Source organism: Neopelma chrysocephalum, unplaced genomic scaffold (assembly GCF_003984885.1).
Source record: "Neopelma chrysocephalum unplaced genomic scaffold, ASM398488v2 Primary Assembly neopelma1_24, whole genome shotgun sequence".
Lineage (NCBI taxonomy): Eukaryota > Metazoa > Chordata > Aves > Passeriformes > Pipridae > Neopelma > Neopelma chrysocephalum.
The window spans coordinates 31,006,401-31,078,489 of NW_020897693.1; the positions used below are offsets into that span (position 1 = coordinate 31,006,401).

Below are 72,089 nucleotides of genomic sequence, written 5' to 3' on the forward strand. Positions count from 1 at the left end.
ATAGGGGATCATAGATTCACAGCATCATACAATAGTTTGGGTTGGAAGGGAATTTTAAAGGCCATCTAGTCTAGGCCCCTACCATGGGCAGGGTCGTCTTCAACTTGATCAGGTTGCTCAGACCCCTTATGACCTGACCTTGAATGTTTCCAGGGATGGGACATCCATCACCCCTCTGGGCAACCTGTCCCTGTGTTTCACCACCCTCATTTTAAAAATTTTCTTCCTTGTATCTACTCTGAATCTACACACTTTTTAAAAAAATCACCCCTTGTCCTATTGCAACAAGTCCTGCTAAAAACTCTGTCTCCATTTTTCTTATAGGTCCCTCAAGTGATGAAACACCACAATAAGGTCTTCCAGGAGCCTTCTCTTCTCCAGGCAGGCATGCCCCTGCACTGCCTGCTACGCCTGGCTCTCCTTGCCCCATCACTTAGCAGCAGATGTTGAGAAGGTAAAAGCTCTCAGGGTGCAACCACTGTAGGTTTTTCTCTTGCAAAGCAGTTTGCCAGGGGCCACTAGGGCTGCACAGGGATTGGCTTATCCCAATGACTCTGGGGAAAGGCCAGGTGTCATGTCTCCTTGTTCAAAGCCCAGCCTGCCTATGCAGTCATTCTCCATCATCCCACACCTGCTGGTTGGGAGAAACAAGGCAACAGTGATAGCTGAACCCCTTGGCTTTGCATCAGGGGTTTTGTTCAAGTTCTTTTTTTGTGAGATTTTAAGATTTTTTATTGTTATAAATACACGCATCCCCCTGGGGATTTTGCAGTACAAGAACACAGATGCTTTACAGTAGCCTGGCAATAACAATGCCACATAGCTACTCCACATCCTCATGCTCTGTCCAAGCACTGTAACCTTCTGCAAGGATCACTTCTTGTTGACAATCTGCTTTTCCAAGTCTTCAAGTCTGGCCATTATGTAAGTGCTAAGGAGTGTGAGCCTGAGGATCTGGTGGGCAAAGTGTTTTTTCCTCTTGAAGGAGCCTAAAATTATTCCTGTTCCCATTTATCCATCCATCCTTTCCCCTTGTGAAGATTGTCCCCAGCTGTCCTGCTTCCCAGCAAGCCCAGACATCATCCCAAATGATATTTTTCTTATCAGGCTCTGCAGGATGGCCACAGGGTTCTCTTCTGGAGCTGTACCAGCGTCTCACAGTCCCATGGGTTGTGGATCTTCATAGTCCTCTTTGCCCTTCTCTGTGGCCAGGGGGAGTTGGCTGCAGTCAGAGCCATGGCCCCACAGTGCCCCGGTCTCCCCTGCTCCTGCACAGCATGAGTCACTTGTCCCTACAGCCATCAGGGGACCTAAGCTGCCAGAGCTGGACCTGAGCCTTGGGGCTCTCCCCCTCCTTTTTCCTTGGTTTTCTGTCCTTGCTTCTTTTTGTCCAACTGCATCCCTGCTAGTTCAGCAAGTTCACTGCCAAGCACTCCGCCAGGCATCCCCTAGAACTGCCACACACATGGTCACACTATGCCAAGGACAGGCAGTGCTGAGCTTCACTTTGCCTTCAAGCCAGGGTGGCAGGACGTATGCTGACCCCGTGTTTGCAGCCCTGCATAGGTCCCAAAGGCACTGGAGAGCCTTAGCCTGCCCCAGGGCAGGGAGACATTAAACCCCCCCTTGTGAGAAGCACAGGTCTGACTGAAGAGACACACCATCTTCAGAGTTGAGGCAGCATCTCTCCAGGCAGGTTGCAAACATGCTTTTATCTATCTTTTTTCTCTTTCTCAGGAGACAGAACACAAATATAATAGCACAGAGACCTCAAGATCAGCAGTGGACACAGCAAATTGAGACACTGAGTCTAAAGACTGCAGGGGAGAAGTCTCCTTTGTGCCTGCTGTACAGGGTAATGCTGGTCAGGGTACTGGCATGTGTGCTCTATCCAGACAGAAGGCAATGGAATCCATCCCCTAAAAGTGCTAAGCCAGCATGGGGAGTATGTGCCATCTGTGGAGGCTAGGAAGCCCCCACATCCTCCAAAATGGCCTTGTCTACATCTTATGGTCATGATTTGCTGATAAGAGGAATGAAAGGAAGCTGAGACCAAGAATTTTCATGTGCTTTCTGGGTGCATTTGCAGAGACTAAGCAAAGGAAGCACACTAAAAATAAGGGGGAAATGTTTGGCTTATGGTATTACCATGTTTATAGCAGCAAGAATAGTATAGGTTCCAAACTTATATAAAATGTTGGACTGCCAGTTTTAAAAGTGAAAGTGTGCAAGAACTATTCATGTTATTTAATATTAATAACAAACACAGTTGGGCTCAAGTACTGATATTCAAAGTGCTTGAATTTATGATCACATTAGTTAAGTTCTTTCAGATGTGTTGAAAGAATTAATGACTCAACTGAGAATTACTTACAATATACTCAGAAAGCAGCACAGATTTGCAAGGGGGAGAAAATGTTCTCCGGAGGTAGCAAATGCTGACTCTTAATGGATGCATGCACATTCTTTTTAATCAGAACCTGAACTGGGGGAGGGAGTGGAGGTTCCTGCCTTCAAACCCATATGCCCCCAAAGGCTAACTTCTGATACCCCACTGTATATTTCTTCATCATTCCCATTTATTTCTCCCGCAGTATTATTTCCATTAGTAGTGAATGATTGAAGATGACCTATAGCTCTGCATTTGCTAGAAAACAGAGAAGCCAACTTCATGTCTGCTCTGTACAGGAGGGAAAGTTGCTCCCTAATGTACCTTGAGCCCAGATTCAATGCTTACATTTTGATGACACAGGACGTCATTTAGACTGGTTGGTCCTCACTCATTGCTACAGGGTAAAATCACTGCTACTTACATAGCTCCTGGCATACATTTCTGCAACCAAATCTCTGGTAATGGCATCTACACATCTTCAGGCATTCCAGTGATTCAGCATCCCAGCCATAAGAAAGCTTTTCCCGACAGCGGGCTGGCGATTTCCTTGATGTAATTTCATCCCATTATTTTTGTGTAATCCATCACAGGTATATAGAACAAACTACTTCCTTATTCTTTGCAGCAACATTTCCTGCATTTTAAGACACTCACAATGCTTTTACTTCTTCCTTCACTCCTCTTCCCTCTCTCCTTGTCTGTGGAAGAAACAGTACCAGGTCTTTTAGCTTGTCCTCACAGGTTATATTTTCTAGGCCTCTAATCATACTCATTTTTTTCAGTGGACTGATAGGAGAACATTTTTTTCCACATCTTTCTTGAAAACAGCTCATCCACAATATTCAAGTTCACATAAAATTTTCTTTTGAATCAATGAAAATGTATTTGTTCCGTCATGTAACAACTTCAATGGGTTAACCAGAAAGGTCACACTCCTCCCTCACCACACAGACATGCTGTGTAGCCTAATATTCAGGATCTTCTTCTGGGGGGAGTATGAAGCCAGTCTAACTCTCCTTGGGTAAGCTTGGTGTCAGACCTTTGGCCTCCTGCATCCACATATTGACAGACAGGGAGCAGACAGGGGTAGAGGAGGCAATTCCTCTCCCTCTTGCAATGGTCTCAGTGCTGGTTTTGGCTGGGGTAAAGTTAATTTTCTTCACAGTGGCTAATACCGGGCTGTGTTTTGGATTTGTGCTGAACACAGGGTTGAGAATATAGAGATGTTTTTGTTTTTGCTGAGCAGTGCTTATACAGAGCCAAGGCCTTTTCTGCTTTGCCACGTTGGCAAGGGGACTGGGTGTGCATGGGAGATTGGGAGGAGACATAGCTGGGACAAGTGACCCAAACTGTCCAAAGGGATATTCTATATCATACGGAATGCTCAGTAGATAAAGCGGGCGAAGAAGGAGGAAAGGGATACATTTGGACTGATGGGTTTTGTCTTCCCAAGTAAGTGTCTGCCCTGCTCTCCTGGGGATGGCTGAACACCTGCCTGCCCATGGGAAGCAGTGAATTCCTTTTTTTACTTTGTTTGTATGCATAGTTTTTGCTTTCCCTATTAAACCACATTTATCTCAACCCACTAATTTTCAAGCTTTTACCCTTCTGATTTTCTCCACAATCTGGCTGGTGAGGGAGTGAGCAAGCAGCTGCATAATACTTGGTTGTTGGCTGGGCTTAAACCACGACATTCACAGGGGACCCAGGCCTAGAAGATTCATGTCTGCTCAGCACTGTCAAGACCGAATCAGCTCTTGACCAACCAGCAGAAGATCTATTGGTGTGCTGGGAACTCTGCTAAAATAAATGTAGATGATTCTGGTTGTAGGCAGGAGATTGGGAAGCTCGAAATGCAGGTCTTTGCCATGCAGTGTAGCATGTGGGCACTCAGGGACAGATGGTTATTACAGTTTAATAAGCTGTGCTGCTCTGCTGATGGTGGCTCAGATTCCTCCATCTCCTTGGCCCTGGGAGGGGCCCAAGCACTGCATTCATACAACTGAACCACAGATCACAGCACTGGCTTGGCTCTGTCGTGTCCATGCCTTAGAACTGCAGCACAGGCAGCTAAGAATAAAGTAATCAACCTTTCCCAAATCAAAGAAAGATATTGCAGGTGAGAATCAACACGGTGGAAGCTAAATAGAAGGCAAAATAAAACATTTGAAGAAAGAGAAATCAAAACAACTTTCTGTATTGACACTTGTTTTTAAACTAAAGACATAATTATCCTGTTGCAAGCCTTGACTACAGAGAAAAACATCTTGTTGGAAACTAATTAAAGAATTAGCCAGTGTTTAGCTTCTCATAGATAAAGGAGCATAAGCTTTGAAACAGAAGTGTTTGCAGTAAGCTTTTGAAAACTCTCTGAAGACAGCCGAGCTTAAGTCTGTTAAGACTCTTACTTTGACTACTAAATGTCTGTTCAGATGTCTTTTTTTTTTTCTGCCTTGATTTTTTTCTTCTTATAAGAGAAGCTCCTGGTACCTCTAAACAACAGGCATCTTCTCCCTTGCTTGGAGCATGGGGTGGTACGTTAACATATATCACAGTGATGAACACAGGTCATCCACTGAACCACTGTAAAGGTGGGACAAGTGTTAAAACTGGCATGGAGTGTTTAGTAAATTAAAAGCAACCTGCTGTCACTGCATGCCACAACATCCACCTGAGGTTACATTCTGACCAGACCTTTCCCAAGCGCAGCCATCTGGCCTGGTCCACCTAGATCAGCACCATGTCCTTGACAGACAACCTCTAGGTGTTATAGGGAATGCCAAGTCCCTTTTAAAAAGCTAACCAACTTCTTGGTCCTGTGTGGGGAAACTTTCACCCAAGTGAAAGTGTGGCCATACACCAGCTACCCGCAAGCACCCTCGGTGGAGCCCCAGCTATGCACTCAGGGGTCCTGACAAAAGCAGAGGCAGCCACTGCACTTGGATTGAAACAGCAACCACATTTACCACTTTATCCCCTTTGTATAGAACATTTAATAATTTTGTGTAATAACTTCTTGCTCCCTGTATGGACTAACCACCAAGACAGAGTGTTTAAATGCAACATGGGAGTTCTAATTCCCTCTTTGATTTAAGGATTGTTTCTCTCCCTGCCAGAAAAGTGCCATTAAATCTTCTTTTCTTACTTTTCTGGAAGTGTTTTCCATTCAAGTTCAAGAAGAAAACCAAGCCTTGGTTAGTTTCTCTTTTATTTCACATGAATGCAACATATATTGAAAGACAAAAATATTTCCAGCATAAAATGTGGATTATACTCTGTCTTTGGGAGGGAAAAAACTCCAGCATTTTCCTCCCTTTACTGGGGTATCAGCAGTCTCTGAGAAGGAAGGCAGGCATTTCCCATGGGTGATCAGGAGATTTTACAGTACTGCTGTAGGGAAATGCCAAGCCCTCTTGGGTTCTTCACACATGGTTAAAAATAGCATGATTGGCAGGTTGATCAAGCCTGAGTTTTTGGCCAAATGTGTAGTGTCAGTCTCTTTTTCCCATATTTTTCTTTTTATTTTTTTTCTTTTTCTCTTCAATCTAAATATGAAAGTGCTGTGCAGTTTTCATGAATTTCAAAAGTTTTTATGCTTGTTTTCAGGTTTCCACAATAATGGTCCTTTCTTATCTTTGCCTTGAAGTCTGGCCAACATCTTGGCCATAGGCTCAGAAGGCCTCTCCAGACCCTGAGGTCTCAGAGCAGCTGGGACACATGCTTGTAGTCATGCAAGTCACTGCTGAAGCTCATCCTGGGCCATTGGCCACCACTGTATGGTTTACAAGGGCTCATCCCCAACAGCCTAGAAGCTTGTGGTGAGGGGGTAGCTGCTGAAGGTAGGTGGGCAAAGGCCTTGAGTCCCAGGTAAGAGCATTAAACTGTCTGGGAATACAACTTTGGAGATGTATTTTTTGGAGCTGTCAGGTCCATCACAGGCAGCCTCTGTAAAAAGCCCACAGCTGAGTTTTGCACCATGGAGGCATTTGATAGGAGATGAGATGCAGCTGAGTTAAACAAACAAATCCAGAGCTGGCAACTGTTGCATCAGTGATAGCACCAATCATATTTCCCTCTTGGCATGCTCCTGACTGACATGCAGTAATGCCATGTTGCAAAACAGCTGGCAGGAGACCAGTAGGAGAACTGAGAGCTGCTGTGATTTACTACAGTGCTGCAGTCCAGCCTAAGCCTGCTCCCTTGTGAGCACAATGCTAATAAGTTTTAGTTATATCAAAAGCAGATGCTACACTTCTGTTTTTCTAACTCCTCTCCTTCAGTTTACTTAGGAAAAAAAATTATTGAAAAAAAAAAGAAAAAAAAAACACAAAAACTTCAAGATGCCCCTTTCAGGAACAGTAAATATTTGAAGTATAGATTCTTTCCTATGTCAGTCTTGGCAAAGGGAATGAGTCCCTTCTGTACACTGGAAAATGCAACATATCTTTTCTCCAGTAACAGTAGCTAGTGAAAGAGCCTGGGAGGTTAGCTGAGTGGTAACAAGAGCTCAATAGTAAAATTACTGCTGTCTAAATTATTCCACTTTCAAAGATGTGTTATGTGGTTTCATTTTGCAGTCCTTTTAGGAAAAAGAACTAACTTATATTACCAACCTCGGTTGGTAACAGAAGAGTGACTTTCAGCTATCTCAAATTAATTCCTCCTGGAAATCAGGCTTCCCTCCAGCCCAGCCACACTGGGAAACAAACATACACCACACATGCAGACACACACACCTGCCTGCCACCTCAGATACTTTTGTCTTCCCACTTCCCACAGCTAGTGGCTTCAGAGTCTCTGTTACAGCACTGTGGAGATGCAGCTCACTTCTTGTACCAATATCAGAGTAAGAGGGGATGATGACAGTAGGTGTTGTCTTTCATAAACTGTAACAGCTTGACGTCCTCTGCCAGGGAAGGGACAACGCATCCTGAAGAGCCAGAGTGACCAACCTCTGCATGGACTCCCATGGTAGCACATGTGCTCAGCATTGGACACTCTTCTCAGGGGTACCTGGGGCTTGGCTTCAAAAGCAGCTTTTCTCCACTGTGAAAGCAGAGTTTGTTGCTACTTCTGACCCACGTAGGGCAGCAGCCACGACAGTGACAGTGGAGCTGCGAGGACAGCCTTACTGCATAGAAATGAAGTAAATCAACAGGAATGTAAAACTGGGACAAACCCAGCCATTTGTCATAGAAAGACGGGACATGAGTTACAGACAGGGGTGGCCAGCAGAGACTGGGTGGTCATGTGGCTCACCCTGTGAGAGGTGGCAAGTCTGTCTACACCAATGGATACCCCCAGGAGTCTTTGTCTCTCCCAGTCTTCTGTAAAGCTCACCAGCACTAGTGATGCTATCACAACCCCATGTAGATGGGTCCAGGAGGTATCTGTGCTTACAGCCGAACAAGCCACTTGGGCCTTCTCCTGGGAGACAGGAGATGTGTGAATGACTCTCCTGTGCTGAAGGGGAGAGAGATCCGGCTCCTCAGGGCTCCAGTTGCAAGTGTTGTCGTGGAAGGGGAAATGGCTCTTGCCAGTTCCCACATGTACCACCACTCTAAATTGTGGGGGGTTTTTTTAACTTCTCTTTTCACTCCTTCCATGCACTGGAGGGATTTGAAACTAAGTGCTCACAAGATGCAGGCATTACAGTGCTGGATGCTGCAGTGCCCACAGGTCACATCCTCAGTTCCCAGAGCAGTTCCCTTCCTAATATCCACACCTAAGAGACAGGTACTTTTGACTGCCATATTAGCCAGCAGCCTAGGCATGTAAGCACCTCAGCCAGGCCACCACTAATATTGAAGATGGGGAAAAATGCCCCCATTTTGCACAATTCCTGGTCAATTTGCAGTTCTTGGACAGATGCTGCTCCAAAACAGAATCATTACATCCCAGGGGAAGGTTTTTACTGCTGTGCTGCTGGCTCATTCCTCAAATAGCTCCCTTGCCTATCTATGTAATGCTCTGGTGTGAAAGAGAAGCCTGAATGGAGGATGGCTTTGCTCCCTCTGATGGGAGCTGTGACTTCAATCCCCTCTGCCAAGGAGCAAAGGCAAAGCCTGCAGAGGGTGGTCACGACTCCATGCTGTAACCCCTAAATATATAAATGCTTGGGTTCCCACTCTCAGCTTTCTATATCAGATTCCTGGGCTCATCCACATTGGCAGGATGACATGTCCAGTTGCAACTCACACTGGCAGAGGGCAGCTCAGTGCCAAAGGCCACTGTTCCCAGGGTGCTGGGCAACCTTGTCCCACTCAGCTCACACCACTGCCCCGTAGCCACTTCTGCCAGCCCAGGTCTGCTCTCACCTATTACTGTTATTAGAAAAGCACAACAAAACTTTCTTGCCACAGCACCACCAGCAGCTGTACAGGGCAAAGAGGACCTCTTTTAAGTAGTGCCAACCCTTCTGCCACTGCTTTGCTGTACCTGGATAATGGTTTTTCATTAAGAAATTGTCTATGCTGCATACAGCATTATGGTGTTCAAAATATCATGCAGCAGCAATGCTTCATAGGTCAGAGGCCACCAGGGACCAGGAAAATACTTTAAGTTCGCAATTCTGGAAGTTACTAAATTTTAACAGCTGTATCAGAGAAACAAGGCTTGCAAGGGGAGATAGCATTTTTTATTAATCAGACTGCCACAGCTGGGAAAAAAGGGATACATTCTGGCACACAAACCCTTCTGTTTAAAGGCACTGGCTCTACTCTTTGGAGAGCTCTTTTCCCTAAGTGCACAAGTTTAAACCTTCATTCTGATTTTGCTGCTCTGAGGTGTTTTAGACAGTCGGCAGGTATGAGCTGAGAAACTGTCAAAATTAAAGGAACTAATAACAGCTGCATGTAACCACAAGTGATCCTCAGAGCTCCACTGTTTAGACCACGGGGTATTTCTTTCCATGCTTCTCACCAGCCCCCCATACAGCAGGCTTTTAAGAGCCAGCTGCACTCCAACTGCCCTCCTGCCAAATCAGTGTCCAGTGTGTTGGCTAAGATCAGGGATCACAAACTGCCTCCTCTCTGGCAGGAAGACTTACCACTGTGGGTGTCCAGCACAGGAGCACTGGGCATGCTGGCACTGACTGCATTTGCTACAACACAGGAATTGCTGTTGACTGCAGTTGACCCAGTGTAGCATCTCCAACTTTGTTTAAAATAAGCACACACGCAGATGAAATTATTCCTGCTTTTCACAAGACAGACTAAAAATTCTATCTATGTTTTGTGGAAGAGGATGGGAGTTTTATCAACTCTGAGAGACAACATTATGTGGGAAAGGGGAATCGATTTTTACTAACCTCTCTTCCACTGTCATGCTACTTTGCAATTTTCAGTGCAACCTCTGATATCAGATGCATTCTGAAGAGTCATGGGAATTGTCAGTGCAAATATATTTAGCCATATCCCTTTGGGTAGGTGGGGGAGGAAAAAGACCCCTAAATAGCTGTAAGATAACAATTACTGCAAACATATTTGCTTAGGGAAAGTTTAGTCAGAGTTCAGAGAGAAGTTCTTGGCAGCTGGATGGCCAACAGCCAGCTTCTTCTCAAACTGTCCCTAAGAACCTTTAGTCTGTGAGGAGCGCGATCAGAAGAGAAACACCTCCGCTTTCCTTAGGTCTTCTCCACATGCTCTAAGCACTCCTCAGTGTAAAAGAAATGCTTAAATAAATGGCAAATTATTTAGAGATCTCTTCCCTTTAACAAAAAAAAAAAATGTAAAATCCAAGCCCTGAATGATAGAATGCATGTTTTAAATAGGAAAAGGGAAATTCTCACTATTCACAATACTGCAAAGGAATCAGAAAGTTCACAGCTCTACTAAACGGGTGAAAATGCCCTGGCTTTCATTCAACCGCAGTTAGTGGGAGTGAGGAGAAGTCTCCCACACAGCCATAGGAGAAAACTGTGGGAGTCAGGGTGGAAAAGTAGCAGGGGGAGGATGTGAACACTGTTAAAAATAAAACTTATCAAACAATAATTGAATCGTGAGAATGTTATCTGGTTCAACAGGAGTGTGAAAACAAATAGGCATTTCAAGAAGAGGGCCACTAGCAAGGTAAATAACTTTCAAATAGCAGGATGTGACCAACGAAGTGTACCAAATTGAGGACAACAAAAAGAGGTCTCCCCAACAGCAGAAGACAGTGGTGGATATGGATTTCAGTGTCACCTCTGTGCAGTGCCACTACCCTACATCCAGCAGCGTGGCACTGCACCTATCCCTCACATCCCTGGCCATAGTAAGACACAAGACTGAAGAGATTTGCACAGGACAATGTTTAACATGACCCAGTGTTTATTGACTCCTGCTACAGTTTTTTTTAATAGTAACAGGAACACAAAATGTGATGTATGGTAAAATACTACTAGGAGTTTCTACATGAATCCAATGCAAAGTGCCAGCATTGTTGACCAGCATACAACCTGACAAGAGAAGATGTAGTTATAACTCACTCTCAGATATCTGCTGGGAGTACATCACAAAGTAGAAGTAGTCATTTGCCTGCAAATAGATATTTTCTTCTAGATGCAAGTGGTGTTAGAGCCAGCTATTTTGCAACAACAAATACATGTAATATATTCCAACATTTTAAAAAACACAATTGGAAAGGACTAAAACTGTTTAAAGATAGAAGGAAAAAAGAGTGGATCTTTTTAGACACTACTTTGTAGAGGTCATTCCTTACAGAGTCAGAAGTAATCTAGAGAAAAAGATTTATTAGAGGCTACTTTGCTCAAAAGGCCAGTGGCTGCAGTTTAGGAATAAAAATAGATTTTCAGCACTGTTTCCTGGCCTTTTTCCTCCCTGCACAACAAAAACCACCTGTCGAAAATTGTGGTTTGGTGGCTCTGCGGATTTTTCTCATGCAACTGCATTTGAAAAGGCAACCGTATTTCTTAAGAGCCATGAAAAACTTGTATGACGTGCACATGTGACATGAAACATCTTCACAGATACAAATGATGAAGGCACATTTTCTAAAGGTTAAGAAATAAAAGCCCAGAACTTTTGGAGGATTAAACTTAAATGCCTTAGAGAAAACACTTTTTCCCAACTGGTTAACAAGTGCTCTTTAGCCATATGTGATTCAAACAGCTTACCATGAAGACAATACCCAAGGAAAGAGCCTGGTTGAAATGCCCTCCCCACTGTAGCAGCCTGCTTCCCCCACAGTTCTTTAGTCAATTGCATTCTTACAGAGCAGTTTGCAACAACTCCAGAGACAGGTAAGAGAAATCTATGTAGAAAACATCACACCTGCGTATTCCCACATGAGCAACACCCCATACATCCCACCCCCAATTAAACTACAGTATCTTCAAGGAGATAATCCCACTTTTCTGGAAACAGGGTAAAAGTCTGAAACAGGACTGAGAAAATGGTTTCAAAATCCTGTTCCCTCAACTTTTTTGCACTTGATTATGTGTGTTAATAAAGACAGGGCTCTCTGACACAGAATAATCATTCTGTCTTCTATCTAGATGAGGAAGATATTGGCTAAAAATGAAAACATGTACTTTATTTACAATAAATGCAATCATACAGCTCCGTGCTCCATCCACCACCCATGTGTTGCTGACCACTGCAGAAACCAGGTGGTAACAACAGTGGTAACTAAAGTACTTTCCTTTTTCAGACTTTAAACAAAAGCCTTTCCCCTCTCATCATGTTGGTTTTCCACTGTTCCAGGCTCCAGTAAGATGTGTACTAACATCTCTTACTAGTGTATTTTTAAGGTTACAGTTACTAGAGGCAAAGCAATACTTGCTCTGCCCTGTTTTAGCTGGTTTTACTCCTTTTAAAATCATGTAGGAGTTTAAAATTTACATAACATTATCAACTTTGCATAGTAATACAACAGGTTGTGTTCCACCACCTTTTCTAAATAAGGGCCCCCTTTTTCAACACCTCACATGTTTCAAAGGGTTACCTCTCACTCTCAAGGAAAAGCCCTAACTTTCTCCTCCCACACGGGCATTGCAGAATGAGAATTAAGTTATCATTAAGTTTCCTTCAAATCTATGGTGTGTTACTTAGAAGCAACTATAGAGGAATAATGTTTTTCATAACATTAAAGGACATTTATCAGATTATTTGTTGTTTTCTGGTCTTGAGTTGTAAGAATATTTGTCACACGTTCCCTCATACTTCCTCTCTTAAGGTGCACAGTGGTCAGGCCTATAAGACCATAGCTGGATCTCTGGGAGAAGTCAGAGAGAATGAGGGGTTTCTTAGCACTACTGTATTTACATTCAGCATTCAAGGACAGGCTGAAGAATGCCCAGTTTATTTTCTTTTTTAAGACATAAAACTGCTCTAAAAGATACTCCTTTTATATCATCATTTTTTAAGTTACGAAAGTTATTTCTTTTCTGTCCTATGCAGCTGTTACCCTTCTGCCGCTGACGTTTAATAGTTGCCATTGCACGCTACTTTTCCATTCCCTAGCTCAAGTGCAACAGAGCTGGCCTGCAGACCCATCACTAGCATGACAGCCTGGCACAGTGTGGTGAACCAGTGCAGGGGCCAGTGGTCCAGACAGACCATCATCACCACTGCAGGCAGGTGGCACAGGAAAATATGGGACACCGAAGGGGGCATCTATTTGGAACATTTAATAGGGTGTGACATACACACTGACAACATGAGATAAAAATGAATGCAAGTGAGTATATTACGTTGAGAACAGTTAGTGTGAGTGATAAATACACCCACCACCAGCTCCCAGCTTCAGTAAGAGCTATTCTGAACTGCATAGAAAGTGCTGGTTGTAGAAGCTTAGACTGGAGATAGTTGACCAGTTACTCATTGAGTCTATTGTTTAAAAAAATAATGGAGAAAAAAATGTGTGCTTTGCCATTGAATAACTGATCCCACAGCTTGGGCACAACAGTAGTAGTTACCTGGCACAACAGACCAATTGAAACGGAAATGCTGTTTCATTCAAATTACACACGCATGCAAAATTAAACAAGTGTGTTAACTAAGAATAATCAGCATAAAAATCAAGTCTAAGTTACCCATTATTTATCATATATTTGTCAGACTGCGAGATATCTCTTTTCCTTTCAGATTCATATCTGTGTCATACAGAACATAAGAGATGGAGAAGTCACAAAGCAAACCCTAAACTCTATATATCACTGGCCTTTAGTGCCAAAGTATTGTGTGCCATAAGCCTTCCAAGTTTACCAGACTTTAGGGAGAAAACAGCTGCTGTACCCAACTGTGAAAATAGAAAACGTAGAACCCATCCTGCTCAGAACAGAAAAGAAAGGGTTTTACAAAGTTGTGAATAGATACATAACTACTAACCCCTCAGTCCTGAGACAGAAAGGGCAGTGCAACTAGTGCAACTAGCTAGAACTTGCTTCTTGAAAAGCAAACAAAATCCAGGAAATGCAATGATTGTGTAGACAAAAATCTGTTTGGAAAGTCATGCTATCAAAGAGCTGAACCAATGTTCTGCAAAGTGATGAACAGTACATCAACAGGTCCACTTGGGATAGACCATGAGATGACACCCTACAAATCTGTGAAATATCCAATTTAGTTTCACATGTCCAATATATCTCTGTGCCTATTAGCAGTCTGCCACAGATTTTAAACTTGCAAAGCTCCTTCCCATTGAGCTAGATTTTTTCTTCACCATAAAGTGCAAATAAGACTCAGGTTTTTACCACTAGTTCCAATGATCATTATCTTAGTTACAAGAGTGATCAAAAGCCAGTTGGCTTAGTGATACTCTTTTTTTTTTAACCCTGGTTACTTTTTCCAGCAAAAGGCAAAGAGAAAAAAAGTGTTCCTTCTGCCAGATGCAGCATGACAGGAGGCTGCCATAAGTACCATCAGTATAAGATGCACATGCTAGACACAACCAGTACATTCTTGTGCATAATAATGATTTGCCATTGTTTGCTGGAAATGGAAGTCATCTTTGGGATCTTATTTCCTCACGAAGAGTTCAGAAACAGTTGATTAGTCTTCATTAAGAGGTGCTTCTCTCTTCCTTGCATCTACATCAAAAAAAAGAAAAAAGTGAGAAACAGTTAAACCAGGGGGTTCTGACAGTACTCATCTGAAAACTCAGAAACAAGTTGGTTTGTTTTCAATGGACAATACTTTGCATTTCAGAATTGTGATATGAATGCACTATGTGGCCTGAAATACTGTATGATACCACAGCACGTTAATGAAACAGTCACACCAAGATTTTGTACCTTTGTCCCACTGAAACTGAAGATACAGTATTTAAGAAGCCCAATAAACTTTCAGACTCCAGATCAGTGATACTTCCTCCCACCACTTCTTGGCTCACGATCCCCTTTAAGGGTGAAGCCAGTATTTGCTTTGTATATGAGTACAGAGATGACAACAGTCTGTTCTGAAAATCATTCAACTAATTACAACTTTGCTGAACCCAGCTGCACGTGTTTTCAAAAAGACAAGAGCTCTCCACACTGTATTTTTAGGAACTGCCTGAGGCAGCCCCTGAAGACCAAATCTTACACTCCTCCAAACAGCAAACCTTTGATCATGGTCCCAGGTAGGGTGCTGGGACACATCTGGCCAACTCAGTCCATGACTCATATGCCATTACTACAGTAGCAGGTAGTGTGGCTGCCATTAGAAAGCTGGGGTCACCTCTTTGTGGGCTTCTGCCGAAGTGTCTGTGGGCTGACTTGAAGCTATTAGGTAGCTCTTGAAGTGCACCATGATCACAGCTACTCCAGTACTGCCTGCCAAAAGATGCACTTACATGTATTTCTAAACTTAGTTTCTTTCCAGCTCATAATCTATACAATCCAAGGTCACTATGAATTTTTCCACTTAGAAATATACTTCCTAAATAACAAAAGATGATCTGACTCTATGAGTAGAACTTTGGGTTGGAAAAAAATCTCAGTCATTTGGGAGAGAAATCAGAAACTGTCCCTCCCATTTTCCCCATCACGTTCATCAGGGATACTAGGGCCAGGCTAAATCTTCTTCTGCTACAGCTTCTCCACTTTGCATAAAATAACTCACAAGTGATTAGAGGTGAAAAAGCTTTTTGAAAACGCATTACACACCCCTCTAGCTACAGAATCATTCCTGGTCTGTCTCTGACTTTGGAAATATCAAAATGCATTAAATTCTTTCTGGTGAACATTTATTTTTAAAAAAAATCATACCAGTTAAGCTCCTGAACTTTTTTTTGGCTTCTGCTCTTTCTTCGGCATCAAAATACCACACAGTCATGGCATATCTATAAAAGAAAGAAACCTTGCGTTTGTTTCAACTTTTGCTATTAAAATAGAACCCTGGAGTTTCATGCTCATGGAGAAAGCAAAAAACAAAACTGGATTAGTAGATAAAAAAATAGGATGAAAATGGCTCATCTTTACAGACAAACACAGACAGCATTTTAGCATGTATTTTACCAAGTCAAATAGAAATATAGGTGAGAATTTCTGCTTGGGGGCACAACAGAGAGCACAGCCCCTGCTAACAGAGGGCAAAAGTAGCTTTCAGGCCTTTGCATGTTTTTGTGCTCTGGGACGCCCATAGGCAGCTTGGGGGTTGCCCTGCATCACATCAGCTTTTCATAGCCTGCTGACAGATGGTAGTCCCAACAATCCCTATAGTATTACAAGGGCAAAAGAATAACCCAGCACTTCCCAGCTAAATAGCTATGCCTGCTTCGAAGATTTCTCCTGTCAATGGTTAAAGACCCTTTTTTCCATCACACAAGGAAACTTATCATTCAAGCTTGCTCTTCCTTATTTAATGAGAAAATTCCTAGTGACTCAAAACCAGAAAATTCACTCAAAACCTATTTTTTATGCACATGTGTATTTAAACATGATGACCATAATGTTAGATACAAATATTGGTAGAAGAGATGCTTTGGGGTTTTTCCTAGCCAAATACCAATACCAAATATGCTACTCACCTGGTTGCATAAGAAGGCTGGACTTCATGTGGGTTCCTTCTATCTGACCAAAAAAAAAGTAATCGGTCAAAAATCGGCTCAACATCTGCTACATAGGACTTTCCTTCTGGGAATATTCGAAGAATTCCACCATGCAGCTGAAAGAAAAGGAAAGATTGCTTTTTACACATATAAACATCCATACATTCATGTGAACAATGACTTATTTCTCCCTCCTCAACACCTAACAAATGAGGAATAAACATCTAATGATAACCAAGACAGCTATGTGACAACACTGGAAAACCTTACTGAATCTCCTAGCCACCTTAATTTTCCCAAACAGCTTGTAATGCTTCAGCATAACCTTCTGTCTAAAGTAAATGGAACCAAGATAAAGATAACACTAGCCCTGTAGCAAACACCGGGAAACTTCTGAGCTCCCAGTCACAGCTCTAGAACCAGTGAATACCACAGAGCTGCTTCACCTGACCAGCCTGAATTCAGACTCTCCTCCCAGCAATTGGTAGACACTGCTTAGAGTGTTTCAGTGCCTGCATCTGATCACATATGAATTAACTTTTATGCCCTGGGAAGAGTGAAGTCTGTTCTATTGTTAGATTTTTAAAGCTTCCCCTTAATACATTACAGCTCCCAATCATCATTCTCCCTACTTAGACATAGCCTCGTTTCTCTCCCATATAATTTCTGCCTTTCCATGTGCCACAATATTTAGGGAAAAGGTCTGATGATCTGCACGCACTGTAGAAACTTCAAAAGATGAAGATGAGCTCTGCCTCATCCCTGCTGTTGTTAGAGGGCTCTTCGGAGGTTTTTATGATGCACCAGAGTACAGTGAAGATGCTGTCAACCCAGCACTGACCTGACGTAGTACCTCTATGCGGCATGCAGAACTGTGAGGTCAGGTCAGGTTTAAAGTCACATGGTTGCTTTTAAAGCCCAGTATGGTTATATTGTTATATTGCATCTCCTCCAGCATATACTTACATAAAATTACTGTCACACCTACCTAATGAACTCCATCAGTGTCCTGGATTTCAGTTAGCTTTTCTTAGTGCCCACTGGGGTGCTTCCTCACTATCTGAATAAGAGTGCAGTGCACAAAATAAATTGGATATTTGCATTTCCTCCCACATCTCCTCCTTCATTTTATTACATTGAGATGTTTCACTGTCATACTCTCTGTAAAGGGATGTGTTTTTTTCTGCAACAGTGCATTTTTCAATGGCATTGTCTCTATACCTGAACTCCCTTATGGGGGTTCATAGTATTTACATGTGCTTAAAGAGCATCTTGGCCTGAAAACGGGTTAGAGAAGCAATAAACACTGGACAATTTTCAAAAGATCACCCACGTGAATGGTTTGTGCTGCGTTATGACAACAGAATTGTAAAGAGACATCCTGCAGTTTTACAAACCCTTCTTTTGTTTCTAACTTAAAGGTATAGTACATTCAAGGCTGACTTAACTGTGTTAGTAACATAGGCAGAAACAAGAGCTCTGTGCTGTCAAGAGACGCACTGGTAGAATCAAAGCTGGATAGCATGAACCAAACCATGTGTTTATTCCTCTTACTAAGCCTCACTGCTTCCTAAAGAAAACTACAAAGGGAACTGCCTGAAGATCTTCCACAGGTTAGCCTGAAGTATCAAGAATGACAGAGGCACAAATTTGGGCTGTCATTTTACTCTGCTCCCAGAACCCACTTATTCTTTAGTGGATTGTTTTTCTTTCTAGTGCTGTTTCTTCTAAACAAAGTGTTAAGAGCACACAGCCCTGTGCTTAGAAGCCTTATTTTATAGCAATAAAACAGTATGTGTGAATGATGGGAGAGAGAATGGTAAGGAAACAGTTCAGCTTTTTACTTCCAAAGGGTTGCCATAAACACCAAGAAAAAAAATGGAGAGATGAAGAATAGACCAGCTGTTCAGAAGCTCAGAGTTCACAGAAACAAACTGACAGCTCCAAAGCTCTGTTTCTGAAGTAGTTTTTCTTTCATGTTCTGCCTCAAACCTGTGGCTTACTCACCTTGGAGTCCCAATTCTTATTCAGGTAATAAATACAGGTGATGCAGCGCCCATCACCATTTGGATTGTCCACATGACGAACATAACCAGTTCCATTTCCAGGATAGCAAGCAACCATAGCCTGCAAGATAAAGATTGTAAAATAATTAATTCTACAAGATGCTTACCTTCAGTTTTAATTTTCTAAGCATCCTCCCATCACCAGTTTGGTTCAGTATTTTTCAGCTTATCAATCCAAAACCTGCAGCAGGCACCACCAGAAGGTATATTTGCACAAACTTCTTTCACAGGGCAGGTTAGCCAGCATGAAATTCCAAACTGGAAAACAAATACCCTTCATAATTCACAATATATACACTAAGGTAGAAAAAAATTGAATTAAACTAAAGCACTAATAAGTATGGTACAAGTTTGTCATTTACAAGCTACGTGACTTTGAAGGAGTTTCAGCTGAAGTTTGCTTAGGTTTCTAAAGATAAACAGTCATTGCAAAATTGATTTCCCAGTCATAATGAAAGTAGAAAGCAATTCGAGCACGTCATGCCTTACCTACTATCATCCTCCTCTGTTCATATCTTCCAGTCACTGTCATATAGATCCCTAAGTCCAACACAAAGTAAGGGTTCCCAGGAAGTGTGGGTAAAAGTCCACAGAGCAAAGTCTGCAAAAAACTGCAACTCCTTTGTGCTGTGTTTGTACAGGGCAGTGCATGTTTGCTTTCATGGACTGAGCCACAGAACTAACCAAACAGCTTTCAGAGCATACTTCTCTCTTTGATCATCTTCAGACTTGTTGATACAATCGCTTAATTCATGGTTTAAATTTCACCTTGAATTATGAGATAAGCCTAACATGAATTACTCCAAACCACATGACAGTCAACATGTCTTATAAGGCTTTTTGCAGCAAAGATGTTGACATCATTAGCAGCCTAAGCAGAATGCAGGGAAGAGCAGGTGAGACTGTTGGTAGGGTACTAGATCTTTGTTTCAGAGTCAATTCTTCACTATTGGGGCTACTTGGTACTGATACCAATCACCACTAAAGTTGTTGCAATAGAAGTCTTGTTCCCAGTCCTCTGACATTTCCTTTCATTGCCTGCCAGTAGTAGCAGCAAGAGTGATGGGAGATGATGAACTAAGTTTGGTTGGAAAGCTGCACACAATATCCAGATGTGGTTTCTCCAGAGATGAGAGGGCAATAATCACTCCCCTCAATCTATGTGCTGTGCTCCTGTAAACAGTGCCCCGGAGCTTCTTGTGCAGGAAGCACGCTGCAGGCTCATGTTCAGTTCACTTTCCACCAAGACCACCTGAGTGTTCCCAGGCTCCCTGGGGGAGCAGAGCTGATCAGAGCTGCTGGCGGCCCCCAGCCTGTACTGCTGCAAGGCACTCTTCCTTCCCAGGAGCAGGACTTGTGTTTGCCCATGTTTATTTCCATAAGGTTCCTGTTGGCCTGTTCTCTGAGTCCATCTGGGACCCTTTGGTTGCAGCCTTGCCCTCGAGGCCATCAACTGGCCCCCTCGGTTTGGGGTCTTCTGCACACTTGAAGAGAGGGCACTCTACCATCTGCTTCAGGTTACTGATAAATAAGAGTGGTTAACAGGACAGGTCCCATGATAGATCCCTGTGGTGCTCCATTTGTTACCAGCCTCCAGGTATGATATGACTGATTGACCACAACCCTCCAAATCCAACCATCCAACCAGTTTTTTGCCCATCTAGTTTTCCATCCATTCAGACCATAACATCCTACCTTCAGATGCAAGAGTACTGTCCATGCCTGTCCCCCAGGACAAGGATATGACTGTGCACCATTTGTATGACCTGCTCCAATGATCTGCCATGCACAGTTGCTAGCGCTGGAGATTGGCAGTACAGGCTTTACTAAGACCAGTTGAAATTTTTATCTAGGAACCCCAGAAGTCTTGTTTTCCTCTTCCAAGCACATGCCAAAGCCATGCTGTTCTCATGGGGTACATGACCACTTAGAGTATAGCACATGCTGCTTTAATTACCAAGGTAATTTTACCATGCCAACAAACACCAGCACAGAAGCTATTGCCAGCCAGCACAGAGGATCCCTCGAACTCTCTGCTACCAAGAACAAAATCTATCCACAGGAGTCAGCATGTATGAATTAACTTCCCTTCCTCCCCACAAGCACCAGAACAGTACCTGCAGGCAGAAGTAAGTCACCAGGACCTGTTCTTCACCTTGACACCTCAAGCCACAGATGCCTAGAGACTGGTGGCCTACAGAGGCAGGAGATTATGCTAAACAAGAGCAAATACCTTTAATTCCAAGTAATAAGCTCTCTTCCATCACACAGTTGGCTAGGTATTTTGCTGTAGACCCTGTCTGCTCTGTTGTCATTCTGCCATTATATATGGCTTCACAGCTGCATCTACATTTCACTATCAGCCTGATAACAGCAGTAAGGGTCAGCCTACAGCCAGTGTTGGAAACAAGTCTGTTAGGAGCAGAAGTCTGGTGGAAACCACAAGTCAGCTGTATCTGCAATGTAAAAATGGTCTGAGGGAGCTGTGCCCTCACTGGTGAGGATAACCCACCTCACGCATCCCTCCCCCCATCCCAGTTGCTAGCACAGCAACTCATGCAGGTGGACTCTTCACCTATCCCATGCACAGCGAGCTGAATCAGATCTAACAATTAAAATAGTAACCTTTTGCAAAACTGGATCCTCATACACTGGGAAACACAGCCTTGGTGCCCAGCAAAGCTCCTCCATCATTCCCCTCTTCAATAGAGCAGGGGTGAGAAAAATGTAATGAAAGGCTCACAGGTCAAGATAAGGACAGGGAGAGATCCTCCATCCGTTACTGCCACAGGCAGAACAGACTTGACCTGGGGAAACTAGTTTAATTTATTGCCAATCAAATCAGAGTAGGAAAATGAGAAATAAAATCAAATCTTAAAACACCTTCCCTCTACCCCTCCCTTCTTCCTGGGATGAGCTTCATTTCCAAGTTCTCTACTTGGTCAGCAGTGGGTCCACCTGGTAGCCAGCTGGCATTGGCTCTGTTGGACATTGGGGAAGGCTTCTAGCAGCTTCTCACAAAAGTCAGCCTGGTAGCACCCCCAGCTACCAAAACCTTGCCCTGCAAACCCAACACATCCCGGGAGCTGAGAGTGAAAAGGAGAAGGGGTAGCGATTCCAACAGACAGGCAGGGAGGAGGGCTGTGCCAGGGGAACTGGGTGCTCATCTCTGCCACAGGCACAGCTGCTTCCAAAGGGGACGTGCAGCTACACTACCAGTGTGAGCAGTGTGAGCTTGGCAGAGCTCTGCTAACCATACCAGAGGGATGACACAAGATGGGAACACAACTTTGTTGACTGATAATACCTCATTTTTAAGTCGATGTACAACACAAAATTATGAAGGCCTTAAGTCTCTCTTTGGAGAGTAGACATTATTCCAAGATTACTGAACTGCCCAAAAATTAATTCAATATTACTACTCTTTTTTAATGCCACAATCAAAAAGCTGCTGAACAACAACAGACTGCAGGCCAGATCCTTAAAGGGATTTAGGTGCTTTACTTACTATGGAAATCTGGGCAGAAGGCCAGTATTTTTCCCGGCCTCCCCCACATAATATGTTCTCTTACCAGAACATGTGCTTTGTCTCTGAGACATTGATGCATTATTTATTTATTTACAGTGTGGACCTTTTGCAATTGCAACACTGATTCCCTGGAGATGAAGCGGAACAATTTCCACAGAATTCTAAAGCACTGGCCACACTTTAGCTTAACTTTCAGAAAAGAAAAGAGAAAAAAGTTTTTTAGTAGCAGCAGCAAAAAGAGAAAAGCAGAAGTGAAATATCCTTTTCCTGGCACAGCGAATATTTGAATGAAACCTTAAACAATGAAGGGAAATCATTCTGGTCCTCCTAGATGAAACGATATCAAGCTTTATCAGAGCACTGGCTGGAGCAGCTCCAGAGCAGATCAAGCTGGCCTCAGCAGGGATTCCAGCTATTAGCACTACTTTTGGATTCATTCAAAGCAAACAAGAAACAGGAGATGAGATGCGTGACCCAGACTTAATTTAGGTAATTGGTGAACACTGTTATTTGCCAGTTTAGTGCACAGTCTAGCTACAAAAGCCAGATGCTCCATCACAATAATCAAACCATTTACCAGGTGCACATATGGAATGTGAGTAAAAAATGTTTCCTATACTTTTGGCTATTGTGTCCAGAAGAGCACACTCTAAATTTTTGGATACAACTCCTCCCTTCAATAACCAACTCCAAATCTAAACTAACTACAGCAGGCAGTAATGAGCAGGAATATACCTAACTTTTTTTTTCCCCAATACAATCCATTACAATGACTTAGTTGGCTTAACTTCCCAGTGTAAGCACTCAGAAAATTTCAGCAACACTACCCTTTTCTAAGTTAAAATAGAAAGGTTGGTCTTACTGAACAGTTAAAAACTCTGATATACAGATCCATGCCTTTCCAGTCACACATACACACACCATCATATGAAGACCAACGCTCTGGCAGTTTAGTCAACAGTTATAAATTAGAGACTACAAAACTTGGAAAATGAAAAGCAAATCATTAAGACTTAAGTTTCTGCAGTCATTTTCACGGATGTTAGCTTTCCCAAGAGGGTGCAAATCAACCACAAGTTAAACAAGTGGCAATTACCAGCTTTAGTAAGGACCCAGGAATCATCAGTAAATTCCACATTTCACAGAAGCTTGCAAAAATGTTATCCATCACTCAGGCTAAGTATTACACTCAAGTCAGCCACCAGAGAAATCTGCAAGTCAAACTGCAAGACACCAGCAAAGTTTGGAGGCAGATAATAAACAACTGTTCCATAGAGAGGATTTTTCCCTGCCTCCCAGTGCTTCTAGCAAGGAGAAAAACAAATTCTCTTAGCTGATGGCCAGGATCACACTGTGAGACATGATTCTGCTACATTTCACAAAATAAGCAGTGCTAGAGCAGCCTAACACTTGGAACAAAACATTTCAGAAAATACCTCAGCTAGAAGATGCTCGTAAGTGGAAACGAACACTGCTTAATAAGAAGCACTGATCACACCAGGTCAGAAGGAGAAGCTCTCTGTACCTCCTAGCACTAAGCCAGGGCCTCAGCGCACTCCTAGTGCAGATTGCATAGGTGGTATTGTAACCCCATACTAATCCTGTATTTTCCTCTCAGAACTAGTATGACCTTTGCAGCCAGCAGAGAAAATCCTGACCCATGTAACTCTATCCTGCTAACACCAACCACCTTTGCAGATTAAGCTACAGACTCCATAATATGCTTTTCCATTTTCTGTACCAGATTTGTACTGTATATTGCTGAACAGCTGCTACTTTTGATCCCTAGTGTAGATAATTTCTGTGTACAGCTTGTACATCAAACAGTTAAATTCAGAAATTACTTGTAAAGTCTGTTAGATGAAAGGTGCTATATAGGCCCAAAGCAATACTCCTCTACAATATCACTATGATGGTTGCCTAGAAAACCAAGGTATTAATAAGAATTAACAGTGCTATAGCCACTGCAGCTTTCAAATATGTTTCTGTTTGGCTACACACTTTCCAAATTTCAGCCCAATATGTGGTTCTCAGACCTGAACTTGAGGGCAAACAAAAATAACTTGACCAATCCTCTAGGAAATGAGGACTACCAGGGTTCACTTGATGGTCTAAGCGCATGTGGTGCTCAGCCTGATTCTAGTTCATAGATGTGCACAGTCTGTACATCCAGAAAGTGAAAGGCACCCAGCATGCTCTACATTAAAAGAACATGAGTAGTCTGACATTTCATGATCAAAGACAAGAGATTCTCAGTTGAGGCTTGTCTGACACACAAGCACAACAGGATGTTTCTTTAGTAATTTCTTGTTGCACCCAATTGCACCCAAGAGTTTTCTGCCATGTAGCTTATAATGATTAAGTATAAAATATTCATGAACATTATTAAATATTAGTTTGTTTGAATTTATGAAAGTTAAAACGCTCAACTGCTATACTGAGGCATGAACTAGGAAAATTGGTCTAATTTAATACTCTGTAGGGATGGGAAGAAACAGAGGGAAGAAAATTATGTTAAAACACCAACAAATCAGAAACATTAGCTTTGTGCCTGTTGGAAAGGGAATCACCAGTTCCAAGAGGGGGTGAAACCCCGCTCACTGCAGTCATGCAACATATGAAATGGGCTTCAGTGGCAGTATTGCATAAGAAACTGAGCCCTCATTTCCTCACCCATAACTGGATTATCACTCTTCAATCAAACAGCTGTTAGAGAGCTAAACCTTGCCACCTCCTCTTTTATCAGCTTCTTGCTCAGAGATGGAGGCAAGAGAGAAGAAAAGTTTTGTGAAGAAAGAGCTTGTGTTTTGAAGTTAAGAAATACTGGGAAAAGGGCTAGAATTCGGCAGGGCAAGACACAGAGAACTTTTCAGTTCAACTTTCATGTTCATATGGAGGCCTAAACGGAAGCCATGTGGAAGACATCTGAAAAGCAAAAAAGCCAACAGAAATAACAATAAACACCCTGGTGAAGCAGTTATTTTCTGTCTGAAACACAAAGCAGATCAAACTCAGCTCCAAAAACAGGTTGCTGAACACTTCCTTCTTAGCTTGCAGAAGTAGTCCTACACAAAGTTACCTTGGATGCAGGTTACAAGTGTCTAATGAAGGGGCAGATGAGCCACGGCAAACAAGATATGAAAGACTGATAGGACCCTGTACCAGTAGGTGATTCATCTCTGGAGCACTGCATCTTAGACAAGATTGACATGATCACAGTTATTTTTGCTCCTGGCTCTTGTATTATGTCAGCAAACCTGAACATTTTAGAGGAAAGAAGAAGAACATTTCTATGGCCAGAGATGCAATCACACAAGTGAAAATATATCCATTCTCACAATTTCTCATCTCAGGTGCATAATGCTGTTTCATTATGCCCATAAGGGGTTTTTTTGTTTGTTTTGTTTGGTTGGTTGGTTTTTTATACCTCCCTGCTGGGCAAGTACTTGCATCTGTACAAAAATCTTGTTTGGATTGGATAGCATTTTAGCCAGGAGGTCTGATACTTGTTTCTCCCTGCTTACATGCAACCTTAATCATCAGATTAAAATCCTCCAAGAACTGAAACCTCATCTCTCCTTTATTATTTTATTTAGTCTTTTGCATGAACCATGGTAGCTTGATTATTGTTTCCAGGTACATAAAAGCTCAGCTTTTGAGAATATTTTGAGGAACAGCCCAAGAGTCTGGGAAGGACTATTCTCTCATCTGCAGGAAAAAGATGATAAGACACTGGTTTATTTTTGCTTATCAACCAAAAGTCTATTACTACCTGAAAACATTGTAATTACCATAAGATGGAAAACTGTTCCTGCTTGTTAAATTTCTTCTAAGAACTAAGGGTAGACAGAAAGAACTACCCATGAAAGCTCTGTTCATGGATTATCTCCATGCCACACAGCTGTTGATGACTAGCATGCTATACAGTGGTAGCTCAAGGAGCCCCTAACAAGCTTTCAAAACTTATGGAACATGTCTGTAAGGATGCCAGCTCACAGATTGATGCTGCTTTAAAAATAACCTCCCTGTTAAATGAATATGTGATGGAGCTTAAGAAGCTTTCCTAATAATTGGCAAAAAAATTTAGTTTTTCATGGCCAGAAGAGTCCTATTAATGTGGAAGACTGCTTTAGCCTGTGACAATTTTTTAAATTTCTTTTCTTCACAGAACACATGCTTAGAGATAAATCTGGATGCCCTTCAAGTTCAAGCTGGCTGCTAGAGCAGTGCCACTGTGAAATGGGAAGGTATGGAATAGCCATGCCTCGTGTCAGTGGTGGCCATCTGCAACTGCCAAGATAATAGGGAGCATTTGTGAACCAAGCTTCGGAGGCAGTGGTGAGTTCTGTTGAGCTGTCTCCAGAATCCTATGGGATCCTTAAGTGAAGGGGCAATTCAGGGAACTCTGAAAGAAATTGACTGAGGGAGAAGTTCTCCAGGCTTCCAAGAGGAATCTGACTGGTGATTTCCTGGGCAGAAGAGTCCCAGGCATTCATCTGCCACTGTATATACTGACTACATTGCTTGCTTTTTTATAAAAGCCAAGAAAAATAAGATTGCTTTCCATCACCCAAACTCTCTGTATTCAGTCTCTGGGCATGGCAAGGAGAAAACAGAACACTGAAAGTTAAGGAAACAAATCCGAAATTGCCATAGGATCACAATTGTCCTTGTGGTGCACATCTTTGTTCTAATAATTAAAAGTATTAACCTCCCCTCTTGTGTGCTTAATTAATCTACACGTCTGCATGCCTGTCAATTAACACTTTTCTCCAGTACTCGTTTCATCTTATGCAAAGGCAAAAATCAGGTAAGATTTTTATTTTACATCCTCCTCTCACCTAAAACTAGATTTTGGTCTGCGACATTACTGGGTCGTTGTGGCTTGCACGCACACAGCGACAATGCCGCTTGAGAAGCGATTAGCGTGCTGTGAAGAGCAGGCATACCATCACGGCAGGACCTGAAATTTAAAAGGCTATTGCCAGTGAATTAGTTCAGTCAAGGATATTCAGATTAAGTATCCAATTAGCAGCTGTAAACATGCGCAGTGCATCGATCTATCAATAGAGGCTGTTTCAGTTTAGAGAGACCGCCCGGCCCTGCGCCGCGGAGCCCTGGCTCGGGGCCAGCGAGATGATGGCTTAACGACAGTGCTACGTGCGGAGCGTGAGGCGATCGGCGATCAAACGCAAACTTTACTCCAGAGTGCACTTCAGAGACAGGCTGCGGAGGGAAGAGGGGAAACCCACACATGCAGCGAGCGCACAGGCACTTAAGGCGCTTCTCGTCTTACTGGGCTGTCTCCCCCTTCTGCTGCACACAGAGGCACACACGCTTATTTCCCACACTTAAAAAAAATAATACTGTTTAATTAAATTTTAGGATTATTTTTGCGTGTTCTTGAAGCCCTCTTTCATCACCCAGAAAACCCTTTCAGTCCCCTCCTCTCCCCCAAGAACCAAACCTGGCCAAGCTGCACTAATGAGAAAGCATCTCAAGCAATTGATGCAGATGGAGAAAGCATCCCCTGTAATGAGCCCTGGGGGGACACCATGACAAACGCCACCCCCGCAGAAAGGCAAATTCGTAAGTAAGTGCAGGCTCATTAAGAAAATCTGTAAGGACTGTCCCTGTATGTTCAGGTTCTCAGCAGGGAATAAAGGCATGGTAACCAGCACAGACATCCTCTGAGAAATATCCTCATCTGTGTAGTAGAAAGATAATTTCATAGTTCCTGAAATATTCCAGCCTTTCATTCTTTGTCAGCACTTAAGACCTTCTCAGTTCTGCTACTAATCACCCAGAGGATTACACCACTGTTTTTTTTCCAACATTTAAAGAAGTCTGCACATTTTGATGCTCTTCTGGTTGTGCAAAGAAAGGTCACGAAAGACAGCCACAACACAGGCAAACTGTGTTTTGCTGGTTTTGGAGTTGCCCAAATTGGCCAACATCCTTTTTTTACTATTACCCATTACTTTTAGCCTGTGGGCCCAGGGCGAGTGAGCAACACTGCCCATAAGACTTATCAGCTCACATATGGTATGCAGCACTTCATACACTTCCTGGGATTTCATCGGGGCAGCCCTGGGCACCCTGGCAGGCAGAGGTGATGAGCCGCCACCTTGACCCAGGTGTGCCATGGGGACAGGAGGCCCCAGTTGGGCAGCACAGTCCTTCCTTGGGGACACTGCCCAGGACACCTCTTGTGACCTCGCATGCTCCCACAGCAGAGGCAGCACCACACCGAGAAAATGTTTTCCTTTGTCCCCTTTGGCTTAGTGAAATTCTCTCTCCACTGCCAGAGAGGAATGCAGGGTTCAGACAAGCATCGTCACACTTGGAAGGTACCCCAAATATTCCTCAAGGGTCCTCCCAGAACTGTCAAAGCTGACTGGGCTTCTGAGCCTGCTAAGACATTACTGCAGTGAATAAACAGAGAGATCAATGGTTTGTTATCACAGCAGTAGGACCAAATCAACGCTAATTTGATGACACCAGTTATCTTCTATGTTAATTTTGGAAGGAAGCAGTCTCACCCCCCACACATCTTTTGCTCACCCACACCTTTAGAGAGGACCTTGCCTAGCTAACAATACATGTATTCCAGCATAGGATTTTGTCTTAATGAGTATTTATTGGTAAAACTTACTAAAATTATCTCTAACAAATTACCATCAGGAATAATTTCTGCTACACTTCAATAGCTTGTGTGGTCTTTACCTCTAAGGCTTTGCCTGCACATAAAGTTGTACTGCTCTGAGTACACATGCACATTACAACAGTTCAATCTCTTAATTAAAGGAGATGGATGTATATGGAGTGACACACCATCTTTCCATGTAAGAAGGGAAACAAGACATTCAGATTCAAGGCAATTTCATAGTAATATAACTACACACCTGTTCTAAGGTTAGGCAATAAAATATATTAGTAAAAAACCCAAATAAATATTTAAGTGTTGTAGTGCCTCCCCTCTCTTCCACCTATCCAGTTTGTACTTGCACCAGTAAGGTATGTGTAGACAGAAACTCAGCAACTCTGATCAAGGCAAGCTTGCATAAACACAGATATGCATACACACAAGAAACTGAGCTCCAGCCTTACATTTGCAAGATATTCACAAAGGCTCTCACCTCTTAAAAGGAAGTCTGGTCTTTAACCCAGCTGCAGGACATCAGATTCTGGATTTGAACATGAGCTGCAGAACTCCCACTTCTCTTTTTCCACTGGTCAAGTCTCTCCCATGGATTTATGCTGCCACCACCTGACAGAAGTGACCAGCCCTAAAGGCTGCCAGCGTTGCAGCCACTGACATAGGCTTTAACCCTCCTGCTGGGGCAGTGGCTGTGCCCAGGGACACAGCCATGCCTGACAGGTTCCAGCCTGCTCATTCCTGCTGCTCTGCTTTGCTGCGGTCCCCTCCGGAACATTACCCAGCCATTCCCACCACAATTCACTGAACCAGCAGTCCTTTGGAGGTTTCTCAAGACCCAGTTCAGGGCTGAGTCTTAAAGTAATAATGTTCTTTGACATTTAAGGTAGTTTTTGCAGGAAGCACAGCAACTGTTGAGCAAGGAAGGTGGTCTCTCTAGTGTGAGTTCAGGATGTTTCCTGAGGATGCGGAAAGCCTGGAGTGGTCTTTCTGGCTCATTCCCCTCCTTTTTCCTCTTCCTCTCCATAATCTTTCCTCTCTGGCTGCTAGAGTGACAAGAGCAGCATGTACTCAGAACCACCATGGGGCAGCCAGGGTTGAGCCAAGCTGGAGGTTGGACAGGGGCTGCTCTCCCAGGATGCCAGCTGGTTGGGCAGTCAGAGGAAGAAGCAGCCTTCATCCCTTTCTCTTCCCTGGGATTGAGATGAGAGATGGTGACTGTATAGGCATGACAGGCTGTGGTAAGAACCAGGGTAAGAAATCCCTTGTTGGGGGTCCTGCAGCTGGCTTTGCTAGAGGGGTGGGGTGCAAGTACATCTCTGCAATGAGAAACACAAAGGGGAAAGGCAGGACAGATGAATACGGGGAAGGCAGAGCTGCAGGGTTACATGTGCCCATTTAGGCATGGGGGTGAAGTAGGTACCATCGCCTCCTACACCATGTCTGCCCATAGCTGTGGTCACCACTGGCACAGCCAGTGCCTTTCCTAACTGCAGCCAGAACATTGTACTAATTCAGCTCATAACGAGCAGCAGCAGCAGTGTCTACAGATGGTAAGCAGTGAAACAGGCTTTTAGCCAAGTGCCAGCAAGAGACAAAAGTAAACTAACAAAGAAATAAAATTGTATTTGTTTCAGTTACAGAGACATCTCAGTGTAAAGAAACAAACAAACAAAATCCAAGTCAACCACGTTTTTAACCTTGCCAAGAAATTATCAGTGCAAGCGTGAGACTGGTACTGAGCCTTTAGGTCACTAGTTAAACATCAAGTTTTGCATTCAGAAATATAATAGTAAAATGCACACTTCAGTGTAGTAAAATGACACTTCAGTGTTTGACCACCATGAAATGTTGAATTACAGCAAATCTGGCAATGAGGACCACCAGCATTCATAAATCCTCTCATTGCTCCTGCATGAAGAGGAAGTCTATAAAACAGTTAACCAGGCAGTGACCCTTCATGTTGGCCTGCTTCATGTTAATCCGGTTGAAATGGAAACACTGGTGAATATTGTAAAGAACAGAGTTATTGATACAACCTTGTGGACCCTGTTCTGTTTGTGCACATATGACATAGCTATGTGTCTTAACAACAGGACGTTACAGCATTTACAGTGAAGCTTCTTTTTCCACTTCTCAGACCACTTCTACCAGATTTCCTGTGGGAAATCAGAAGGGGAAGGTGCAGTTACACAGTCATCAGCAGCAAGCACAATACCCCAAGACTGTTAACAACCAAAGAACAGGCAAGTTGAGGACTAATTGACACTTCCTCCTCCCCCCACTTCTTCTTCACTATCCTGGTTCTGCACTATTCTTCCTACCCATGTGGTCCAGTGAGGGGCTGTGCAAGACACTTTCTTCACCCCCTGGAGTCTCGGGGCAGTCAAGAGGCTCCATCCACTACGATGAAGGCCACTATCACTCAGGATCGCATTCTGAGTTGGAAGGGACCCAAAAGGATCATCAAGTCACACTCTTAAGAGAATGGCCCATATAGGGATCAAATCCACGACCTTGATGTTATTAGCAATAAGCTCTATCCAGCTGGGGTCCTTGCACCTAAGGGCTTTTCCCATTCAGGAGGGTGTTCCCCACCATGCACTGCCTATCTCTTTGTATGCGTTACTGGAATAACTGGTACTGTTAATGGTATAAGACAGGCTTGCCACAAGACAGTCAGTTGCAAAGGTCATAAAAATCACAACTGCTATCTATTCCATCAAGTAAGGCTCCTTGCTGCCTCCCAAGAGACCATATAAAAGATGGCTTGCACTTCAAATAGAAGAAAAAAATTTATAGCAAGATCAGGGATGGCACGAGAAATCACTACAACATTTCCTGAAGCTTTCTAAACATATTCTAGCATACTCTAAGCCAAGCACCAAAGGATATGCTTCAGGTCCCATTGATCTGAAAGAGCTTTTAAAAAAAGTAGGTAAGTGAATTGCTGAACTGGGGCCAAACCTTTAAAAATATTTGTCTTACCAATTTGCATAAAAAATGACAGTGTAAGAAGACATAAGCAATGATTAATTATTATTATGACTTAGAGACAAGAAAAATGCAGACATATTTCTTGTTTGGATTTTCAGGTCCAGAAAGAAAGCACAGAAAACAGACTTCGTATGAACTACATAGACACAAGACTCAAAATGGTTATCATCTTTTTTGCTACAAACTAAGATGCAATTCCCTGATGTTTGCCAAAAGACGAGGCTACCCTGCCATTTCCAACTGTCAAAGCTTTGGACAAACTGTGCTCTTTCCAGTCAGTGCAAACAGCGTGCTATGCTGTACTCCTGTAATTTACACTATTAATTTTTAGCTGGATGGCTGATGGCATGAACATTTAGTAAGCCTCCGTGGAACCATTGTGGTCAGCAGAAATCTCTTGCACTACTTTATTTGCAAAAAATCAGAGCAACAAGTGACTTATTTAATCAACCGCTTTCTAATAAGTGCTTTGCAGGTTGGCACTAAGTTTCTTCATCTACTAATCTTATCAAAGCACAATATCAAGAGAAAAATGACTGCAGGGTAAAAAGCTCCTTTCTATCACTGAGAGATAGTAAATGTGTGAGTGACAGAGAGGAAATGGGCCTTACAGCCAAAGAATCAAATCATTCATAGCAATGATCATGAGTGGTGTGCTGACGGGATGACATGCCTGTGAATAGTTTAAATAGTAGGAGATAGAGGTTTTACTTGGCATGAGCCTCCTTCATGGTCTTACTCCATCTCACTGCCTGAATAAAGACCTTGTTTTTCTGGCTTACTCCTTGTCAGATCTTTTCAAAGCAGTAAAAGGTCTAAACTAATTGCTATGTAGTGCTATGCATCAGCCAAAATCTTTTGTCAAGGCCCATCACATTCTGTACCACTGCATCAGTTATTCACCTTGAAGCCCACCACAGTAGCCATCATCTACCCTAGGCACAGATACCACAGTTTCCAAAACACCTCTTACCATGAATTAATCTATAAATCAAACAAAACCTTTCCACAGAAGCCTAGGGAGGCTTGTGTTGCTGGCAGCTTTCTAACAATGTTGTTTCAGTCTTCAGCTTTGTCACAGAAGGATTACAGTCATGATAAATCCAACCCCTTTTCCATAAATCTGAAACCAGCAACACTTACTCCTAGGATTCCCTTCCTGATCTCCTCATTCTCTCAAGCCATCTGCTGCAAGATGGATGAGTGTTACGTGGCCCGTTGGTGCCAAAGGACCACTTGCCCCTGGCCCATTACATATTGGGAAAAGGCAATCCAACTGCAAGAGGAGCAGTAAAAAAACTTTTTAAAAAGTAAACACCTCAAAATTATTTTTAAAAAATTAAAAAAAAGGTTCTTTGACTTTCTAAGAGTCATCTTGAAACATTTGATAAAAGTATTAATCTCTTCCAGGTGTGTCAAGTCTATTCAACAACCATCAAAAATTCATCTAATTAAAAATACATTCATGCTTGGACATTGTGGTTTTATCTTCTCCCTCTATCTCATCCCCTTCTACACGCATGTGTAAAGGACTTGCTGAGGGAGTAAAGACACTGTTGAACAACTCCATCACTGCAGGGAAAAAAAAATTAAACAGTGTGCAACATAGAAGAGGAGGAGGGAGAAGATACTTCCATGTAATTAATCAAGCAAATTTCTCAGGAAACAACATTCAGGGTAAGGCTATATTGAGCCACCATCCAGATAAATTTTGAAATCAAAGAAAGAAGAGTTTCCTGTGAAATCAAATAAAGACACCGGGATTCACACAGCTGGAATCCTTAATGAAAAGAAACAAGCCACTTTTACTGTGAGCATCAATCTCCATTTTAACATATACTGTTATTAGCAATGAGCTGTATGTAATGGACTGAATTATCCACTAATAATTACCTTGGGAAAAGGCGTACAAATATTAATAGTAAGAACCATTAGGAAGAAATTCCTGAATGTTAGGAAGAAATTCTTCACAGAAAGGGTGATTAGATATTGGAATGGGCTGCTGGAGTCACCATCCCTGGAGGTGCTTAAGGAAAGACTGAACATGGCATTTAGTGCCATGGTCTAGGGGACATGGTGGTGTTTGGTCATATGTTGGACTCGATCTCAGAGGTCTTTTCCAACCTGACTGATTCCATGATTCTGTGACCAACTCTCCTCCCTCCCAAAATGCAAGCTCAGCGGGACGGGGCACTGAACTCTGATTCTTGCCATTTGCCCAGTGGCTCTCCCCAGGATAATGCACCTTGCAATGCTACACACTCCCCCGCCAGTCCAAAGGACAAACACTCCCTGTATGCAGAGGCCTTAATGCCACCTATATTACAGTTACACTGGCATTTAATGAGCAACAAGCCCTCATACAAACAAACTGAGAAGCACATAGGCATTTAGGGCTCACAAGTAATCAAGATATTGGCAGGCACACCAGCAGGGCTACTGCAAGTCTCTGGCATTAAGAGCTGACATAGTGCTGCTAGCAAGGAGTGGCACCAGAGCAGGCACAGCAAGAAATAAGTTACTGTGAAAAATGCACTACCAATATGGGAGAGATTATGGAAAACTTCACCGCTTTGCCATCAATATCTAACTCCAGAGTCTAGTAAGACTCGTGAAAAGTCTTTGCTGGACTGCAAAACTACAGACAATAAAAAAAATTAAGTAACCTGCCCTGATGCCACAAACACATGCACAAACTCAGGATAAACAGACCACTCTGATCTTTACATTGTCTGAGAGCACAGCCTGAGAGCATTGGCTTATTTCCCTTCTCTTACAGGATTAACAACCTTCTGCCTTCCTCTGGGGCTATGACTGTAAAGCACATAGAAGGCTCCTAGCACAGTGTAAGAAAGGTCACTAGGCAGACATACTTCTCCTTTGCAAGAGTGGGAAAGGAGGACCAAGAGAAGAGACCTGGCTGCCAAAGGCTCTGCTGTAACACACACTGAAAGCAGCATGTTTTTGCCACTGCCTACATGACTGCACTACAGTCATGTTTTTAAGAGCGATGATACATAACAGGTACCGAATTCTGATTGTAACCTCAACACCCAAGTATTACCTCAAATACCATTTCATAGAGGCTCCACATGCTTCTGAACCCACTTAGAGATATGTGCATCACTGTCTGTAAAATATTGACCCATTTCTCTAATACCCAGTCCCTGCTAAGTGAAAAACAAATCTGAGAGATTCTCCAAGTGCCTCTTTCAGAGAAGTAGTTCTTTTGAAAGTTTCAAAAGTCATTGAGAATAATTTGATGAAGAACAAAAACAAGTGCTCATATGCCCAAGTTTATACTCATCTGATTGTCAAGTAAAAATTATACATTCCTGTGTATAATTAACCAGGCTAACTAATCTTGCTTGACAAACACAGATGTAAACATCAGCTTTGACAACAAGCCAAAGCAACCACTCTAGGATCTGTGCCAATGCTGAATTCTTCAGTCTGATATCATAAAATGACTTGTCTGTTGTATTTACAGTTCCAGTGGCTCTGGACTCTGCCGGCAGCTGGCCAGAAGAACAGATTTGAACTTATCCATTATGCCAGAACATGTGCATTTGATTAAAAGAAAGAAGTTAGGCATATTTTTTCTGGATGGTGGTATTCATCAGACCTCCCACTGTAAACTAATTGCAAGGCATGTTGTTACCAAAGTATCAAAAACACTTTGTGACATATAATAAACCGGTATATTTCTATAGGCAGTATTGCTCTTCAGCCTACCATGCCTACAGTTTTCTGTTATCCTGCTCTTCAAATCTGCACCTCAAGTTAGAAAATTCAGCATTTCACTGTGTTTTAACTGCAAAGAATAGAATTTGAATGCTATAGAACAGATCTCTTCTTTCTTCACACATAAATGCAAAAATACCTTACCTGAGTTATGAGGGACTTTGTAAAACCACTCCTGTGACATCTCGTCTACTCCTTCAAATCTCAGGAACAAAAATCTTGGTAACAACCTGCTAGGCAGACCATGTTTCAAAACCTACCTAAGAACACCCCATCATGTGATAGGCAGAACCACCCATTCTGGTTTTCAGCAAACATTTGCTAGGCATGAAGTGCCACCACAAAAGACTAGCTTCTCCTGTGACCATCAGAGAGGGTCCAACAGGGCAGGGTGAGCAGGGTGGTTTCATGGCTACAAGGAAGCAAGTTTTCAATAAGGTTCAAATCCCACAGGGACTTCTAAATTAACTAATCTCATATTGAAAACACTTTTTTTTAACTTCAGGCCATATACCTGACGCTGAATGTGAACAGTTGTGTTCTGAGCTGAAAACATCAGTCATGGGCTTCCTTTAACAACAGATCAACTCTTAAGATTACAAATTCTTGTCTTATTCTCTAACCAGCAGGACTCAGTGGTATCCAGGCGCAAGATGAGCTCAAGGTCCCCAGTGGCAGACCTGACATAGATTTCAGCCCTTGATGGTACCCAGGAGGGTACCTGTGACTCAGAGCAGAATGTGCTGCTGTCAGGACGAGGTGCAGAGTCCATGCAGAGTGCAGCCACACCAGTTCAAAGTACCTTCCACCTCTCGCCTGTGAGGACCAACGCAGCCTGTTGGCAGCACGTCAAGCGCTGAGGGCAGCAGGCACTGACAGCACTGCTCTGGGACCCTGTCTGACCACAGAGAAAGTTGCCCTTCACCAGCAGAGGCAAAATGAGAAAGAGGGAATAACCACAGTCTGTTAGCAGCAGATGAGCTGCCCAGCCATCACACTGCAAACAGCTTTTGGGTTTCCACACACCAGCCAGCCAACCTGGTTCCTACCATCCTCTGTCCCCTGTCTCCTCGCAGCAGGGACTTCCAGGGCTCCCCAGAAGCTCCTAAAAAAACAAACTAACAAAACAAAACAACAAAACAAACAAAAAACCCACAAAAGATACCACCAAACAAACAAAACCTAACCCATAAAACAAAAAACCTCCACTCACCACCAAAATATTTCTCAGGTCTTGAAGGAGAAATTGAAAGGTCTTCTCCTCTGGAATATTTTCCTGCCTTTAAAAAAGAGTTACTGCCCTAACTTACATATAATACGGGAGTTTTTTTCCACAAGGCATCCCCTCAAGTCACCGCAAATGCCAGTTAACCCAAAGAGACCTTGGGACCTGAGGAATTGGAAGCTGCAGCACATCACCCTTTCACACATGGTCCCTGGAGCATTATCTGACCCTGGGGGGCACTCCAGGTGACTGGCCTCACAGACCAAGCTGCAGCTTTTCTTCCTGGCCCCAACCACCCACCAGCTTTTCTTCAAGCAAAGCTCCAATAGAGTAGAAAGAGGTCCTCAAAACCAAGGTGACCTTGGTCCCCAGGCCAGAGCATCCCTCCATTCAAGGACATGAATCTTCTCACTCTGAGTAGAGGGCTAAACCTGGGTCAACAACACTTCAGTGATATACTTAGCCATTTACCTACTAGAAAAAGGGAATCTTTGTATTATCTTACTAGAAAACGGAGACTCTAGTTGAGGAGAATGCAAAAGCCAGCAAGCAGTGCAAGTCTGTCAACAGAAGAATCTTTTTGTTATCTGGTTATTTTGATCATTTAACCATGTTTTGATCATCTAATCAGATAATATGTTAAACTATTACTTACTCCAAAGATAGATTTTTATCACTAATCTGCAAAGATGAAAGGTTACATTTCATTATCAGCCCTCAAATGTCAACCAACAGCTCATAAGAATATCCAATACCCTTGTAAAAATTTACTTCTATCCATTCTCTTTGATGCAATCTTAACTTTCTTGAAATGCTCTTGAAATTCATCTGGAAACAGTAAAATCTTAACTGGCTTATTTCTCTCATGTAGCTACAAGGAAAGTTTCCTTTAATGGACAAAAGTTCTTCTTGTGTTCCTTTGTGTAGCTACAAAAACATGAAGCACTTCACACTAAGTTGATAGTAATCTGACATAAGTTCATTTACCAGGCAAACCTCTCCCCCTCTTCCAACACTTAGGCTGAAGACTAAAGTCATACTATTTATTTAAAAGTATAAACCTTTAAATAATGATGGGCCGATATGAGATGGATACATTTTCATGACGAGTTACCATGTAGCCAAAGGCTTACATTTTAAACAAATTGTTCTAGACTCTTAGCTCGTCTAATATCTATATTCCAAAACAATAAATTACAATAGCACATGTCCCACAAAGAAGTTCTATGAAAGTTTATGGGCATCCATTTATGTGTATAATCTGTCAGATAAAAATACAGTGAATTTAAATTTGGGATTTGTATATATGCATTCACAAGATTTTAGATGATAAGCAAAATGGGAAGGTTTAATGATGGAACAGAAATGTCAGTAGATGACGTGGGAACCTGCATGCACTGTAGTAGTCAGTTGATTAGTCACAGGAATAATCTTCCTGCTGAAGACATCCAACATCTCAGTTACAGATAGCAGCTGCTATTCCAGGGCCTCACATATCCATGGTGCTTATTATTATAACAAGAGGATTGGTGACTATTAATGTCTGATAAAAATTTCTCTGCATTTAGTTTAACAAACAATATTGAGTCCCTTTCAGTCCTGGATTGCTGTGTAGCACTTCCATGCGTTGTTCAGAGTCTGACACTTTCCACACTAAAGCAAAAGCATCAAAAGTCTCTCTTTAAAGCAAGTAGCTTGGTGTCTATTTATAACACAAGTTCTGTCCTTTCTGTTATTACCATTTGTGCAAAAATGACTTCAAGAACAACACAATTCAGTTTTAAAATCATCTCCACAACCCAAAGTCACTCACTAAAAGACCCTTCTCTCTAGCCAGTGCCAAAAGCCTTCACTCATCCAGTTGTCTCTTTTCCAAATACCTTGTAAAAAGGCTGAACAACCTCTTTTCACTCCAATCCAACTTTAAAGTAAGCCCCTATTCTTTCACCCCCTCAACACCCACCCCCATCAGCCAGTAACACACTTTCAGCAATAAACAGATAAACAGAAGTCACCCAGAGAAAGGACGAGGATGACCTTAAAGGTATGCCAAAGCAGAATGGTTATTTATACCTCCTAATACCAGGCTCCCAACAGGAATAGGTGAAATCCGATCTACCCACATTTTAAACCATATCTACCCAAGCATTAACTGAATTGATGATCAGTAATTCAGTGGAGCTAAGTATAGGAGCAATGTTTCAACCTTTTATTACTACCACCACTGAGAGGAAATGTGGGGGTTGCATGCACAGGTTTCAGTGTATTCCCAAGCAACTGGTAAGCATCACCATTCTGTTTTCTTCATTTTTCTGGGGGGGGAAAAATAAATCTCAGTACCACTCACACATCCTCTTAGTCCAGTGCAAGTAAGGACCAAAAGAAATGCCTAACTGCTCACTATTGTCATTTTTTTTAAGTTTCATTGTTTTTTGTTTCTGGCATATCTCTGAAAGCAGTGGACATTTTGAAAATATACTACGTATTACAGAAATAAATAAATGGGGATGTTTTCAGCATTCAGGACAATGAATGAACTTAGTTCCAAGCCAGTCCACTTTGCCACAGCAAAACAGACAAGGAAAAAAAAGACAAGTTATCTCAAACTAATGACATTGCAAGTGCAAATAAACTTCATTGGGAAAGAAACCAATAACACAAGTGTCCTATAACAACACAAGTGTCCTCTCCATTTCTGAGCAAAAAAGCCTAGAAAAAACAACTCTTTAAGACAAAAGTTTGCAGTGCATCCCTTATTTTGTGCCACATACCCAATGCAATAACGATAATCTCTTCTGCTATTGGACGCTGGCATGAGTAGGAACCTCGAAACTACTTTGTGTAATACTATCACATGGGCGCAAACAACCAAATAATCGGATCCGAGCTGGGTACGTTCGCAGGAAGGGGAGTGGAGAGCTTTCTCACCCCCGAAACATAGACAAGGCTAGACGCTTTTGGTGGGGTACGCCCCGCGCCGGTCCACCCTCTCCGCACCTGGGGCGAGCAGCAGCGAGCGGTGGGGTGCAGCGGGTCCGGCCCCACCACCGAGAAGAGGGGGGCCGCCTGCAGTTCTCTGGACGGCTGCGAAGTGATCGCCGGTGCCACACAGGGGAACAGGCAAGGGACTGGCCGGGGTCCGGCAGCGGAAGAGCCCAGCGAAATCCCAGCAAGAGGAGCCGCCCCGGAGCGCTACCTGCTCCGGCGGGGCGAGGGACCGGCAGCGGGCGGCCCCGCTTTCAGCGGGACCCCCGCACCCTGCCGCCCGCCGGCAAGGGCTGGCGAGCGGCTGCCGTCGCGGGCGTCCCTCGGGCAGCGCACGGCGCCTCCGCCACCTGGAGCGGTTCTGCTGGACAGCCCGAGCCCATAGGCACCCACAGGCGGACAGCGCGGACGCCCGTGTTAAGTTTCCAGCAGGTCCCACGAGCAGCTGCGAGGCGGGTCGGGCCGGCTAGGAGCCGGGGCGGGCGGGCGGGCAGGAGGGACGGGACCCCGGGGACCCTCACCTTGGATCGCTCTTTCACGTAGTACTTGCCGAGTCGGCTCCCGCAGTACATCACCAGCCGGTCTATCAGCGTGAGGAGAAAGTTGATGGCCTCGCAGCCTTCCTCCGTGCCCCCGATCCACTTGATCTGGTCGCCGCGGAGGTGCCGCTTGGCGACGCCGCGGCTGGGGCCGGCCAGCTGCCCGTCGGCCAGCTCCCCGTCGCGGTGCATCCGCTTCACCCGCTCCAGCACGCAGTCCCCCACCACTTCCCCCAAGAAGTTGTCCAGGTAGCAGAAGCCGATGTCGTGCAAGCAGGGCACGACGTACTCCAGGGCGATTCTCTCCAGGTCCAGCCTCATGATGTGCCCCAGCGGCATGGCGCGGCGGGGACGGGCGCGCCGGTGCCCTGCCGGCGCCCGCGTCGGGAGGCGATGCCCGCCGGGCCGCCGCCGGCTCCAGGCCGAGCCGGGCAAGGGCTCCGCCGCGACGCGGGGCCAGGCGAGGCGAGGCAAAACTTTCGCCGCGGCGGGCTCGGCTATGCACCGCGGCCCGGCGCTGCGGGAGCGGCGGTGCTGCCGGAGCCCCGCGCTGCTACTGCCGCCGGCACAGCCCCAGCAGCGTGCGGGACCGCCCGGGGGCGTGCGGGAGGGCGCGGCAGCCCCCGCCCGGCGCGCGGACGGCGGCGGCAGATGGCCCCACGCTGATTAACACGCCGGCTACGTGCGGGATGTGTGCTCGCGCCGCTGCGCGAGGGTGGGGCCGCCGGCGCGGGCCGAGCGCCCCGCCCACTCCTTGCCCGCGGCAGCGCGGGCAGCCAATCGCCTGGGGCGGGGCGGGGCCAGCCCGCGGGGAACGGGCGGTGAGGGCTCCCACACGTGCACGCGGGGGGGCGTGGCCCCCGGTGCCACCTCCTCGCGGGGTGGGCGTGGCCAGCGCCATTGAGGAATTCTGCCCTCGCATGTCGGCGGTGCTGGGTTCCCTCCGGCCCCACCGAGCCGTCCCGCAGGCGGCCTGGGGGACACCGCATCGCACCTCCCCGTACCCCCCCGCTCCTGGACTCGTCCAAGTGAACTTTGCAAAAGCCTCCCTGGGCTTCTCCTGCCGCCTCTTACCTCCGACTGCTGCAGCGGCAGTTTCAGCACTAGACAGAAGTGTCGCATTAGGCGGCAGGTACCGCTTTTCTGGGCGAGGAATGCACTGCTTTATAAAGGTTTATGTAATAAAATAACACTTCCCTGAATTATTTACCCCAAAGGGCCCGCCAGGTTGCTTGGCTCTGCTAGCAGGAAACACCTCCCGGACCGTCGGCGGCTTCGTGCCACGGCGGGACAACTGCAGTCAAACCGTGACAAACTTCATTCCTCACTTCCGAACCACAACTCGCCATTCCCCCGCGTGACCCCTTGACAGTAACACTGTCCCTGCACCGGCCGGCCACGAAATACTGTCCCGCTGTCGCTGTTCAGTCTGTGTCCGACCGAGCAGCACGCTTTCACGGAAAAACGCATCATGAGAAAGGAAAAGTAAATAACCGCTCAGCTCCGCTCACACACACAACATGCCCGGGATTCACTAAACAAACACACGAAGCCTCTACAGAAATCAAAACCAAAGCAAAGACACTTCGCGGAGAGACGCTGCCTGCGGCCAAGCCGGGCGGGACACCGGGCGGGACAGAGCGGACGTGCCTAACTCGGTGTCCCTGAAGTTACCGGCATCACGCCCCGCTCTAATTTCGCCACCCCGCATCCGTCCGTGTGACGAGGGCATCCATTCTGCTCGATGGAGACCTGTGCTGTCCCACGCGTTCCGCGGCACCGCGTCCCGCGGTGCCCGCACACGCACACCCACCCCCCTCAATTCCACCGATGACAGCGCGGGCTCAGTGCCGTCTGGGATTCCCGCAAGACGCGCCAGGGGTGTGTGCGTGTCGTGTCCCCCGGGGCCCCGCGCAGAGCCCAGCACAGCGGCAGGGCACACCGCGGGAGTGACATGCGCTTCAGCTGGAACCCGGCACATTTCACCCCCCAAAAAGGCAAAATCCGTGCTGGTTCTTTCTTTCCCCTTTACGACGCGAATCCTGACGGGATTACAAGCAGTGCGTGCTGCTGATGCTGCTCGAGCTGCAAACTCCAGGTCCCGGCACATGCAGGAGTGGGTCACTATCCCACGTTTGTTCTCCTTGAATCCAGTAGCATCTACCCCTCAGTGTACAGCACCAAGCACAGGTCTAATCCTCTAAAATTACCCCCTGACAGCTCTATCGAGATCCAAGCAGTATTACATCAGATAAATTCATATGTGGGGAGATACAGACTGTGAAAGGACTCCCTTTGATTTAGGTACACACTTCACATTTAAGTGGTTTTATAACTAATAAGATACAATTCTGCATCTTATTAATCCCTTAATGCTTATGTGAAAAATCAATCAGGCATGATAGACTAAGAGCAGCTGTCATAATCAGCAAGGGATGCAAGATCAGTTCAACTACAAAATGTCAACGTTATGAAATTTGGATACAGTAGGAAATATTATTGCGGCATTCACACTTTTTGTCATGTAAAAGTTATTATGTGCCAAGATCCTTTGACTCCTCTTGGATTTCCCCCCTTTTCTTGTTTACACATCCATTCAAGCACATAGTCCTGTGCCAGAATCAGGTATTTGTAGATTCTGACCTTCTAGCCTTTCTGTCAAGTGTAATGATGCTGCTTTGACAAGTGAAGGGCTGAGAGGGATGTCTTCCAGCAGTAGCTGAAGTTGGTCATTACAGCTTTATTTTTCTCCTTTTGAGACTTTTTAATTACGAGTTAGGCAGATCTGCACCAGAAAAAGCCACCTTAGAGAGTTAGAGATTTGTCTTAGAAAATTGAGTCTGTGGCCCCATTTGCAGAGTGAGGTTCATAGAGTTGTAAATATTTTTATTCCTCAAGCATTGATAAGTCATGTCTTCCTCGGGAGGGCATCTGCTGCCCTTTGTTTGCAAATCAGGTTTTCTGGTGGACAGTGTGCTTTGTCCCTTAAAGCATGATGTGCTTTTCACACTGGCACTTGCAGTAGCAGTCAGACTGTTACATGTGAAGATAAAACATCAGGAGAAACAAAACCAAAGAGTAGTGATTTTTATTTATATTTATTTACTGGTGCTATTTTACTTCATCTGTTTGCCCCTTAGTTTGTGGGAAATGTGATGATGATGAAGATGTGTGATTGAGATTGTGGTTGTTTAGGTTAGAAACTCTTTCTCCATGCATACAGACTGCAACAAGCAGCAGTCTTCACATCATTATACAGGAATTAATTTGTAAACTGAGTGATCACAGCCTCTATCAGACACCTTCATCATCACCTAGAAAGGACAGATTCCTGCCTAGCCCACAGACACTCTGCAAGAGCTCTCTTAATCCCCTTAAGGGTACCAAAGCTGAATCAAGAGATGCTGGGCTGCAATGTTAGTAATTCCCAAGCTAAACTATGAACTTGCCAATAAAGATGCAAAGCAGTCCTCAGCAAATGCTATCCTGTACAAGAACCACCCAGAGGAATAGGAGAACCACCTAGAGGAATAAAAGCCAGAGCGGGACCAGACACTGAACCTTCCCAACCATTCTACTGCTCACCAAACAAAGCTATCATGTAGGACATACAATGTAAGTGTTGCACAGGGCACAAATAAAGGCATGAAGATGTGAAACCAGGCAATTCACGATGTCACCCACACTTTTGAACATGGACAAAGTTTGTTTACATTGCTGTGTATCACAGGCATGAAAGGCATTACCACATTCAATTATATATGAGCAATCCCTCTGCCATATGAAGCCCTGTTTATCCTTACATTGTAGAAAATTTTATTTTCCCTTCTAAAATTAATTCTGTATTTTCTTACTTTCCATTCTAGAATCTAACTTTCAAAACTTCTAAGTCTGATGCCTGCTCAGCTGGTGCTAAGAAAAAATCCAGGAGCCATTAATCAGGGTGAGATAAGGAAAGGGTTTAATTGTGCCAAGGCAAAAGATGTTACCACGACACCGCGCAGGCTGTGCCTGAGATGTTACATTTTATAACAATATCTGTCCAATCCCAAGTGTGTCCACCCCGTAACTTTTGGCCTGATCCACCCCCGGAATTGGGTCTGGGGTGCATTTTGGGACTCTCTCTTCATCAACCTTCATCATCTTCGGGGTAGTAAGAGCACAGAGTTACCCAGTTCTTGACTCTGTCTTGCGGTTTAGGCCAAGATACAAGCGTTCCCCAAACAGAACAGGCCTTGCCTTGACAAGAGACTAAACATTTTCTGCTGGATACGGGGGTAGGGCTGATATAGGGAGCATGGAATGGGGTAAGAGGGTTAAGGAATGTGTAAACTAAGGGGTGCTACAGGGAAGAGGGATAAGGGGCTGCTTTTAAGATCTACTTCTATTACTTATAGAACTTATAAGGTAGAAAAATAAAAAACTATTAGGGGCTTAAGGCATCAGTCTGTTGCTTATACCTGCCGCTATGGCACATAGTAAAGTTCAATAGACCAAAACAGGGCATTAGCATGCTGGCAGAATGATTTTAAGGAGATTTGTTTCAGAGGATTAGAATAATTGGTGTCAGTCAAGCTGGATACTTGTTACACATTAATGCATTTTTCTTACAACAGAATTTACAGATGAACTGCTTCACACTTTTTTAGAGCAGTGAGTTTTAAACATTTTGAGTCTTGTTTTCAGGTTTTTCCTTTTGGAAAGCCAGACCACTTCAGTACCAAGGGCTGAACTGCAAAGGCCCCAACAAGAGAAAGGGAAGAAGGGAAAAGTATTCTTTATATCAGTGAGAAATGGTAAAATAGTATTTTTAATACCTCACAATGCGATTTGTAGAGCTGATGTCTCATGATCTAGTAAGGCATTAATTGAAGCTCTGCCTACAGAAACTACTTTTCTGGCAACGTTGGTGTGGTTATACAACCCCTTTGGTCAAGGCAGTGTTTGTACAGGGATGGCACACCAGTGCTAGCACACCTTGCCATGTCTTCTTGAGAGGTCACTAACCCCACCTGCCCTTCCCATCCCTCTGCTGCAGGTTGCAACCTCTCCTCTGCAGGGCTGACAGAAGAGAACATGTGTTTCTGCCTCAGCCCCTTCAAAAGTGCAAAGTCCAGAGCCTTACACCCACCTTCACTGGAGGCTTAGTTTTACACAGAAAAAGCTGAGGCATCAGCACCTGTACCATTACTCTGCCTGCTGTGCACGTACCAACTCCTGACAGAGCAGTCATGTTTTGGTGTGGTCTCCTCCAACTATAGCAGCGAGACTTGACAGAGCTCCTTTGTCAGCACCCTTAATATTATGTCATACTGAAAGCAGGCATGAGGGCAAAGGTACGTGTCATGGCTTGAGCTGATCTAGTAACTCATTCAGCGCCTTTTCCCCCACACCTCTCTTTGCACTTGCTTTGGCACACTTTGGACTCCTTCACAGCCGATCCCATTTGCTAAGGCGACAAAAAAGTTATCCTGAGCAAAACAATAAAGAAAGAGTCATTGTATGCCAGGTTGGAGGGTTAAATTACCTTGAGTCAGGTCCAGTGAGATGCACTGGAAGGATGGGAATCATTGGGACTGACCCACTTGGGCAGGAGCGAATGATCTGATAAACAAGAAGGAACACAGGTTACGGAGAAGGCTGGGGTACTCAAAAAGTTCTTTGCCACAGTCTTCACCAGCAGTCAGGCCTCCCGTGTCTCTCAGTCCATGAGCCTCTAGATAGGGGTTGGGGGAGTGAAGTCCCTCGCATTGTAAGTGAAGTGATAAGATGCATCCCAGAGTCCTGAGGGAACTAATTGATGGTATTGCCAAACCACTCTCCATGGTATTTGAAAAGTAATGGCTGTCAGATGAAGTCCCTGTTGATTGGAAAAAGGGAAACATCACTTCTATTTTTAAAATAGGGAGAAAGACAGACCTGGGGAACTACAGACTGGTACCTCACCTCTGTGCCTGGTGATCATGGACCAGGCCCTCATGGCTGCAATGTTAAGACACATGTAAGACTAGGAAGTGATCCAAGACAGCCAACACGGCTTCACTAAGGGCAAATCATGCCTGACTAATATGGTGGCCTTCTGTGGTGGAATGACTGCAACAGTTGACATGGGAAGACCAACTGATGCAATCTCCTTAGACTCTTGTAAGGCCTGCAAAATGGCCCCACATGACATCCTTATCTTTAAATTGTAGAGATAAGGATTTGAAGGGACTATTCAGTGGATAAGGAATTGGATGGATGGATGCAGCTAGAGAGTTGTAGTCAATGGCTGTATGTCCAGATGGAGGCCAGTGATGAATGATGTCCCTCAGGGCTCTGTCTTCGGACTGGAGCTCTTTAATGTCTTTATTGATGACATAGACAGTGAGATGGAGTGCACCCTCAGCAACTTTGCAGATGACCCAAAGCGGTACAGTTAACACAACAGAAGGAAGATATGCCATCCAGGGGAACCTGAACAAACTTGAGAAGTGGGCCCATGAGAATCTCATTAAGTTAACATGTCCAGGTGCAAGATGATGCACGGGGGTCAGGGCAATCCAAGACATGAGTACAGACTGGGAGAAGAACTCACTGAGAGTAGCCCTGAAGAGAAGGGCTTGAGGGTTCTTGTAGATTAAAAGCTGGACATGAGCCAACAGTGTGCACTAACAGCCCAGAGGGCCAACCACATCCTGGACTGCATCAAAAGAAGTGTGGCCAGCAGGTTGAGGGATGTGATTCTGCCCCTCAGGTCTGCCTTTGTGAGACTTCACCTGGAGTATTGTCTCCAGGGCTTGAGCCTTCGGCACAAGGACATGAATCTGTTAGAACAGGCCTGGAGGGGGGCCACAAAGATAATCTGAGGGATGGAGCACCTGTTTTATGAAGACAGGCCGAGAGAGCTGGCGTTTTTATCACAGAGAAGAGAAGGCTCTGGGGCGACCTCAGTGTGGCTTCCCAGTGCTTATAAAAAAGAGGGAGAGGGACTTTTTACACAGGCAGATAGTGATAAGACAAGGGAGAATAGTTTTAAACTAAAAGAGTAGAGATTCAGACTGGATGTTAGGATTTAGACTGGATGTTCAGGCACCGGCACAGGTTGCCCAGAGAAGTTGTGGATGCCCCATCCCTGCAAGTATTTAAGGCCAGGTTGGATGGGATTCTGAGCAATCTGATCTAGTGGGTGGCATCTCTGCCCATGGCAGGGGGTTTGGAACTAGGTGATATTTAATGTCCTTTCCAATCCAAGGCATTCTATGATCTATGATAGCTCAGCCCTCATTGGTATCTTTCCTTCACTGCCACAGTCACCTGGCCTGCACTAGGTTTCAGAGTTAGTAATATGTGATAAAACTTCAGGATAGGCTTTGACTCAGCTTAACATCTGCTAAATATTGCGTTGTTTGTAGTAGGCTGTGTATCTGATGCACCAGTAAGTATCTTCCAAATCCTAGTCTTGACGAAATATAACACTATAAGTGTTGTTATGGCTAAGGGACTTCAGCTAGCCTCAGCCACAACTGAGTGTTTTATCAAAGTTTTCCTAAAGCATTCTAGGTGCAAAAATGGCCTCATTAAGTGACCTTATCTTGTGCCAGCCATTCCTGAGGTATGCCAGATGTTAAACTTGCAGCTTTTACTGGCCTGTGGTGCATCTCTTCTAGAAGAATGGTTGTTTGTGGCACTCTGTCAGCTGCTTGAGGAGCCGTGGGGCATTCAAAACTGTCCTTCAGGGAGTTAGCAAGTAAGCAGAATGCAAGTAGAGCAAAGTTGTTTAGAAAATGCAATTAATGCAGTCTGACCAATATAGCACTAGGCAGTTAATTTTATGGCTATCAAATATCATACCACCAAGAACTTGGAAGTATGGCTATGAGGAAAAAAAGGCAATTATTGAGACTTTCATTATGTAAACAGAGAAGTTCAATGTGGTAAGTAAATAGTGCAAATAAGGGAAAGCAGTAAACTTTGACAGTATAGTATTTTTGTAAAACTAAGTTTCAATGAATTTTAAATTGTTAACATCTTTATAGAAATCTGAGTGTACGGATATTCATATATATATTTCCATGTTTTAGAGAGGTTTGTCTTACCTTTTTGATTTGGAATGATCAGTTAAGAACTATATCTATGCAAGTACTTGCGTTTGAAATTAAATAGAAAATTACTATAGATAACATTATGATTACCTTAAAACTTATTTCCATTTTAAGTAGATATTCTTCCCCAGAAACCATATAATTTGCTCCCAAGTGTATCTCAGTGTTTCTGGAATTAAACAGTAAATCCTCAGAACAGGGAAATAAGTATGCCCCAAATGATGCATTGTAATAAAATAGAGAATCTGTCCAGGAAAACAATAAGCCACTAATCAGAAGAACTGGAGCCATAGCTGAGTTAGCTGCATTGCCAAGCATTTCAAGTCAGAGATATATAACAGTCAGAAACACAAATTTTGACAGACCAGAAGTCAAAGTTCTTGATATTAAAAGAGATTTCTGCTGATAGAACCAGACTTCGAAATCTTTTTTATATCTTTTCTTTCTCAAAGACATTAATTGGTCATTTAACATTAATATAGGTGAAGAATAAGAGAGCCAGAAATAAAGTGTTTAAAATATTTTCTCTGGTGGTTTGCAGTTGAGTTTTCACATTTCTCGTTCTCCTTCAGCTTCCAAGGAAAACAAGAAATAAGTATGTGATGTAAACAAAAACCAAAACAAGAGGATCTTAGCAGATGAACAGTTTTAGGGATCAGACTTTCCACTTTTCATGTCGTGTTAGTTAATGAATGAGCAGTAGCTTATTATCTGGATTTTGTAATTAAAGCCTCCACTGTGCAATTGTCACTATAGGCAGATTTAATTTCTGAGAAACCCCTAGCTGGCAACAAAAATTACAGTTGACTTTCAGCAGCTACTGAAATGCCAGTAAATAGGAGAGTTGTCTGGGTTAGTTTGTTGTTGAGTTTTCTCTTTGAATGGTTTTTTTTTTCGGGAGGAGGCTATGTTTTTAAAGTTGCTGAAACAGAGACAGCAAAACACCTTATAAGGGAAGAAAATCAGAATTCTGGTTCTTCTTACCTGTTTCTGATCAACATGGCTATAAAAATAGTCTTCAATATGAGTGATGATTTTCCTTTGTCTTATTTCATCTCTTTGCCTTTTTATTTAGGAAATCGTTACTGACTACTGGAAAATTTTTAAGCAGCTTAGTGAATATACATTACAACTCTCATGCCTTATCTCTCAAGAATTATAGTCCTCCACTCTGTCTTTAGATTAAGATATGATACAAGTTAAACAAACAGAAAATAAGATTTTTTCAAACTGCCTGAGTGAGAAGTCAAAATGTGCCTAGACTACTTAAGATAATTAAAGCTGTGTATTTCTGCCCTCTTTTTCCTATTCTACAAGTATTGGTGTATTTATACACATACAAAGGTGCTTTATACTAGTATATAGGCTTTTTTTTCATCAGATGGAGAATAAATCCTATAAAATATAAGGCACCTTTATATTGCTGTACTTATATCCACATCAGTACTTATACCAATATAATTATTCAGTTAAAAAATGTAAAAAATACTGATTATACGTGTTATGTATAGCCAGGCTATAAATAATAAGCTACCTCTGCCTTCCTAAATGCTTATCTGTAGCATAAAGACTTTTTCAATTGTGTTAATGAAAATATAGAACATATCTTGCTGGGTTTTTTTATTTTATTAAAAATAAAGTTGGCACTTTTGCATAAAGATCACAATAAAATATTTTGGATTTGGGTTTCTGTCATACAAAATGAATACAAATGTAAACTTTTTCTATATTGTAAGTTTGATTATTAGGAACAGATATTCAAGAAGTTGGACATCTTATCTTATATATAATTACTAGAGCTGTCCTCCTAATCATAGCATGCAAAACTGACCACTTACCATATCTAATTAAAGCAATTTTTCCTCCTAATGCAGAACCATGAACGTACTGTTCCCTAAATTCTCTTCTGAATGGTTTGCTAATAAAACACAAAAGATTTGTTTTCCTCTCTTAAATTAATTTTTCTAATAAAGCTCATCTATTTTGTAGGATGTTTGCCACATGTTACTCCGAGCAAGTACTGCCTAAGTTTTAGTTTGCATAACATATAAAATACATGTTCATAGGAAGTTATAAAATCAATAATTTATACATATAAAGTTGTAGAACCATCCTTAGAGCAAAGCTGCAGTCACTTTGTCCTATACACAGTTCTAAACACCCTTGTGGCAGGACATAGGCTTTGATCTAATTAAAATAAGACTTTCTCTTTTTTGTAAATAAAATGTAATTAAAATCTTGACACTCGTGCACTTCTGAGGATCTCATAGGCCATTACCTCTTGTTCACACATTTGATTTTCTGATAAGCAATTTTTTTCTTCTTTACATTTTTTGCTGTCTCAAGCACTGATAGCAAGCTATCCAGCCACATAATAGCAACAAAAATCAATGTTATTAGGTGATTCTCATAAGTCAAAAGTTAACAGCAGAAGTCACAGTAGTTATCAATGATGCTGGCACAGTTTTCAGCTTGTGTTGGCCAAATGCTACACTATTACTCCTAAACCTGAAAGTCTTTGTCCCGGTGTTTGAGTAGTGTGCATAACACTTTGTCATCTCTGACATGGGGCTCCAACAGTCTTTGCTGGCCAAATGACATCGCCTTTCACAAACCATATGCAACTCAGTAGAAAAAAAACACTACTTGTAATTAACACCTGCCTTTTCAAACATACTTTGTGTTTCCAACTAGCCAGTAGTCTTTCCCCAGCAAAACATTCAAGAGGCAATGCAGGAAAGAAAATCCAAGCCTTCATGTAGTGCATAGAAAAAGCAGACTCTTAAAGGGATTATAAGAATTGTGGCAAAAAAAGATACTGTGCATATCTTTTCTCATAAGTGTTGAAATTATTTTTGTAGCTTACAATGGGAAAACTTTAAAGGAACTTGTGTTACAGGCACAAAATGGTGACTTAACTGAGAGATAAGGAGGTTTAATGGCGAAAGGCCTTGTGGAATGACTGTCTTGCCTAATTAGTTCTAAAAGCAAAAGGAGTGAAAAATATTATAATCAAAGGAGCGGACTATATATTTAATTTATATACAGTTAAAGCATTAATGTGGTAGACAAGGCAATGGTCCTACAATTCATCTTGTAGCAAAAGCAAGGATCCAGTTACTCCTAGTTCATTGTCAGAATGGATTAATTGACTTTAATTCATGTTTTTCATCATCTATCCATAGAGGCTGATGTTATTTTGTTTTTCACTGTCTTTTTGCGTATGAAATATTAGCATGTCAGAATACTGATATGCTGATAGGTTCAAATAAAACCCTTGGACATGGTGACCATAATCTCCTTTGAAGAGGTACATTTTTGTCATCAATTTTTTTTTCCATGTGGGATTTTTTGAGCTGCCTTTCCTGCACAGAAATTGCAGTAATTAGATTCAGTTCAAAACGTCATTCTTCCTTAATAAACAGATCAATCTCACTTCATAGTTCCTTCTCTGACTTTCTGGGGATTTCCGAGTCAGAGGGTAAGTAGCTATTTACTGCCGAAAACCTGGTGGAGGTTCAATAGCAATGTCGAGGAAGTCAGGCTTGGAGATCACAGAGCAACACCAGTTTTGGGAATGTGGGTGCCCAAACCAGATGGGAGCAGCTAATATCTTCAATGGAGCTTTACCTAGATTAAGATAATTTGAGCAGATACCAGATACTTGACAAATCCGGAAATTGGAGCAGCTAGGCATGTGTTCAAGGCTTTATGTCTTGGTAAGTGAGCTACATGAATCTACATGATTCATTCTTTAGCAATTTTCAGAGAAAAATATCTATTTTTTTCTGGATATATGGAAGAAAGAGAAAAACACTTGGAGAACACCCATGACTAAGCTTGTCTCCCCGTTGTGTGGTGGTGAATGGAAACTTCATCTGGGCTCTTATCTGCACTGCTGTGCTCTGAATGATCTGACATTATGATCTGAATAAATTTTAAAAAAAAGCCTTAAAATTGTTCATTTTCTCTCTTCCCTAAGGAAGAAAAAGGTGTTTATGTTTTGCAAAGAAAGATTTTTAGCAAATGACTGCACCCTTACTTCACTAGGAATTACTGATTATGCTTTCTAGCTTGGGGCTGAGGAGTCACCTGAAGAGATCTGTGCCACATTGCATTGTAATTTGAGGTTGATTATACTATTTTCTTAGGCGTGATCTAGGTAAAAATCTATCCCGGGGTCCCAGGAGAGTATTTTTAAGGCATTTTATATCCCAGAAGCTACTCTGCCTTATAAGTGTAAGAACAAACTGCCTGATGAAAAGCCCATTGAAATCTTGCATGTGACCTCAGTAAAGTCTTGGGGGAAAAAGAGATTTCTTCTGGCAGAGTTATTGCTTTTCTGGAGGCCAGAGTCTCGGAAGGTTATAATGTATTGATCACAGAGTGGATTGATTCATATTCATCTTTTTTTCTTGTCATACCTCTTATAAATTCCTGTGTCTTTTCAATTAAATACAGAAAAGATAAATCAACATTTTAAAGATAATCTTTAAAGCAAGTTGCTGTTTCATCAACAAGCTGTCTGAGTGTATGTGTATTATTAAATATGTGACCAGGAGTAGATGTTATTAAATGTGACCAGTACAGCATCAATGATAAGGATAGGCTGATTTTACGGAGAAAAGTGGATCATCACGTTAATCTCTCTGGTATCAACAACACACATTTTAGTGCAAATCAACTATGCACTAAGAAGCAAAGAACATAGACAAGATGTGGTCTCTGTGTGTGTGTATATTTAGATGTATAATAGCTGAACTATATACTATTTTGTGTTCTGGAATCCAGAGTGTTTTTCAAAAGGCCTTAAAGGTCAGGGAAAATAAGTTTGCTTTGCAGGGTCATGGCTGAGAAAGTGTTGCAATCATGACAGAATTGTTGGTCTAAGCACAGAAATTATGCCATGAGAATTCATTTTGCTCTAGTAGAAGTGTGTGTGCGTCCTACCCGTATCTACCTGACACTGACACATCCTACTGACACTTGGGCATACTCTTTTCTTGTAGTGCAAACCCTTCCCAGTGGGCCACATCAGAGCAGTGGAAATGGTGACTTACACTGATACAGCCCTCTGAGTGCAGGTCTTCTCACATTCCACAGTCAAGAGTCTGGCAAATTTTTTGAGTGCTTCTGTTCATAATTCAAAGTCCCAATGATATTAAACGGCTTTTTATATTGAGATGCTACATTCCCCACTTCTATTCCCTGTCAATGAACATTCACTATGTGATCAGTAAGGTGCAGAAAGGAAGTCATGGATTGTCTTGGACAGAAAGGCAAAGAACAAGTACAACAAATTGTCTGAAAGCCCAGCATTGGTCCATGTCCAACCCTAACACAGAGGTGGAGCTCAGAATCTTACTAAAATGGATGAAGTTTTATTCCACAAGAAACAAAAATCAGCTAAACATTTTATACTAATCTCTGTCAAATTACCTTGCATTCAAAGTAATGTTTACTGTACTTAAATTTTGAGTAAGCATCTCTGGCCCCTACCTTCTAAGATGATGAAAACAGGTATGAGTGAAAATATAGGGATTCTATCTTTTCTCCACCTCATTCACATGGTTTCAAATCATCCTCCATTTCCTTTCTGGCAAGATTTTTTTTCCAATCCTCCACTGCCTAAAACAAACAAACACCACCCAAAGCCCCAAACAGTTTCTTAAAAATGGATAATAAGGTTTCTCAAACTCACTAAAATCCTATTTTATAACAGTTCACTAATTTCCAGCAAGCGGCTTCTTCTATCCTTACATAACACCCAAAGGCACCTAATTATTGCCAAAAGCTGAATGCAAGCACAAAATGCGCTGCTTGGGGATGGCAGGATTTTCACCTCGGTGATAATAGTACACAATAATTTGTTGATCTTTTTAAAGCACATAATTCAATCCATTAATAAAAAACACTTAAATTACATGAAGTGTATTATACAGGATTTGTATGACAAAACTAATTTTTATGTAATGCCATCATATAGAAAAGTAGAGGAGTAAATTATATGTATAGATGCATACAAACCACACTTATTGATTGTGTTACATGTGGTGTGAAATGTGATGCACACATATAAGCAACTAAGGGAAAAGACGTGAGCTTACAAAAATTCAATTTTTTAAGTAGAACAGGATTTTTTTTTCTGCTGCAAACTCAGTCACAGATACATAAACTTGCCTTGTGTGTGCATCAGAAACCTACCTTTTTTATTTAGACACAGACTTGAGTAGTGGATTGTGCCATGCATGTTTCAGGTCATACTCTGCCTGTCTTGGCACATGATACAAGTAGGGGCAAAGGCAGGATTTATTTAGGGCATGGGAAGTAGAGGCATTATCTACAGGGTAATGTTACTGGGCTATACCTACGTCCTGAGGACCTCACTGCCATTGTCCAAGCTTGCTTGGCCCCGGCAGATGAACCTTAGGATTAAAGGGTGGGCTCAGTTCAGCGCAGGCTGTGTCTCACCTAAAAAATCCATTGCGCAGGCTCGAAAGGTAAAAGACCTTTCCCCAAATCTTCGTTCGCGAAGATGGGCCATTATTATTATTATTATAAGGAGCTTGCCACGGCCACTGAATCCCCAGTGCAGACACACGGTGATGAGCAGTACTGGAGAGGCAGAGGGGAGGGAGCTAGAGAGGCCGCTTGGCAGAAGCCTCTAACAACTCGCTGGAGGTAGCCACACTCAGTCCCGTGGTTCACGGCTATAGAAACCCGTTAGCATTCACGTATTTAGAGACAGTAATTCACAGGGTGCTTAACATTTTGCTAGCACTGCACAGAGGAGGAAACAATGTGGCAAGAAAGAAAAACATTCCTCATATTATTCCACCAGCCCTTCTCAGAAGGCTGTGAAAGATATTGGTTTCATATTTTCCCAGCTTGTGTCTTGCCACTTAGGGATTTCTCTTGAAAGATATTCCCTCAAGGATTCTGTCTGGAATGGTTTAACATCCTTCATTAAATACTTCATCTGCTTACCCTTCCCTATCCTTTTAGCTAAGTACTCCCAGGAGAAGTTTTACAATATGCTGATCTTGCACAGTAAGGCCTTAAATGGACTTCAAGACTCTAATTAAGGTTTAAATACATGGTTTTAAGTGGGGAAATAAAAAAAACTAGGAACAATTATCTGTTCTTTGTTTTTTCAGTTCATGCATAACCTGAAGAAGTAAATTTCTGCAATATCTTACAGATATTTTACAATACCCCTGCAAAATTTCTGGTCAATGTTTGAACCATAGGAGAAAAAAAAAGAGCAATGAGCATGTATTTTGTAAGCTTATGTCCAGAGGCCAACAAAACCACCAACAGATACTGTCCTACAGTATGCACTGCTGCCACAAGGAGAATGGTAACTGGATTTCCCCTACAGTCTAGTATGGCCATCCTTCTGGGAATGGCAAAGAAATACTGAAAGACATGCTGTTGGGTGCTATCTGGACAATGAAACACAAGACTAACTACTGTAAATAATAGCAAGGAGTACACTGGCAAGGACAGGAAATATAAGGCCAGAGCTATAGAGCTGAAGGCATGCAAATCATTGCCACCAGCAAATGCATACATCATACTCCATCAACTCACCTCCTCCTGCTCCTCCTCTGGAGCTCTCAATTGACTTCATCATCTTACAATGCCTTGTTAATGACATTGTAAATCAATGTCCTTTTATTGTAAGTGATAACCGTAAGAATAGATAGGAAATGAACAATAGAGAGAGTAGAGATAAGCAGTAGGGTGCAGCCTTAAAATCACTCCTATATCATGATCACCTACTCTCAAACTAGTATTGTATTCCCATCCCCCTCCAAAATGGCAGTACACCCACGTGCTAAAAGTGAACTTCACAAATTCTATATACCAAAAATGAAACAGGAGAGGTAGTCTCATGCAGTCTTCTTGTTGAACTTCAGTCCTATTATAAGATACATCCACTTGCCTATTGACTTTCCACAGAACTGCTCAACACCTTCTGTGATCACCTGCCACTTGTATCCTTTAGCAGGAAGAGAGCTCTGCTTTTCATCAGCCTGGAAAAGAAGAGAGACAGGCAGGGACAGCTAGTGTCTTGATTAGTGTCATGAATATCAACTAGGTGATTAGGGGAGGGAGAAGTCCTTACAAACAGCTTTGCCAAATGTTTCCTGAATTGCCTAATGCTCTTCTCCACACTAGGCTGATGGTACTGAGGCATCCCCAGTAACCTGTTAACATGGGAGTTCCTAGCTCCCAGTTATCTCACTGACAGGTAGGTGAGGATGACAAAAAATCACAATCAATTACACCCACAATCAATTAGGAACTTGGAATGAGTGCATATGGGGAATGTAGTCTCCCTGTACATTTTGTTGCTGAAAATCCACAGCTCCAAGGACATGATGCACCCTGGTTTTTTTAGTTTCATTGCTAGCCAGTATAACAACCAGATTCACCAAATTGTTCATCTGCCCTGCAAACACAACACTTTCAAGAGATTAAACTTTATTCCTCTCAGACATGTTTTCCATCCTTGGTCATAAATACTTCCAGCGTCCTCCCTATAACAGCAGTGTATATCCTGACCTAACAATACGAAAGTACTTAATTATTTGGTCCTTATCTGTGCAGGTGATGGTACTCTCAGGAATGAGGCAGTCAAATAAATTAATAGATTAAACAAAGAAAAAGTCAGTGTTTGAACCTCAGCTCCCACTATTACGATGAGAGATGGGCCCCAAGAGCATCCCTGCTCCCAGAGGTCTGGGTTCAGGGTCCCTTTGGTGTGCCAGGCAGCACTTCCGGGAGCCTCAGCAAGGGCTAGCCCCCCTTTCCATGGGAGCTGCTCTGAGCCAAGTCCCAACCATTTGCCTGCCACCTCAACTGGACCATCCCAGGGCTGTCTGACCCTAGGCCTGATCCTGGCCTCCATCCACAGGCTGAGATCTCAGCCTGGCCATATGCCTGTCCCTATTGCTCCCCAGCCTGCTCTGGAACCTGGCTGGGGATGGTGGGATGGCCCTGTCTGGGAGGCCCTGCTCTGCTTGCTCCCAGCTGCTCACAGCACCTTGATGCACGAGTGGTCACTGTTGACCTCTCTAACAGACACAGCTGCAGTGACTCAAATCATGGACATTGGTTGTCCACATGTGGTGAACTTCCACACATTCACATGGAGAGAAGAACCGGGACACAACAGGGCTCAGAGTCAGCTGCCCTACATTTTTTGGGTAAGCAAAATCAACAGTTGTATTTTTAGCTAACTTATGTATAGATTCTGAAAGACAGAAGCATTAGTATGTGGCTTGTGCTAATACAAGTGTATCTGGTGCCACCACACACCACAGCAGATAGACCATGACTGGAATAGTCCAGTGTCCTATTCCTATTTAGGTCATTCCTAAAGAAAATGTAAAAAAAAATTTTGAAAGGTTCCTAAAGAGAATGAATGGCAGAAAACCCACCTTATAGGGAGCCCAAGGAGACTGTATTACTTCACAGGGAGAAAAGTCTTTACTTTGGTATACAAACATAGAAAACAATCCAATGGCTAGAAGCCAAAGCTTCAATGTCAGATTACCAATAGGGGGCACAGCAAAGGAAATAACTTGCTAAGTGCAAAACAAAAATTTTCATCCTTTAAAGTGAGCATAAGTAAGCATGAAAACCTTCCAATGCCCTCTGTCTTGACCCAAGATAGGGACTAAACTAGGAAGTTCCACTGTGAAAGTTCAATGGTTTCTACTATGCCTATGGGCAGACAATACTTCCCAAGGGCTACTACAGTTATTAAATCCTTTTTCCCCCAAGAGTTTAACAAGAAAAAGTTATTTTAGGGTTTTTTGTAAGAGTAAATATCTTTTGCCAAGCCTGGGAAAAGATGTTGGAAAGTACAATGTCCTCAATCCTAGTTTAAGGAAGAAAACAGAAGAGAAAGGCAGTGGGAGGTGATCCTTCCCCTCTACTCAGCGCTGATGAAGCCATACCTGGAATACTGGACATAGTTTTGGACTCCCCACTATCAGAGAGAATGAACATAACTGGAGACAGTCCAGCAAAGATGATAAAGGGACTGGAGTATCTCTCATATGAGGAAAGGCTCAGAGAGCTGTGGCTGTTCAGCCTGAAGAAGATAATGCTTGGGGGCATCTCATCAATGTGCACAAATACCTGGGGGGAGGGTGCAAAGTAGATGGAGCCAGACTCTTTTCAGTGGTGCTCTGTGACAGGAACAGATGCAATGGGCACAAAATGAAACACAGGAGGGTCCATCTGAACATTAGGAAACACTTTTTTACTGTGATGGTGACTGAGCACTGGCACAGGTTAGCCGGGGAGGTTGTGAAGTCTCCATCCTTGGAGATATTCAAACCCCAACTGGACGTGGTCTGTGGCAACCTGCTTGAGCAGAGGGATGGGCCACATGATCTGCAGAAGCCCCTTTCATCCTAAGCATCTCTGTTATTCTGTGCTTCTGAAAACAGACAAAATTGAGTGGGTTGTCATCGGAATTGCTTGTATATATTTTTAAAAATTACATTCCATTACAATTTTTTACTTGTATCTCAGGTGGTGTTTTTTCCTCTTGTCTGTGGAGCTAGACTTTGCTCTGAGTTTTATCAGTAGAGACCAAAGGCATATTAGTCCAAAGAATCTGTGATACGGTGTCCTTCTGCTAATCAAAATCCCACTTTTTGATATGGTGATATTTGTACCTGGGGACATAATGAAAGGGAGCCTGTGTGAATTGTCCGGTCAGTCTCTGCCAAAACTCTTTCCAGGGGAAAAGTACTAACACCTTGAAATGGATGAAAATATTTAGTGTTAAACATCAGACCCTGACACTGCTCTAACGCTAAAAGGGTTAAGCCAGTGTGGTTTCCTCTGCAGTAATATCTGTGACACCACAGAATTTTTTCAAGACCTAATTAGTGATGTTAGAAGACAATGTTAGTTCACCAGACAGTTTGAGGAATAATAAAATATTATGTGTGTGTGTATATAAGTGTGTGTATGTATACATATATATGTGTGTTTGTTTAGGATTTTGATTCTTCCTCACGTCCCCATGAATCTTGTGTGGTAGCAGGCCTGCAATGCAAAAATAACCTAGGGAATTCTCATCACTAAATTTAGTGCTAAAGAGCTAATGGCTTCAGTGTGTTGTATTCTGTAGATGCAAGGTTAAATTCTGAGATCAGGCTCTGTTGCTTTTCTGGAAAACCAATCTAAATACAGTTAGGGTGTGCAAGTTCCATTTTTACTGCCTTGCATTGGACCATGGAGGCAGGATCCTGGAAAGCACAGAAAAGTTTGTTTAGCAGAGCTAAACTGACATTAAGACAGTTTTACTTTTTCTAATTCCCCAATCATTAAAATATTTTCTTTCACCAGAAGAAGTAGTGTTAAAAAGGACCACTGGCTTTCAGGAAAATGCATTGACTGAATTCTTCAGAAAAACAGAGCTTACATGTAAATTTAATTCCCACATCTTCAAAGGAGTCCGTTTATATAAACTGGCTTATATAAATCAAAGGTTCAAAGGATCTAGATCACTGCAGTTCCCTAAAATCAAATATGTCCCACTTCAGTTTTATAAATTGTTATATCTAGAATTTGCTTTCCAACCCATGTTAACTCTGCATTTGTTGAACTCTTTTTAATTTCCTGACCTATTTTCAGTGGATAAGAAATTGACTTTTGGTCACATTCCTTCATCACTGAAGTGATCTTAAAGGTCTTTTTTAACCTAAATGATTGTATGATTCTTTGATTCTATGACTGCTGATTTTGTCCAGAATTCTGTCCTTTTAGAATCTGCTGATAATGGCTTCAGCTATGCCTAGAAAGACTGGGATGTAAAATCAGAGTTGTACAATCTGCCAGATTAAAAAAAATTGAATTGCTGTCACTGGAAATAGCTGTCCACCACTGAGAAACAGAATGGAAAAAATAATTAATTTTAGCTGTATTTACACAATCAGGGCAAAAGATAGGTAAATCAATAATAAATTAAAAAGATTACTCAAATATAATCTTCTATGACCTGTGCCAGATTCCAGTAATGAGAACAGTTTATCAAAAAATATTGTAGTATCAACAAAAGATATAAACCTCTATCTCCATCTGCTTTCTTTTACCCAGTCTTGGTAATCTCATCAGAATAATCAAATATGATATGAAGATAATCTGGGAGTTATAGAAAGTGGTTCCCATAACACAGCAGCACCAATTACTCCACCCCTGTGACAGACCACCTGATATTTTAGATGTATTTTCTCGAGTAGCCTGAGAAGGTTCACTACACTACAGAATACTGTTCTCTGATCTCTCATGCAAGGCCTCATGGTGCCTTATATGTACTTAGCATAATCTTTGAATAGGCTAATGAAAACTGATGCGAGTGGGTAGCACTTTCAAAACTATCATTGCATCCTGTGAACTCCAAACAGATTGCTATCCATAACATCCTCCTCCCTCTTGCTGGCTGCTACCTGGCAATACTCTCCTCTATAGAAAAAATAGTCAGTAGTGTCAGCCAAGCAACTTATGTATTGAAGCCACTGAGACTAACGCCAATCTTGCCTTCTTGCTTTGCCCCATCTCCTTCAAAGAGGGGGGAGGGAGCGACTGAATCCTCTGATTTGAGAGAACTGTGGTGCAGCTCCAGTGTACGTGACATCCAGCCTCCCACTGCCACTCAGCAATCTGTCCTGACCTGTGCTTTTCAAAGCTGCATGTCCTAAACAATTTGAAATATGAAAATTAAGGCAGATTTTGTGATTCCCACAGCTTATTTGTGATTTTGCTTTTGTGCATCACCCAACAGCATTTTGGGCAACAGAAAGCATGCTCCTTGTTCACCTTCTCCACACCATCCTTCGCTCCTGCCATAGCCTCTGCAGGTCACAGATCCAGACTGGCTCATCATCCATCTGGACTGGGCAGCAAATGGAGAAGGGATTTTGGTCCCATATTCCAAGTCCTGCACTGGACACTCACCTAGGGCAAAGAACTGGTCTACAAGATACCAGATTATAACTGCAGATATGGTGTATTAATATAATACATAATAAACCATACGGACCCGGCTAGCTTGGTGGGGGTTCACAGCCAAATACTCTTTACTCAGATGAGACAACATTTTTTATATGCACCTCAAAGTAACATGTGACTCCCTTGACCAATTACCAAAGACATCTCACTGCCTATGTGTGGGAGTACTTAGGGACTTCATTTCCCAGGATGCCTCATCCAGCATCCTTCCTGTAACCCGACTCCTACATGCAGATTTTGAAAGAGTTGAAGCAAAACATCAATTGACAAAAAACCCTCTGACATAACATTTCTCCACACTAAACAGACGGGATTGAATGGTAGAGAGAATTGTCATGATGATTCAGTAGTACATCATAAGCTTTCCATAAGCAATTTTTAAAGTCCTATGTTTATGAAGCTGGTGGTATGTTTGTAAAATTGTATAGCATGGGCTTAATATTATACATAGACCTGATAAATCAGTATAAATGAGAAAGTTTTCCTACCTATGCTATTTAATTTGTGTTGAGAGTAGTTAGAGTTAAGTAAGGAAGAGAAGAAGAACATAATGTAGGTCTTTCAATGCAATACACCTGACTTATCCTTCCTTCCTCTAAGTAGATTTAGATAGACATCGTGTAGAATGTGAACCCCTATTAAGAGATAAGCAGAAGTGTAATGTGGCAGTGAAATTGGTAAGTTAAGCATTCCTGAAGAGATTACCTACTGTTTAATGCAGGATGCTTTCAACAATCAAAGAAAAATCTATGCAAGTTCATTTTGCTAAAGATACTGTCATTTTCTACTAGCAAGACCACTGGTGCTATTTTGTCATTCTGTAGAAATAAAATATCTGCAAAATTGTCCTTTTCTTTTTGTGGTAAGGACAAAATAATCTTTCCACACTAAATTAAGCTAGATTGAAATTGTATATTTAGAAAAAAAAAACAACATCCCCCTCTGATGCCATCTGAATACAGGAAGCAGGTTGTGTCAACTATTACCACTTCTTTTACATTGAAAATATTGTATGTATAGCAGAGGCAGCTGACAATAATAAATCAGTTGTGTTGAAATAAGAAATCAGTACATAAAGGAATGAAAAACTAAAAAAAATTCTATAAAGTGCATTTTAATATGACAAGAAGAGATTAGGTTTATGATGACAAAGACCAACCAGAATAAGAATACTAGCAACTTTTTATTAAATGTGCATGAGGCATAACATGTAAGTTGCTTTGTAGTGACAAAATTTCTTTCACCCCAAGGTGGATTTGATGCTGAAATACATTTCTATGAAGAATACTGTTTTCTTGAAAAAACTGAGATAATTGTAATGACTCTTTAATTATTAGCTGAGACTTATGACAAAATATGTCTGCACCTAGAGTTGCTAATAGCAGCCGGTTGTAGGTCTTTGTGACTTCCGCACAGCTCAAGTCACATGAAGATAACGTTGACCTTATTTCAAGGAAGAATTATTCATGTCACTTCTTTTATCACCCAATCATGCCTGACTGATAGAAAGGATGGACTTACAAATTCAGTGCTAGACACACAGAGTCAACAAAGTACTTCATTTATGAAGTAAAATTAGTTCCAGAGCTACAAAAGGCAAAGGAAGAGACAGATCCAGCATGCCCACTGAAATCTATGATATAAACTCTAATATCATTTAGGACCTCAAGCAGTGACTTGTCAACTCCTATAGTCTCTTCTCTGCGTACTTTTTCCTCTCTATCTTTAATACAGTCCATATACTTGTCCAGCCACATTGCTCCATTAGTCTTTTTTTTTCCACTTCTACTGTCATCTCTGCATTACCATCTTTCACACAACAGAACCTCTGAAAAATCTGACATTCTTCAGGATGCCTTTATAGGAGTGCTCTCTGAAAAGTAGACTGATTTCCCACTCCCCAGTCACCAGTCCTTCACTTTTCTTTAAAATCCAGGGAAAGAAAACAGAAGCTCTGATATGCCAAAGTGACAAGGGAAGGCTATGTTAAGCAGAGAATTAAATTTAAGATACATACAGTACTCACAAGAGGACATCCTTCATGTGTTCCAAGTTCCCTTTCCCTCTTCTTTAAGTCCGTTCTTCTCACTAATTGGAATTTAGCCAGGGAAACTACTTGTAAAACAAATGGTCTACATTTTAAGGACTCCAAACCTTTTTGGTCCTACATGTCAGATGAAAGATATCCCTGTCTAGCAAGTAATGCTGCTTACACTGGTATGCAGGTCTTGGAATAAATCAAGCTATACACCCCTAAATCCCTTTTTGAATATGTCCCTAAGAGAAGAAATTGTATTAACTTACTTTCATTCTGAGGAAAAGTATCCATGCTGTAGAATAAATAATATATAACCACTGCCCTTTGGAGTCTCATTCACATTAGTCAAATATTCCTATATACAGGAGCTTTAATGGATTTTCCATGCAGGTACTAGTCCAGTCAAGCCCTATTCAGCATTAGAGGTGTTGCCTTATAACCGTAAGACACCTTATTTTTCAGATATATTTTCTGTGTTGTCCACTTTTGGTAAGATATGCTATAGGGCATAGCACTGCATTTCAGTTGTCTTAATGTTTATTAAGTAAAATTTTTAAGTAAAATAAAGGTCAGCAAATGACAAGAATTGCTTGTTATGTCATACACCATTACTTGTATGGACATTACAGTAACCAGCACTTCTGGTTACTATTTTAGTTCAATGTGACTGCTGTTTTGCACAATGATACAAGAGCAGTAACAGATAATAACTATCCCGTGACAAGCTTATTTTGTAGAGCCTGAGAACCCAAACAATGAAGGGATCAGCAGTGCTGCTTTTATACTTCATGTTCATATTAGTATGGTAAGTAGCTAAAGTAACAAAACGGCAGTTTTTCACTTGAATATCTTTCTATTTTGTCTGATTTATGTAAGTGCATCCACCTCTGTCTTTATTCCATCATCTCACTAATACAGGAAATAATTGTGAGACTTTCAAATAGAGCTCTGCATCATTTACTTTATCTTTGCTGTAGTTATGCTAACAAAAACAAGTTATGTGAGCTAAGACTGGTCTTGTCACAGCCATTATCTTTCTCCTGATGGCTTTTTCAGTTCAACATGAACTATTTACATGTAGCTTCTGCAATCACAGAAATAAGGTTCAGAAGGGACCTCGGGAGGTCAACCATTGCCTCTCCCTGCTGCAGGGCAGAGAGGAGGAGCTAAACAGATCTGAGTTCTCTCTAGCTGTTAACATCTGACCCATGTCCGCACAAGAACTGCTGGTGGCTGTTTACTTCAGCTTCGAGATCTGACCTATTTATAGCTGCTGTGACTTGTAATAGATGATGTGATCCATACTGTGCATTGCATGTATAGTATTTTTCATTCCTTGCTTTTACTATCTTCTTTCACAATGTGCTGTGTCCTCGGCAGGTCTGGAAATCTAAACATTGAATTAAAAAGAAGGGCATTTCCACTGTTCCTCTAACAAACCCTATGATCTGCAAATAGTTTAAATGAGTCTCTGTGTTCTCAGATAAATCCTCTGCTTTCACAACCCTGAGCAGTTATAAATAGCAAGACATAATATCGTGTCTTGAAAGGCCACAAAACTTCCCAAGAAACTGATTACCCAACAGAAAATGTAGGAAAAAGGGCAAAACTGACCATAATGTACCAGGTAAGCAAAATGAGTGAGACAGTGTATCCTGCTTTCTTTCATTTGCAAAGCGGTCATACACGAGTGTCATTTTGAAAATGACAGAGCTTTCCTTGAAAATCCTTTTGCACAGTGGGAATTCCAATGGGAGAATGTGGCTTGCATAATGAAGTGGTCTCAATGCTGGTGGTCTGTGTTCTACCAACTCATCCATATGTTGGGTTTTACTCCCGAGGAATGCATCCTTTTCATGGATGAGCAGGAATTTTGCCAGTGAGTGTCAGATTTCATCCTTGAGATTGCCCCTCTCTTCAGAGTTACAGATGAGGTAGAAAAGTATTACTAGCTTCGCTTCAGAAAGGGAACATCAGACAATTAGTAAATTGCTCTATCACTGTTGCTGAGGGAGTCTCAGTAATAATCCCAGCTCATTGCCTGAGAAACCTTGTCCTTGTGTCTTTTCTGATGGAATAGCAGTAACAAGTTTTACAGTTTGAAACCTTGCGTATGTTTTTCAGGTTTTTTTAATCTGCCTTTGGGTGGGAGTTACATGGTGCAATATGCTTACATGATACAACCAAAAGTGAACCTTAACTAGAACAATCCAGGGAGACAAGCCTAATGGTGCAGAACAGATTTAGAATAACCAGAAGGGGCACAGATCTGAAGTGGAATGGCATCTTTCAAGGACTCCAAATACACAGGGTCTTTTAACCTATTAGAAATTATGAGCGCTAACCTACTGTGTAGAAAGAAAAAAATAAATCACAGAATCATTTAGGTTGGAAAAGATTTTAACACTGAGTCCAACTGTAAACACTGCCAAGCCCACCACTAAACTATAATAACCCTACTGCCTGCTTATAAATTAAAGCCCCATAGCCACCTTGACAGCACTCATACCCAAGTGCTCTCAAACTTGTACAGCCTCGCTCTGTATAGAACATGCTCACAGCAAATGTCAGGGAATAAAAATGAGAAGTAGCATTTGGTTCACACTATAGAAATAGAAATTTAGAAAGATTAAATGACCAAAATATCAATTTCCAGATGTAAGTCCTGTTGCAGGATTCAAATTGTGAACAATTTCCATTGCATTTCTGTAGGCCTTGCTTGACATGACTAGAAGCTATAAGCTGTAATGTTTATGCTTATAGACTGTGTGAAAATATGCAATGTTTATACTTGTTAGCTGTGTGTCTAATTATAAGGTTTGAGAACATAGTATGTTTAGAGCAAGAAAGCCTTGAGAAAGTAGAGATAAGGGTGCACCTGCAAATTTCAGAAAGGTCCTAATTATGAAGGCCTCTACATTCCAAGTATGACTTCAGATCGCGTGGACAGAACATCAGGTCCAATGAACTGGAGACATGAGACGCGTGTACAGACTGAGTTATCCAATCACCTTGTTGTAAGCATGTGCCCAAAACAAACTAAACTGTATAAAAGTTGACTTAATTAAATAATAAATGGAACATACGGCTGACCACATTGGCCTGTATGCCTTATGTTTATGCCCCTCCATCAATAAAGTCCCAGGCAAAAATTACAGAAACATAGTTCATTCCTACCTCAGGATGGTGCCCTATGATATGCTGTATTGTAATATGCCCCAGGATAAGACAATATAGTAGGTTCACTGGAGAAAAACTGGGTTTTTTCCCATCTGGGGCTGAAAAATATAGGGCCTGATCTCAGGAACAGTCACTGAAATAGCTGACTTGCACATCTGTCAACAGAGTTGCTTCATGTTCTCAGCACCAAGTCTAAAAATTGATGTGTCAAAGACAAAAATGTATGATACAGTGGAAACAGTTGATTCTCAGCACCCAAACTCTAAACAGTTAAGTCACGCCAAAAATATTTCCAGCAATATTCACAGATGGCAGACATGTATCTAACTGCCTGTTAGTATAAGGACATGCAAAGGAGCATGTTTCCAGCTCTTCATCATCAGAAAGTGAGAGAGACAATGTCCTAGATTCCAGTGATACAACTGGAATAGATGCAAATGTAGGACCCAATGCATATGAATCATCCCAACAACCAAATTCAGACTCTTCTCTCAGTTCGCTTAGCTCCTTTTTAGGCAAGGTTCCCATTTATATTATGTGACTACTTTCACAGGGGAAGGTCTTAAGCGCAAGAGTCATCGCGCTGCTCCTAGCAGTAGACCATGGCCCTTAGGCAAGCACACATTTACCAGAGACCTGATAGGTAACAGATGACATAACACAATTGATTGAAGAAGACATTTTTGGGGGAAAAGATTAAATGTTGTGAATTAACTTTATGGATCAAAACCCAGTAAAGCACAGGAGGCCTTCTGAAGAACGAATGTTTTCATTATTGAATACTTCTGCTAACAAGAATGTAACATGCAACCTGCACAAGAACAAAATAATTTCTTTATTACTCAGAGAAGATCAATTAACTTAATTGAGATTGCTTCTAAGAATAGTAACTCTAGATGATTTAGAAAATTTTAGCTGCAACCAAAGCCTCTTCTTAGATTTTAAGGATATAGAGGAGTTACGTATAGCAATCCCAAAAAGAAGTACCTAAAACAGCTGTATAAAGCATCTATAACAAACACATGCTATCAAAGTAAAAGCAACCAGGAAATGTGGCCACATCATGGATTTCCAAGTCTCAAGTTTAGGAAGACAGAGACACCAAGGAGCTATTTGCCAGGCTAAGCAAATATAGGGTGGTTTCCAGAAGAAGCTAACACCAAGGGTCCCAATGGACATCAGTGACAAGTGGTGTTCCACAAGACCAGTGCTATTTAATATCTTCATTAATGACATAGACGAAAGGATCAAGTATACCCTCAGCAAATCTGCAGATGACACCCAGCTGAGTGGTGCAGTTGACACTCCTGAAGAATGAGATGACATCCAGAGGAACCTGGACAAGCTCAAGAAGTGGATCCATGAGAATCTCGTGAGGTTTACAAGACCAAGTACAAGGACTAGGGCAACCTTTGGTATCAATACAGGCTGGGAGATGAACAGATCAAAAGCAGCCCTGCTGAGAACGACCTGGGGGTGTTGGTGGATGAGAGGCTGGACATGAGATGGCAATGTGCACTTGCAGCCCAGAAAGCCAAATGTATCCCAGGCTGCATCCAAAGCAGCATGGCCAGCAGGTTGGGGGAGGGGATTCTGCCACTCTATTCCACTCTGGGAAGACCCCACGCGGAGTGCTGTGTCCAGTTCTGGAGTCCCACAGCATCTGTTGAAGCAGGTCCACAGCAGGGCCATCAAGATGATTAAAGGGATGGGCCACTTCTCCTGTGAGGAAAGGCTGAGAATTGGGTTTGTTCATTCTCGAAAAGAGACAGTTTAGGGGTGACCTAACTGCAGCCTTCCAGTATCTGAAGGGAGCCTACAAGAAAGATGGAAAGGGACTTTTTACAAGAGCATGTAGTGACAGTACAAGGGGGAATGGATTAAAACTAAAAGAGAGTAGGTTTATATTAGATATGAGGAAGAAATTCTTTACTGTGAGCATAGTGAGGCACTAGAACAGGTTGCCCAGAGAGGCTATGGATGCCCTGTCCCTGGAGGTGCCCAAGACCAGGCTGAATGGAGCTCTGAGTAATTCGGTCTAGTGAAAAGTGTCTCTGCCAATAGCAGGGTGGTTGGAACAAGATGGTCTTTAAGGTCCCCTCCAACCCAAACCATTCTATGATTGTATGATTCTATGAACACCGAAAGGGAATGGAACTTGGTTTGGAACAGAACTGTGATTTTAACTGCTGCCAGTGGAAGACTTAAGTGATGCTGTTCTTCCTTGTTTTGCAGCTATTTACCTATGTGCATATATATACCTGTCACAACAGTACTGTTCCTAGGAGAGGAGATTAAAGCAGTGGTTCCAGAGTCTTAGAGAGTCTGGTAAAAAAGTAGGATTTGTGTAGAAAGTGATTTGTGATTTTCAGAAAGAAAGGAGGTGACAGTACCTTCAAAGGATACTCAGCTTCAGAATGATATGGGCAGAAGGGACTATAAGCATGCAATTTGACTAAGGGTATACAGTGTGATGGACCAAGATTACACTTCTTTCCTTGGCTATATCTGTCTCACAGGTTGTAGATCTCCAACACCAGGGCTTCTAGCCTTGCTGTGAGTAGGTCTCATCAATAAGGATTTGAAACTGCCTATGGCATCCAGTGATTCATCTTATATAAGACTCAGTGTTACAAGATGATGGATCTTAGCCAGACTGAACAACGGTGGAAAGTTTTCAATTTTTTTTTGTTTTCTTTCAGGCAAGATTTTTGAGACTACCATCTACTCTTCTACACACAGATCCCTGTTCAGAGCCCACTGACCATCCATTTCATAGATCTCACTGCAGGGTGCTTCAGTTTTGAAAATTGCTCAGTTCCTACAGTAATTCTATTCCTAGCATGTGAATGACATACTTACAGCATTCTTCCTGGGGACGTGCCTCAGAGCATATGATGTTTTAAAGCAGAAACCCAAGATCCACAATCAAATTATCAGATGTGAACTTACAAGATTGTCCTTATGAGGAAGTATGATTCAGGAAAGCAATTTGCTGATTTTAGAACCATAAAGTTTATGATATTTGTGTTGCAAGGCAAAACTCTGCATAAGCAGACATTGGGTAACGTTGGTTCAGCGGGAGCTGTACTACCCATGTCTAACCATTCACCTTGCTGTTATGCTGCAATAATCATGTTACGCAGGGACAGGCCTCCTGGAAGTACATGCATGCTTTGTGTGAAAGATTGCTGATATTCATGCAGAAAAGCAAGACCACCAAACCTTTGCACTTGTCAATATTTGTACTCCAGCAGTTGGTGGCTAGTGGCTTAACACATTGATTCTTGTTGCCACCCTCCCCCTGTCTTCCAGGAAAAATAAAATTCAGTTTCCCAACTCAGGGGATTAGAAAAAAAAATGGAAAATGCAGCCCAGGCCCAGTCTCCAAAGTAAATATCCTTTATTCTCACAGAGTCCTGTATATCCAAATACACACCAGGCTTTTCTTAAAAGCAAAACCAAATTAAATAAAAAAGAAAAACAAAAGCAAAACCACCAAAACCAAAAACAACCCCACCCACTACTAGCAACAAAGCCAGCAAGGACAGTGGTGTATATATCAGGTGCAAAGTCTTAGTGTTTTGGCTGCGCAAAACAGGAGATTTCTACCTGACCTGGAACCAGAGCCCAAGGCTTCCAGACTCACATTCCAGTACCCCATCAGCTAGGTCAGTACAACCTACCCAGTACTTTCTCACCCAACTCTTGCCAGAGGGTGTTTGCATCAAACTCGAAGCAGTGTCTTGGCAGAAGTGTGGAGGGGAGGTTCAAGCAGCATGCTCAGCAGTGAAGTATCACTTCCTGCATCTTTGAATAGCATTGCACCAAGTTAGAGGAGCTGCCTCTCACCACTTCCACTTAAGTAAAGGATGAATCAAACACAAACCAAATTCATCCTCCATAGGGGCATGGTCAGCACAGGCATACCTCTGCAAAACAGCCTGTAAAGGGTCAAGGACCTGCAGTTCAACTCCTTTGCCTGCCAAGATCAAGCATGGTCTTCTCATCCACTGAGCTCAGTGGAGAGAGATCATTACAGATCATTTTACTCCTCCTGTTTAGGAAAAGGACTGTTTTATTGACTAGGAAATCTCTTCTTGGCAAAACCAAACAGACTTGTATTGCATTACACAGGCAGCCACATTTCATGCTATGCCAGGGTGGAACTCACCAATAATTATAGTTTGACCTCCTTAATGAATCTTTGAACATTTTACATTTATAGGTGTCTGTTTGAAAAGAAAAAAATGGAGATGGGAAAGGGAAAAAAAACATGGTCCAAGAAATCCTTAAATTCTCTTAGGCTGTGAGTTTTCTGCCAAAGCTATCCACAGAAAGAGAAGCAAAGGAAGGACATTGTCATGAATTAGTGACAGAAATGGAACTGAGAAAAAGAGTATCTTCTTCAAGAGTATCTTCAGCATTGAGCTGCAGCATGGCAGATCTTTAGCCTACATTTATTTGTTCATATGCAATTTATAGTGAAGTGGTGCTTTTGCAGACTCTCCCTTTAAAAAATTGATTTTGCTAAGAAGCCTTAACACAATTCTCAATTTATAGCAAGATTGGAGCAAGATTATAGGTAGAATACAGGGTGTCCCTTCAGTACAAGGATCCCATTCTTAGGCCTGATACTGCCAAGAGATCCTATGTGAAAGCTCTTCCCTCTGCCCATGTACAAACCCAGATATGGCTGATGCATTTCATATAACAACGGTCCAGGTAAAATCCACAGATGTCAGAAGCCAAAACTGGAACTGAGAACAATTATCTTCTTCAAGAGTATCTTGAGCATTGAGCTACAGCACAACTGATTTTCAGCCTACATTTATTTGTTCCTATGCAATTGTTGCTTATTTAATTGTCTGACATAATTACGTTTACAAAGAGGTAAAGGTAATTATGACACTGACACACACATACACCAAAAAGTCTACTTACTTTTTTAAATGAAAACTTTTCTCAATTAAAAAAAAATTGCAATGGAAATGTTTGTCCGTTTTTGCTGGAAGTATTTTTTTCTAAGTTTAGATGAAATACACTTATAAATCAGTATTTTGGCTCAAGACTTACTCAAATCTGCTATTTTGGGGAGGATCCTTTTACAGAAAACTACTTGAATACATAGGATTATGGCTTCATTCCTTTTCCTATTATTTTTAAAAGGTGTTCCAGAGAAATCACTTACAAATTTGCCAGGAAGATAATAATGCCTGTGGATAAATCACCCACATTCTTCAGGGTACCCCAAAGACATTACTATTTCTAATGTAGGGGGTTAGAAACAGGTGATCTCTTAAGTCCCTTCCAACTCAAACCATTCTATGGTTCTATGATTCTAATGCTAGCTTTATGGCTTTTAAGACAGATATCTTAAACTAGAAAGAGCAACATTTAGCTATAAGTTCTCTGCATTATCTGCAAAAAATATGGTCAGGTAGTAGACTGAAACAAGTAAGTTATGTAAAGTGGCAGAAAGCTGGTGGTCAGGCTCCAAGATGATAGGGTGCTTCAGTCAAAAAATAAAATACCTGACTACTTGAGCTGTTACAAGATATTGCCAAAATAAACTACAATTATTTATTCAGATGATGTTCCTTGGCTTTCCTTTCAGGAAAACTGCCAGAAAATAAATGA

At 42.4% G+C, this 72,089-nt stretch overlaps 1 protein-coding gene across 1 annotated transcript; it reads right to left on the bottom strand.

The window, feature by feature from the left end:
- Window positions 1-10,683: 10,683 nt before the first annotated feature.
- On the bottom strand, window positions 10,684-40,803 carry EGLN3 (egl-9 family hypoxia inducible factor 3). The gene is made up of 5 exons (XM_027670553.1): window positions 40,089-40,803; window positions 18,371-18,490; window positions 16,343-16,479; window positions 15,582-15,655; window positions 10,684-14,423 (listed from the first exon to the last, which is right to left on the bottom strand). Exons 1-5 carry the CDS (start codon window positions 40,443-40,445, stop codon window positions 14,386-14,388), a joined length of 726 nt encoding a protein of 241 aa, XP_027526354.1. The 5' UTR covers window positions 40,446-40,803; the 3' UTR covers window positions 10,684-14,385.
- Window positions 40,804-72,089: the final 31,286 nt, after the last annotated feature.

Excerpts from the sequence above, each read along its gene's own strand:
- EGLN3 (XM_027670553.1), bottom strand. The coding sequence starts at position 40,445 with ATGCCGCTGGGGCACATCATGAGGCTGGACCTGGAGAGAATCGCCCTG. Across the intron at positions 18,491-40,088 it reads ACGTGAAAGAGCGATCCAAG|GCTATGGTTGCTTGCTATCC; the intron begins GTGAGGGTCCCC and ends TTTATCTTGCAG. Across the intron at positions 14,424-15,581 it reads AAAGTTCAGGAGCTTAACTG|ATGCAAGGAAGAGAGAAGCA; the intron begins GTATGATTTTTT and ends TTTTTGATGTAG.